The sequence below is a fragment of the Dipodomys merriami genome, unplaced genomic scaffold, assembly GCF_024711535.1.
Source record: "Dipodomys merriami isolate MVZ:Mamm:240054 unplaced genomic scaffold, mDipMer1.0.p SCAF_562, whole genome shotgun sequence".
NCBI classification, from domain to species: Eukaryota; Metazoa; Chordata; class Mammalia; order Rodentia; family Heteromyidae; genus Dipodomys; species Dipodomys merriami.
In genome coordinates this window covers 37000-97947 of record NW_027206138.1, presented here as the reverse complement: position 1 = coordinate 97947, position 60948 = coordinate 37000, and the positions used below count along the sequence as shown (strand labels likewise).

Below are 60948 nucleotides of genomic sequence, written 5' to 3'. Positions count from 1 at the left end.
CACCTCCTTTCCAGTCCTGTGAATGTCCTGGGTCTCATCTAGGATGGACAAGGCATATGCTACTCTATAGACATACAAATATGTTGTCATGCATGTCAGCACATTTATATCTATCATCACACTCAATAAAATACCAAATTCATCTCTGACTTAGACACACAACAAAATAAATAACTAAACTGAAAGCATGATGCATTCCACACATGTATGTAAATAGAGATCCTATGTGTAAAATAGGTAGGCATATGATTTTTGTCAGTGTTGGGCTTTAATTCAGGCACTGGGATCAGGCCTGAACATGTAGTCTTCAAGGAAGGTGATGTTCCCCTTCTTCCACAGTGCAACAGAGTTACCCAGACCTGAGTTTTAATCCCAGCTCTGGCAGTAAAATGGGGAGTATTCGGACTAGGGTGCTTCCTTCATAATTTTTTTTAACAGAGTCAGAGGTTGAACTCAAGTTGTGGCAACTCTGATCAGTTCCGAACATCTTAGGCTGCAACCTCTGGACCTACAACCCATCATCGGATCCTAGGACCCCAGGGCTTGCAGGAACAAAAAAAATAGCCGCGAAGGGAAAAGAAAAGTTGCAGGAAGTTCCACCTGGCACTTTTATGTTCATTTTCCTTTGCATGGTGATCATGCTGGGTCCGAACTCAGCGGCCTGCAGAGTGAAGGTGACCTGGAGTGGCTGAAGGTCTGCTGGCTCTCGCGGAAGCCCAAGGGCATCGGGGTATCGGAGACCTCAAGGTCGAATCCAAGTCAGTCCCCCTCCATTGAGGGAATGGCAGGAGATCCTGAGATACTCTTTTCCAGCACTTGGAAGGGTCGTGGAATTTGATCAATCTCATCTGTGAATGAGTACTTTTTGCAGGATGCACCTAGGAAATGATAAGCAAGACTCATTGTGTATAGATTATTTTCAATGAAGAGTTGATGAAGCTTGACCATAATCATCACAGTCATGAAATGGAGGCATCGGGGAAGATCCAAGAATCGGTAGTCATGGGGTATATTGGATTCCATCACAGGTCGCCATCTCTCCTAATGTATGCAAATATGCAGACTACCTTCAGCTTATGAAGGGATGAGTATTGTGCTCTCCCTCTGCCACTCCTGGGGCTCAATCTCAGGTCCTGGGAACAGCTTAGTTACTTTTTAGCTCTCAGCATGGTATCCTCACCTTGACCCTTTCTCCTGTTGTGTTTGCTAAGCTCTAAGTTCCAACCACAACAGTGCCAAAAGCGGAATGCAGATGTGAGAATCCAATACATCCACTTGTTTTCCTGCCCTGTGAAAATTCTGGGTCTCAGCTAGGATGCAGAAGGCTTAAGCAATGTTACAGACATGGGAATTAGTTCTCATCCCTGCCAGCACAGTTATATCTCTCATCATAATCAATAAAATACAAAATGCATCCCTAAGATACACAATAAAAAGAATAACTACAGTGAACACATGATGCATTCCAGACATGTATTTAAATAAAGATCATATGTTTGAAATAGGTGGGTATATGAATTTTGCCAATGCGGGGGCTTCAATTCAGGCCCTGGGAGCAGACCTGACCTTGTAGTCTTCAAGGATGGTGATCTTCCCCTTCACCCACAGTGCTATAGTGTTACCCAGATCTGAGTTGGAATCCTAGCTGTGGCAGAAAAAATGGCAGTGCATGGGAGAGCTGAAGATGTCGGCTTCTGTGGTCAATGATCACAGAATGAGACTGAAATATTCTCTGAACAGCTGCATGATGTGAACCTTCTGCTCAAGGAAAAGGCCAGAATCTTTGATTACCTGGAGCAAGTAAACTCAAAATTATAGGAGGAGCTGGAAGTGCTCTGGACAACAGGAAGAAAGGAATCTGCAAGTTCCAACAAGCACTGGTGGGCATGAGGTACTGAAGAGACTTCTGGACAACTTGAGCTGACTGGTGAGCACAGTGAATCTAGAGAGAGACATCTTCACAGAAGACCTGAGCATTGAGAGGTCCACGTGGAAGGAGGAGGCCCGGCTGCTGACCCAGTGGATGAACGAACTGACAGAGGAGAAGGAGCAAAAGGGAGAGGGGCGAGGCAGGTGTTTGGCCTAGAGAACAGGCTGGAGGAACTATGGCCCATCTCAGGTCGAGTGACAGTTGCAGGCCCATGCCTACTGCACGCACATGGAGTTGAAAAACCAGGAGGAATAACTTCACATCCAGGTCCAGGAAAACCAGAGGCTCCGTCTCCAGAACCCGGAGCAGCAGTAGCAATGGTGGAGACTGGAGGAGAAGGCCAAGGATTGGCAGGAGATCCCTGAAACCCTATGATGCGCACATATGTGTGACGGACAGCTGGAGGAGCAGCTGGCCCTGCTGAGGGATGCTCTCCACAGGGTGAGCGGTGAGAAGGAGGAGCTTGGGAGCATCCTGGACACAGAGCAGCAGGTGAAGAAACACCTGCGGGAACAGCTGGTCCACTCAGAGGAGAAGATAGAGGAATGGAAAGAAGTGGCTGAGATAGAAAGAAAGCCAAGCATCTCAGGACCAGCAGGAACAGTCTCTGGCCCAGCTGCAGGAGCTCAGAGCCACCTGTGAACAGCACAGCATCTCCAATTAGCGGCTGAGCTCCAAGAAGGAGGCCCTGCAGCAGCACCTAGAGAGGCAGACCCAACACCTGTAGCAGCTGAAGCAAGTGCACGGCCCGACCAACTGGGGAGACTAGGTGGTGCCACCAAAGTGGCAGGACACTCTCAAGTGCTTGAAAGCAATCAGACCACAGGAAGAGGGGCGGCAGGCCCAGCTGAGCTTCCTGGCTTTCCCTGGGGAAAGGGAAGTCAAAAACCCTGGAGAAGCAAAAGTTGAGGAGTCGACTCCCCCCATACACATGAACATTGCAGAGGATGGAGACATTCCCCAAATTGATAGGGATGTGGATTTGTGAGCACTCTTAGTGGCTGAAATCCACAGGGGGAAACTCCTGTAGTGGGAGTGGCAGGCCTGCTGTGGGCAACCGGTTCACCTGGCAGCTCAAGTGCCAGAGAAAGCTTGAGCCACAGGCCCTCCATCCCATGAGCTGGCACCACAGCCTGTGTGGGGATGGGAAGAGGGACACCTGGGTGTCCGAGAAGAAAATATACTTTGTCCACGACCTGCTGATGAGATGGACTTCCATAGTCCAGCGGGTGATCCTCAACATAGATACAGCCAGCTCGGCACACATTGCACTGTTGAGGAGTCCCTCGTGGCATGTAAAGAGCAGATGTTCATTCTGGCTGAGCTGTGTCAGAAGAAACCTGAGCGTGTGTACCAACTGTCCTAGGAGAAGATGGAGAAGAGGAGAGAGCTGCAGGACCCGCTGTCACTCCTCACAGGGGAAGACATGGACAACGGGCTCCAGATGCCAGCACAGGCTGAGCCTCCTGTCGCTGCCGCCGTTTTGGATGCCTCCATGCTCCAGGGCGGGCGAAATGAGGGGGGAGCAGAAAAGTTTTGAAGAATTACCACTTCAACACAGTGTGGAAACTGCAAGAGGAGAGATCGAGGTTCCCAACCCCATAGAGGACTCCCCCACAAAGCACATCCTGCCACGGCTGCCCCACATCTAGAGACACCCACAGCTCATGGGCTCAGGTGAGGAGCACTCCCTCCCTTTCTTCTGTAGAGTGATGCAGATGATGACTATGTGACATGACTCTTCAAGGCCTCAGCAGCCAACATATGTAGGTGGCCAAGTGGCCTTCTCTCAGGCCTACATCTGCTGGGTCATGGTAATGGTAAACTGCGGTTTGGGTAGGGCAAAGGCTTCTGGGAGGTGGCCCAAATTCAAGGGGCATCTAGTGGCCTATTGGTGGCCAGGGAAGAGGGCTATGTTACGCTTATCACAAAGAATAAATTGTTTTCAAAGGAAAAACAAGCCTCCAATAAAGAAGGCTGTGTGCTGAGTTATCCCAATGGGTGCAATATGCTGCATCCTTGAGAAGAGAAGAATGAGGAGAGTGCTGTCTGCCGAGTCCTGTAGACTGTTTGCTCTGTACTGATTTTCAAATGGTGCTGTGTGCTGAGTTCTTCTACAAGGTGTTATGTGCAGAGTCCTTCAAAACTATGCTATGTGCTGAATTTTTAAAAGGGTGCTGGACACTGAGTGTTTTACACAGGGTGCTACATACTCAGCCCTTCAAAGTGTGGTGTGTATGGAGTCTTAACACAGGGTGCTATTTGCTGAGTCCTGGGAAAGAGTGCTACGTGCTGAGTTTTTCAAAGCGTGCCATGCACTGAGTCCTATACACTGCGTGCTATGGACTCCCTCATTCAAAGGGTGCTGTGTGCTGAATCATCCCAAAGGCTACTATATGCTAAGTCCTTCAAAGGGCACATTGTGCTGAGTCTATTACTCAGGGTACTTTGTGCTGTTTTTTGAAGTATGCTGTGTGCTGAGTCTTCTCAAAGGATGCTATGTTCTGAGTCCTTGAGTCTGAGTATCTCTCAGTATCTCAGTCTCTCAGGCTCTCTCTCTTTCTTTCTCTCTCTCTCTCTCTCTCACTCAGTCACTGTGCACGTTCTTGATATGTGGAGTGGAAAGGCTTGGAGGAGTGTCTCCTCTAGTAGTGGAGCTGAGGGGAGATTCGATCCCCTGAGCAAGTGCTAGGGTTGGTGGGGAGTGATGAGCTGAGGTGAGGCGAATGAAATGGAAGGTAGAGTGTCAGATACAGAAGACAGAATACACCAACTGGACCAAAAAGTGACAGATATGGAAAAATCACTCAAATTAAACCAAAGGAAAATTCAAGACCAAGCAGATAATGCCAAGAAATTTAACCTTCGTATAATTGGAGTGGAAGAAGGTGAGGAATTCCAGAGCAAGGGAATGCAACACCTATTGAACAAGATAAAAAAATTATACACTATGAACAGGTAGGCTTCATCCCAGAGACTCATGGATGGTTTAACATACATAAGTCAATAAATGTAATCCAACACATCGACAGAGCCAAGGTGAAGAATCACATGATTATCGCCACAGATGCAGAAAAGGCCTTTGATAAAATTCAACATTCATTCATGCTAAAAGCTCTGGAGAAAATAGGAATAGAAGGAACATTTCTAAAAACAATAAAAGCCATTTATGACAGACCAATAGCCAATATTATACTTAATGGGGAAAAGCTACAACCAATTCTCCTAAAATCAGGAACAGGGCAAAGATGCCCACTCTCTCCACTCCTCTTCAATATAGTCCTGGAACCCTTAGCCAGGTTAATAAGGCAAGAAATAGACATTAAAGGGATCCGCATAGGGAAAGAAGAAGTTAAACTACCACTTTTTGTAGACGACATACTATACCGTCACGATCCAAAAAACTCCCTCCACAAACTCTTAGAAATCATTAATCACTTCGGCAAAATAGCAGGATACAAAATAAACCCACAAAAATCAGTGGCCTTCCTGTATACTGACAATGTACAAGAAGAGAGGGAAATAAAGGGAGCATCCCCATTCACAATAACCTCCCAAAAAATAAAATATTTAGGAATTAACCTAACCAAAGGTGTAAAAGAACTATTTAATGAAAACTATAAAAAGTTAAAGAAAGAAATTTCAGAAGACACTAGGAAATTTAAAGACCTCCCATGCTCTTGGATAGGCTGACTTAATATAGTAAAGATGGTAATACTTCCAAAACTAATATACAAATTCAATGCAATTCCTATTAAAATCCCAATGACATACATCACTGAAATACAGAAAACAGTCCAAAAATTCATATGGAACAACAAAAGACCTAGACTAGCCAAAACAATTCTAGGGGATAAAGACAATATGGGAGGGCTATCCATGCCGAACTTCAAACTCTACTACAGAGCTATAATAACAAAGACAGCATGGTACTGGCACAAAAACAGACCCGAAGACCAATGGAACAGAATAGAAGATCCAGAAATAAATCCACAGGCCTACAGCCAGCTGATATTCGACAAAGGAGCCAAAGACATACAATGGAAGAAACACAGCCTCTTCAACCACTGGTGCTGGGAAAACTGGGTGGCCACATGCAGAAAACTAAAAGTGGACCCCAGCCTATCACCATGCACCAACATCAACTCAAAATGGATTAAAGACCTTAACATTAAACCTGAATCTCTGAAACTACTGCAGGACAGAGTAGGAGAAACGCATGAACTAATAGGCACAGGAAGGACCTTCTTGAACAGAGTCCCAGGGTCACAACAAGTTGGAGAGAGACTCGACAAATGGGACTACCTTAAAATAAAAAGCTTCTGCACAGCTAAATCTATCGCAACTAAGCTAGAAAGACAACCAACTAATTGGCAAAAAATATTTACCAGCAATATATCAGACAAGGGGTTAATATCCTGTATATACAGGGAACTCAAGAAACTAATCCCTCCCAAACCTAACAAACCAATTGCTAAATGGGCAAGGGAACTAAAGAGGGACTTCTCAAATGAAGAAATAAAAATGGCAAAGAAACACATGAGGAAATGTTCATCATCCCTGGTGGTGAAGGAAATGCAAATAAAGACAACCCTGAGATACCACCTTACCCCAGTCAGAATGTCCCACATCCACAAATCAGCCAACGACAAATGCTGGAGGGGATGTGGAGAAAGAGGAACCCTATTACATTGCTGGTGGGAATGTACACTTATACAACCACTTTGGAAAGCAGTCTGGAGGGTCCTTAGAAAGCTAAAGATTGACCTCCCTTACGACCCAGTCATACCACTTCTAGGCATCTACCCTGAACAACGGACACATGCACCTCCATGTTTATTGCAGCACTATTCACAATAGCTAGGATATGTAAACAATCCAGATGCCCCACCACGGATGAATGGATCCAAAAATTGTGGTATCTATACACAATGGAGTATTATGAAGCCATTAGAAATGACAAAATAATGGCATTTGCAGGGAAATGGATGGAGCTAGAAGGAATCATGTTGAGCAAGGTAAGCCAAGAACGATGAGACAAATGGTACATGGTCTCCCTGATAAGTGTATGCTAAATCCAAAATGTTAGGTTATACGACAAAACCAACAGGACTTAAGAAACAAAGAACTCCCACTCATCTGGTCGAACCACTACTAAATAACCCATGCTGCTGATCACATGTATGGTGTATAACATGTGAACACCGTTATATGTTACAGACTGTGATAGACAATTTGCTCCAGGAAAGTTAGAATGAACCTATGACTTTAAATGAGCATCATTATTCCATAATACTGTGAAATATGGGAAATTATGTAATCACTTAATCCCAATAAAAAAAAAAAGAACCTCGGGGAAGGTAGGGAGGGAAGGGATGGTAGGAGGAAAACAATGGAGGAGGTAACAATGCTCAATAGGAAGTGTACTCATTACCTCACTCATGTAACTGTAACCCTCTGTATAGCATCTTTACAATTCAAAAAAAAAAAAGTTCTATAGTTTATAGGCAAACACCCGGGGAGATTTTCTCCTGATAGCGTTATGCAAATTGGAGTGGTATCTGTCATTCCTTCATAATTAATTGTTTGAGAAATCATATGAGAATTAGAATAGTCCTCCAAACCCCCTAGCAGGTCACTATTATTTGTCATTACCTGTATTATATCCTTATCCCTCCCATCCCACGGGATGTAGAAGAGGAGGATTAGGAACATAAGTCCAGTATTGTTCTCCTGAAACAGACACTGCCTGCACAGCAATAATGGCAAGCATAGCAAGAAACATATTTTCAACAGTGATAGTCTTTCCTGTAGAAACAACAATCTCCTCCGCAGAATGGCTGAGCTTCTTAATTAGTTCCCAGGTTGGTGGTTGGGCTTCTTTTGTTGTCTTCGCCTGTTCAGGAGAAAGGTGAAGAATTTTGAGCTTTTGCATCGCTTTCTTCATTTGCATCTTCTGTTGTTTTTTTTTTTCCCCTGGGTTTGTGATTAATTACAAATAAAGCATGATGGTTTCTCTAGTTAATAGGTCAGCCATCATATTTCCAAATGAAAGAAGACCTGGTAAATTTGTATGTCTCTTATGTGTTCAATAAATAATTTTTCTTTTCTAAGTTGAATTAATTTTTGTAACTGATGTAACAAGTCTATAATTTTTTATTGTCATGATAAAAGAGCTGTCTCTATGGCGGGAAATAAGTTAACCACATGCTTACAGTCTGTGTAAATGTTAGGCTGCTGGGGAAATATGGTTAAAGCTAAAATTACAGCAATAATTTCCGCCTGTTGCTCTGAAATGTCGGATGCCCTTTTAGTAATGGGGAAGTGGTCTGGAATGTATACCACCGAAGTTCCATTTGAGAACCTATCAGTAAAAACTGTTAGAGCTCCTTCTAAAGGTGTTCTTACCACTAACGGAAAATGGTTTTTATCTCTTCCACAAATTTTAATAAAGGATGTTGAGGAACATGAAATTTTTTTTGTCCTGTATAATTTAATAATACTAATCCCCAATTCTCATCATTCTGTAATAATATTTTAATTGTTTTTTATAATAAGGTATAATTATATTATTCATTTCTTTCTCAAATAACTCTAGGCACCTACTCCTTGCCTTGGCAATGAGTTGGCTGCACAAATATACAAAAGAAGCTATCATTCTTGTCTGACTGTGAGGCAAGTGAAGCCATTCCAGGAATGCATCTTGCCATAAACATCTTGTATGGGTATAAGATGTCTTTAATATTATAAAATCCCAGTCATTATTATAGTCCAATTGGACCACTTTTGCTTGTAACTTTTATTCCACCAATGAAATTTTTCTAACATTATTGGAGTGAATCGTCTCTTAGAGTTAAGATTAGAATCACCTTTTAGGGCTTCACACAATGGGTGTAATTCTCCTGTGATAATTTTCAAGTAGGGTCTAACCCAATTTATGTTTCCTAGTAATTTTTGAAAATCATTTAATGTTTTTCATTTATCTAGCCTAATACTCATTTTTGTGACATGATGTATTATTTTTCCTAAATAATTTAAAGGTTTATTATGTTGAATTTTATCTGGAAAAATAAGCAAACCAAAGTTGTTTAATTGCTCAATGGTTAATTGTTAAAATTTGTTCTGTTAAATGTTTACTTTCAGCAGCTATTAAAATATCTTCCATATAATGAATAATATAAGCATTAGAAAACTCTTCCCTAGTTTTTTGTAAAGCTTAATCCACAAATTTTTGACACAATGTAGGAGAATTTTTCATGCCTTGTGGCAAGACCTTCCACTGATATCTCTGCCAGGGCCTTTTCCAATTACATGAGGGCACACGAAATGCAAATCTTTGAAAATCATTAGGATCCAATTTTATTGTAGGAAAAATCCTGAAAATAAATGATTACTATATAATCTCCTTTAGGAAGAGCCACAGGAGATGGAAGTCTTGGCTGAAGAGTCCCCATGTCATACATGGTGTTATTAATGGCTGTGAGGTCTTGTAACAACCTCCATTACCCAGATTTCTTTTTAATTACAAAAACTGGAGTATTCCAAGGGCTATTGGATTCCTCTAAATATCCTTTCTGTATTTGCTCATTTACCAATTGTTCTACAGCCTGTATCTTCTCTTGAGTTAGGGACCACTGATCAAACCACACTGGCTGATCATTTTTCCATGATATTGCATCAGCAAACTTCTCATCAGCGGCCCCTATGAAAAATTTTGTACACTAATGTAATCTGCGGTAACTAATTTTAGTTCCATGTTTTGCATAATGTCTCTGCCCCATAATGTAAGGGCAAAGAAGATATAATATAAGGTTGAAAGTTTCCAAATATATTTTCACACTCCCACTTTAAAAATTTTGAAGTTTGAGCAACATTGTTAGCCATATCCAATCCCATTAATGTAGATTCTGTCTTCATAATTGGCCAGGAGGAGGGCGAGTCTTTTCCTGCAATAAATGTTGGGTCTGACCCTGTGTCCACGAGACCTTTAACAGGCTTTGTATCCACTTTTTTGGTTTTCATGGGTCCATCCTTAGAAATAGATTGTACCCAGGCCACAGTTTCTGTGGAACTGAAACCTCCTGTACCTCGATCTTGTTTTAGGATTTCATTTCGAAGATGGACATAATTTAAAATTAAGATTTGAGATAATCTTTGATCCATATGTATTTACATATTTTCTTTTAAAAACCTTACCGTTACTTTAATTTCCCCTTGATAATCTGCATCAACTACTCCAGGTAATATCTCAAAGTTTTGTTATAATTTGAGCTTCTACCAATTATCAAGCCCACAGTTCCTTCAATTACAAGACTGTAAACTTGAGTGTTTATTAGCTGAATACCATACATGATAGAGACAATGTAATCACTTTCTTGCTGCCAGATCTAACCCTGCACTTCCTGGAGTAGCTCTTGGCAAATCCCATAGTGCAAATGAAGGTGACAAGAGATTTAATGGAACTGATCCCTTAGGGGATTTTTGTGTAACAGTAGGTGTTTCCCCTCTTTCGTTTACGGGGCTGAGGGAGCACCCCTCTTCTTGTTTTTTGTCTCCTTTTCTTCTTCTGTTAGGAGAATTCTATCCTTATGATATTTTGATCTACACTCATTTTTCCAATGATTGCCTTTATTTCATTGTGGACAAAGTCCAGGCGCTTTACCCTTTTTATTGTTACTAGGCTTATTTTTCTTTTGTTGAAAATCTTTACTCATGTGTTCTGACTGGTCACATGAGAAACAGACCCCATTTCTGGCCTGAGGTCATTTCTTATGTAATTTTTGTACATAAGCACTGAAGGGTTCTCCTTTCATTGCTGCAGCATGTGCCATTCCTTGAATGGCTGCTGGTGAGGCATCTATGCATGCTTTAACATTATCTTGCAATGATCCTGTCAGTAATTTTAAAGTACTTAATTCATAACTTTTCATACTTCTTACCTCCTCCCTCATTTTTCTCACAGTTTTCCTTTTCCTCAATACCTCTCACAAGTTGTTATGTACATTTCCCCTATATTGTCTTGTGAGCATTGCTATTGCATTGGTTTGCCTTTTGTCTTTTTTCTCACCATTTTGTTTTTCCTCTTCCATTCCCTAATTAAGGTAAATGTATACACAAAATACAGGGCACCAAAATCAAATACAGCAGGGATTAAACTATAGGGAGAAAACCCAAAGCAAAATAGAAATCACATACTACATTAAAAACAGCAAGCTAATAAAAAAGCCTCTGTTTCCATATCTTGTAGTTCATTTTGCTCGGCATTAGCTTCTATGGTAATATATATGCATAACAAAGCCACTGGAAAAGAATAGTTGCATGGACACTATATCATAAAAACAATGTTAGCTGTTTCTGATGGTAAAGGTGGAATTAGGATTGGTGAATTTGCGATTCTGATAAAGGAATTTCAAAAGAGTTTTACAATTATGACAGGTAAATTTTAATTCTTCAACATTTTTAACAACTTAGCCTATTAAGAAAATTTAAAATTGTGGAGTTCCAGGAAGATGGCGGAGGACAAGCTGGAGGCTAAACAAGCTCTCACATATTAAGCAGTTTTAGAGTTCCAGTGAACAGTCCTAAACCAGACAATCACGCCAAGTGTGCCATCACACAACAGAGAGTTAGGCCAGAGAGGAAAAATCCAAGCAAGGGGACAGATCTGAGCTCTTCCCAGCAGCTGCCACTGCGGCAGCAGGGGTGGTGGCGGCCTTACTGCCATACCTGAAATAGTGAGAGTCCAGGAGGAAAGAGCCATACACAGCGGGTGAGCAGATTCTACTCAACACCAGCAAGAACCGACAAGGAGCAGACATTTTCATCCTGCAGTTCACAGACCAGAGATGATCCAGGAACCAAGATTCGGCAAGAGTTGAAGCCTGATGTCCTCACTCCTTCTTAGGGAGCAGAGGAGGGAAGGCCACCCTTCCCCCCTCCCCAGTACTGGAGACTCCATCTTGGATACCGACAAAGCTTGGCAGAGCTGCTAGCTCCAACTCAGGCCTTGGAATAAAAGGAGTCATTTAGCAGGTCACAAGAACTTAACGGCGTGACATGCCAGACTCAGCTCCACCCAGGGAAAAGTCACCCAGTGAAGAAAGCCACTCAACAACCATGAGAAGGAATATTACAGAGCTAAGCCCTGGGATACACAAGTATGTAAAACATGACAAATGAAGAAAAACAGTAATACGTATGTAATGCAGACTTATATGGGTAGGTATTTTTAATGTTTAAGGCTATGAACTGATTGTGTGATGACCTAAAATTAAGAAATTGATAGGTTCAACTATCCTTTGGTCCAACCATAGCTGATAGTTTAAGTGAAACGGGGCCACAGTAGTGTGCCTTGATTTACCAAAGTGAAAATAGGCCAATATTTGGAAAGCTACCATTTGGACATGTGGTTGGAGTGGCAATTACTTCAGTTTGTTGAAGTGTCAGTAGAAAGCTACAGTTTTAGCACAATGATAGAAAACTTTCAGGGATCTGGTAGATTTTCCCTTTGTCTTCATTTTCCCTTTTTATCTGCGAGCTAAAGTATCATTACTGGAAGCCTGTCCAAATTGTGCCTTTGGCAAGTTAACAGATAGTCTGTCACATGCCAAATAAAAGAGAATTGGAACAGGTCTATATTGAGCACCACAGTAGACGGGTCTCTGGACATTCTCAGGAAGAGCCTTCTGCCATTGTGGGATAGATAGGACTGGATAATATGCAAAATAGACACCATAGATTGAAAGTATTCTGCTATGTTGACACTTGAGATATCAGATGTAATGCATTGTATTAATTTTTATGAATCAGTTAATCAGATTCATCATACCATATGATGTTACTAGACTGTCATATGCATGCTTATTGCATTTCCTTTGTATAACATATAATATGTTTTGAAATTTGGTATAAAATATTTGCATTTTCACTTATTTATTTTTACTCTGCATTACTTTAGTTCTCATGAGTAGGGAAATGCCCTGGAACTTTGTAATTTGTTGTCATATGTAATTTTTTTATTCTTATTTATTGTCTATTACAGCACCCGGCTATGTGTAATTTAAACTGTAGTTTTCTTCAAGTGTATCCTCCTACACTGAAGTTTTTTTTTCTTACAAGCTTTCTAATAAATATGTAATCTATTCAATTTTGAAAAGTACTGCTGTACCTCCCACTTATTTGTGGCATTTCTGAAATCCAAGTTCCTCTGTGTGTCAGAGTGGATACTTTTGCCTGTAACAGTTTTGTTATTGAATACATAAAATCTGGCTACTTAGGGAACAAAGGATGTGAAGCTACAGTATTCCAATAAAGAACTTCCAGGACAATTCAAGGGCAACTCATGTACTCTCTGTGTAGGTGAATAGGAGCATAGAAAAGAAATTCTTATACATGAAAGTGACTGGGAGTGTGTGCACATAGGTGTATCTGTTGTTATAGTTTTACATATTCCCTATTATTAAACGATATTTCATATATATGAATACACACACACACACACACACACACACACACACACACACACATATATATATATATGATCACAATTTCCAAAATCCAGAGAACCACATTCATGGGCATTGCTTTCCTATGTTGCTCTTTGGGTAATAAGAATGAAACCTGGTATTGTCCTGTGGTAGAGAAATAACTCAGAAATTCAAACATTTTTCTTTCAATATGTTGCCTGTTCCTACATCTAAAATTAGGAAGTCTTTTAATACATAATACATGTTATAATATATTTAATATATTATATAATGTATAATATATTCTATATTATAATATATATTATATATCATAACTGACAGTGTTATATATTTATAAGGAAAAATACAACAAAAGTATCAATGTCCATACTTTCCTAGCCATGATTAGGTTCAGTAGAGTCAGGTGCATTACATCTCAACAGGAAAAGTCTACTGAAGTTCTGATGACCTTGAGCTAGATTAGGAGAATTTCTGTAAAAGGAACCTCTCTTCAATTTTGAGAAAAGATAAGTTTGGAGGTTGTTTCTTTTGTTTGATTTTATATTTTTTTGTTTTTATTTAGGCCGGACAAGGGGCCTGAACTTTGGGCCTGAACACTGTCCCTCACCTCTTCAATTCAAGGCTAGTTCTCTACCACTCGAGCCATAGCAGCACTTCTGGCTTTTTCTGCTTATGTGGCACTGAAGAATGGAAACCACGGCATCATGCATGCAAGGCAAGCATTCTACCACTGAACCACATTCCCAGCCCAAGTTTGAAGTTTTTGAGAAGAGGAATTTGGCATTTGATTTGCATCCTTCATTAGTAAAAAAATAGATATCATTTTGCCCCAAATTTTGTCTCCTTTTATGTTCCCTAAACAGTCACACATGATCATCATTCCATCGCATATCTTTAAGTCCTTCTTTTATTTCTTTTATCATTATTGTTTCTTGTTGTTTTGCTGATCCTAAAGCTTGCACTCAGGGCCTGGGCATTGTCTCTGAGCTCAAGGCTCATGCTCTACCACTTGAACCACAGCACCACTTTTGGCTTTTTCTGCCTGGGCTTCCTTTGAATCATAAAATTCAGATCTCAGCCTGCTGGGTAGCTAGTATTATAGGTCTGAGCCACCAGTGCCCAGCAAGTCCCTCTCTTTTAGATATTATTCTAAAAGCCTCCTATCAAAGGTCACTCCTAAGATAGTAAATGGACCTATGCCAATAGATCCTTCATACTCTCATCTCTTCTTATGGCTATGGTGTGTCTTTTCCATTGTATCCTGAACCTACTTCACTGTTGCCTTCCTAATCCATAATTCTAGATGTATTACTAATAATTACCTAATTTTTTGTGGCTATAAACCCTAAATTACTCAACTATTAATTTATTTTAATTTTTTTCAATATGATTGTTTTTTCTGTACAAAGCTTATATTCACTTCTTGCATCTACCTCTTGGCATGAGGAGAGCCTGGGCCTATTCTACCTTAAATGTAAGAGGTTAGCCAAAGAATAGCCTACAGTATTCCTGCCTAGGAGTCAGGACAAGTAGTTGAGTGCCTGAAAGAAGCAATGCATTCCTGACATGAGAGGGGGTCAGAGACACAACAGCCTAGAGAGCAAACTGGCATTCACAACATTTAACAACTTCTCCTTTGGGGAAACTGACCTCCTGCAAAGTGGCAGTGAGATAACTTACCTAGTGAATTTTCTTATATGAAGGAAGTTGTCATGTCTCACTACACAACTCACTTGTAGTCAAAGAGAGGGTCATTCTTTTGTTTCTTCCTTAGGCCCAGTCTCAGTTTATCTCTATCTTAGATTTTGCTCAGACTCTATTCCTACCAGAAGGTCCCTGATGAGGAGGAAAGTGTGATCTCTTGGTTTCTGACTGGCCCTTTGGGACCTGAGGTCACTTTTAGTTTTCAACCTGTTCCTTCTGACAATGGGAAAGCTCATTCTTTGAATTGTGCCCTAGTATCAAAACTTCAGAGAAAGTCAAGAAATGACAGATTCTGCCTGAGGGAGTGAGTTTCTCCATTTTCAAAGATGTCAATTAATATCTGATTCTGAGACCAAGGTGGAAGTCCTTTACCAGATCCTCCAAGCTGGAGTGGATGTTAGCTCAGACTCCAAGCCATCTTCATCTTTCTCCAGCTCTTTCTCATGAACCAAAATGTTACAGGAGTTTAGTTCAGAAACAAGGAGAAATGAGAGTAGCAGAAGAACCATTGGCAGAGTGAGGAATTAGAAACTGTTGGTGAAAAAAAGGCCTCAGAAAACCTAGGATCAGGGGGCTGGGAAAGTGGCTCAGTGGTAGAGAGCTTGCCTTGCATGCCTGAGGCCCTGGGTTTGATTCCTCAGCACCACATAATCAAAAAGAAAAAAGCTGGAAGTGGCTCTGTGGCTCAAGTGGTAGAGCGCTAGCCTTGAGCTGAAGGGCTGAGGGACAGCGCCCAGGCCCAGAGTTCAGGACCCACCACCGGACCCCCCCCCCAAGAAAAAGAAAGAAAATCTAGGAACACTCACATCATTTGGGAATCACATCATAAGATTAGGGAATAAAAGTAATAAATTACTACCTAAATTACTAACTCCACTACTCTACATTACAAGTGTTCTGTCAAAAGTTAGCTGTCCTAGCTCTATTGTGATAAGGAAAACGGAGCACATTCTTTCCTCACAAAGTTCTACTGAGTATCTTTATCCATACCCCAGGTTGTTCTTACTCTCTACTTCTCTGTTACTTTCCTTTGCTGGATTAAATCAATGACACTTGAAAGTGTTAGCATCTTCAGACATGTAGTTACACTTTCTTCTAATCCATTTGTTATAAAGTAAAACAAATTATGGGGAAACGTATAGCAATGGTACATTTTCTTCCATGGCATATTTATTTGATATTATTAAGTATTATTTTAATAGTTTCATTGTTAAAACTTGAGGAAAATGTTTTACTATTAGCAGTAATTACTTGCACATTTTTTGTATTTTTCCATGTCTGTGTATTTGTTAAGCTGCTAACAACATCTTTTTCCCCAACTGTTGCCTTCTTAAAATTGCTTCAAATCATAAACTATATATGATGGTACTCTATATGTTCATTGATATATTTAAACTTTAATCTAATATCCACATATTATAGGATATCTTCAACCTATTGTAACTAGTCTGAAAATCAATATGGACATTCTTCCTTAAAGCAAAAACACAATGCCACAAAACGTCGTGAAAGTAAGATTAGGTATATATTCAAAATATTTAGCAATGATACAGTAGAAACATTCACTTCTCATATATCAGAACATGTTTATAGCTATGAGTAGCACATTTTCTTCATTCCTTCTTTCTGGTGCATCTAGGTTGATTACACAGCTTGGTTGCTAGGAATATTGCTGCCATAAACATGGATGTTCATGTTGATTTATATTCCTTCAATATGTATCCAATTGCGGTAAAGGACATCAACACATCTGTCTTTTTGATATTGTGTAAATTTCCATTAAGGTATCCCTATGGTTTGCGCTGGTTTACAATGCCACAGAACCAGATATAGTTCCTGATTTATTTCAACCTCTCCAGCAGTTTATTTATTTGAGTGGTGATAGCTATTCTAGTGTGTAAGATAGGATCTCAGTGACTTTCCTCTATTTTCCTTTGTATTTGCTACATGGATATGAATCTCAAACATTGTATTTATTTATTAAACACTTACATTTGTACTTCATTCCTGATTAGTGTCTTTCTTTTTATTTTAGTACTTGATCAATTTTCAAGGTTTGTAACATTTGATTTTTCCCATTACAAATACTCATTTTAGTTTAAAAAGATTTTTTTATTAGAGTGGTGCACAATTAACTAAAAACAACAGATAGTACATTTATATCACTGGATGTTTTTGTTTGTATTTACAGCCAGGAAATTGTTTCAATAAAGATACTGAACTTCTTTCACTGATATACCTGAAAGTATAGTATCTCTTATTCGCCTAAACTAATCTCAGAATTAACAGTCACAGCCTGGGGCACCACAGTCTGGGCTAAGTAAAACCATTAACACAGCACAAACTGCATTTAAACAGAGCAATGGGCTTCATACAAGTTAGAATAAAGGCATCACCTTCATGAAGCCAATGTTGAAGTTCACAGGCAGACCTTAGGAATCTGAATATCAAGAAGATCAAAGGATAAATGTATTTAGAAGGCAACTTTAGAACTCCAGATTGGGGAGGTGGGACAAACAATAGATACCAAAACTAAATGCTGAAGGGAAGAAGTATTTTATCCCAAACTTCACCTCTGTCTGACTCTCTCACACAACACACACACACACACACACACACACACACACACACACACACACACACACAGACCAATTAAACCCTCTACTTAAAAAGAATTTTGTAGTATCCTATAGAATATGATATTACAAACAAAACCGAAATATTTATTTGAAGTCTAAACTCTAATTTAGCAAGTTCTATAAAGACCTACATTAGATGAACTTTGCTATTCCTCCAGGTTTATGCTTTTGTAATCCTTCATCTTTCCTTGGAATCTAACAGAATGATGATTACTTACTTTTTCAAATTTTGGATGGGAATAATGAACCATTTTGCATCTAGGAATATTCTGTAATAAAGAGAACATTTAAACACAACTGAGGATGATATACCAGTTGCATTTCAATAGAAATCTTGGCTTCTCAAAACATAATGAAGAAATTAGCCCAAATTTCCAACTGTGTATTCCTTTCTTGTTTGGTTTATTTTATTAAGACAAAATTATACTACCTGGTCTAGGGAAGGTATCAGTAGAAATTCCAGTCCCTAATCTCCTGTCAGTCTGAGTGCTAGAATTCAAGGCTTGTATCACATTGCCCAACCATAGTTTCTTGGTTTATTTATTTTGTTTGTTTGTTTGTTTGTTTGTTTGTTTGTTTTTGGGTCCAGTAATGGGGCCTAAACTCTGGGCCTGTGTGCTGTCCCTCAGCCCTTCAGCTCAAGGCTAGCGATCTATCACTTGAGCCACAGAGCCACTTCCGGCTTTTTTCTTTTTGCTTATGTGGTGCTGAGGAATCGAACCCAGGGCTTCATGCATGCAACACAGCACTCTACCATTGAGCCACCTTCCCAGCCCCTTCTTGGTTTATTTAATCTAGATACTGACTAGCAATTCTGAACTTCTCTAGTGATATTATCCGCTAGAATTCTCAGACTGTTCATGTACTATTTTCAAAGATGTTCTAACATTTGACACAGGGTATGAACATTTTCAAGTGCACCTGCGGGGTCTCTGATTCATTCCTCCATGGATCCAATCCTTTTAATATTGATTACTTGACTCTCTTACTATCTCTGGTCCCTACCTCTCTAATATGCTCAAACATTTTGAAGAAAGTTCACTTGAGGATTTTCTAATTTTAAAAATTAGCACTTGATTCCAGTCTTACTCAGGACATATTTTCTATTGTTTTCTAACTTTTCTACATATTTTGAGAGTTGCTTCATTTTTTTATATGTGTGTGCACATATAAGTGCCTCTGTGTGTATGTATATGTTTATATGTATGTATGCAAAAGCCTCAAGCTCTTATTCATCATTCTTGCTCATGACTGTTATTCCATCACCTGAGCCATTTTTCCAATCCAGATTTTGGGTGGTTAATTATAGATAGTGTCTCAAACACTCTTCTGCCCAGGCTGGATGCAAACTGAACCTCCCAGACTCCTTTACATTCTTAGGTTTCATTTATCCAGTAGAATCAACTTTTAAACTACAAACATTTTTTGAGTTTAAAGTCTAAGCTGTAGTCCAGATTTTTAACTCAAGATTTCATATGTAGATAGATGAATATACAAATTACATATGCTGAGTGTACACTGTTAGAAATGTGATCCTAAGCTACGTTGTGGTGAGATCTGAGGATTGGGGTTCAAAGCCAGCCCAGGTAGGAAAGTCCCGGAAACTCTTTTCTCCAATTTACTGCAAGAAAACTGGAAGTGGCACTGTTGGCTCAAGTGGTAGAGCATTAGCCTTGAGCGGAATAGCAGAGGGACAGTGTCTAGGCCCAGAGTTCAAGTGACAAGACCACCACCAACAAAAAATATATAACTAAAGGAAAGAAAAAATGTGATCTTATCCACCAGTTCATGGCTAGTATAATCCCTGCTCTCTCAAGATGGACTCTTTTTTTCCAGACAAGTCCATGCTCTTATATCTGCCTTGCATTGGAAACAGAATTATTCTTCCATTCTTCTTTCTACAAAGATGTGTCGTTAGCAAGTGTGATTTAGAATACACTTCGTGTTCCACGTAGGAGTAATGCTTTCTCTATATCACACTCATAAATCTACATACTGGATTTGGCTTTATTGTTTCAACGTGGTCTTATTTGTAGAGTCTTAAACACAGAATTTCTCTTTCTCTTATTATTGTTATAGTTAACATGAGTTAACAAATTTATGTAAACTTGGGAAATAATGCGCAGCATATACACTCAGAAAAAAATTATCTGAGAACCATATTCCCCTTTAAAATTCACCTTAATTTACAGAGAATTTACAAAGTTTGAACTCAATATACTCATGGATAATGTATTTATAAGAAATGTCAATTTCATATTTTCTCTATACTAAGTTGTCTCTGAAACACGTGTTACCTCAGGTCCAAAGGTGTCCTTGGGTTATTTCGGTGAAGCCAGAAAACATTCATTATACCTTAGACAGCACCATAGATTGTTCCTGGAAATAACTATTACTGGATGTGGAAACTGATCCCAGGAGAAGAATGGAACATAGAGGATTGACAAAGTTCAAGTTAACTTGTGCTTTCCTTTTTACTGTAAAAGAAGAGAATCCGAAGGCTTGAAGGAAACTCTGTCCCTGACTTTTTTTAGTGTGTTTTTACTCATATATAATTTTTCTGTAAACTTCTAAATTGAGAATATTACAAAAAGATATAATGTGCCATTTGATGGCCAGCATAGAACAAAAGGAAATAACGTTGTTTTAAATATGTTCTACTGCAGGGACTGTGAAGGTGACTCAGTGATAGAGCATTTGCTTTGCATGCTTGAGGCCCTGGGTTCGATTCCTCAGCACCTCATAAGCAAATATAAGCCATAAGTGGTGCTGTGGCTCAAGTGGTAGAGCGCTAGCTTTGAGTTGAAAAGTTGAGGTAAAGTGCCCAGGCCCAGATTTCAGGCCCACGACTGGACCCCCCAAAAAATCTACTGCAAAGAAACAAAGACATGGAGGTTTTAAAGTGTTTTATGGATGGATATTTTACCCCTGAGATGATTCTTTTGTTGCAGGAGTCAGTTATCAATTCCTTTTGTTTGGTCCTGAGTTCTCCAGAGCAATAAGGATTCCAAAAAAGCAACCAGTATGTATGAACAGCAAAAGGAGCCATTTCTCACACCAATAGTCCTTTAAGGAGGGTTCCAATGAAATATCTGGTTTTTTGTTTGCTTTTTTGTTTAGCTGGTGTTGGTTCTAGGGCTTGAACCCAGAGGCTGGACCCTGTCTCTGAACAGTCTTCTTTCCTGCTCACCTAGTCCCAAAGCTAGTACTCTACTGCTTGAACCAAAACTCCACTTCTGGCTTTTTTCCTGTGTAATTACAGATAAGACTTTGACAGACTATCCTGCCTGGTTTGGCTTTAAACTAGGATAGTAAGAAAGCCAAGTGACATCAACTGTATAGACTTCTCTTTTCAAACGAGAAATATTATATGAATTTTATTGTAAAGCTAATATTTGACAATTTTTACTTCCTTTTTACTGTGAGCATACCGTACAGAGAAGTTACAATTACATGGGCAAGATAACCAGTGCATTTCTTATCAATCATTGTTGTCTCCTCTTTGTTTCCCCTTCCCATCCCTTCCCATATACCCCCTCCTCCCAGGCGACCCTCCACCCCCCACCAACGTTGTAAGGTTCGTTTTTCAACATGATGACTTGTACATCTCATTGTTGCAATGGTTCCACCTGTATCCCTAGTTAAACGATTTGTTTTTAAAGAATATGTCCAGCATAGAATCCATAACATAACTCAGCAAAAGTAGGCCCACTGAATCATTTTGGAATTTTTTTTTTGCTTGGGAAGATTATTGATCTTGTCGTTCCTTTTGGGGAAACTTAAAGTCATATTTCACCTTTTTATAGGTTGTGGGGCTTGAACTCTGATCCTGGGTGCTCAGCTACAGCACCAGCTCTGGGTTTCTGGTGGTTAATTGAAGGTTACGGTCTCATGAACTTTCCTGAACAGGCTGGGTTTGAACCACAATCCTCTGGTCACAATCTCCTGAGTAGCTAGGATTACAAGCGTAAACCACCAGCACCTGGCTCATATTTGCATTTATGTGCACTGAATGACACAGTGTAGACAAAGAATGGAAATTTTAACCAAATGATGACATTAAAATTGAAGTCCTCCTTTTCCATTTTCCGACATTAATAACTCATGAGCTATGGGACCCTTACATTAGCATCCTCTGCCATCTGTATAAGTGTATTTAGTATCAGGAAATGTTCATAGAGAAATATAGAAAGAATGAGATTTTTAGAAAGTAAAGGAGATAAGGTATGAAAGAATAGCATAGGCGATACATTTATCACACAGAGATGAAGAGCTAGCCTAAGAGATTTGGAATTCTAAAGGCAATGAGGAAAAGCCTAGTTAACAACTAGTTCTACAATAACCAAAAATTGTTTTCAAGACCAGTTTCTGGTATACCTTAATTACTATCATTTATTCCTTCTATCTGGAGTTATTCCTTATTTTCTGTCACAACTATTAATTAGCCTCTGCCTTTTTGGTGCCATAATGGACCAAAAAAATTTCAAAATCACACTTAGCCTACCCTTCTTTTTGTGATTTTCAGTGATGACACAAATCCTGGAATCGTTGAATTTCCAGAATTAAACTTTACCTGGCATCTAAGCACATTCCTAGTATTAATTGCTGTGACTTAATGAACAAAGATTTTTTCAACACAGTATCCTCATATAAGTAAAGTACATGAATTAGGGACTGTTGTCAGGTGTCAGTATGAAAGGAGCAATTATATATTCCAAGTATGGGTTCTTTATTTTTGATTTACTAACTAAATGGTTTATTTGTTTTGTTTTGTTTCGTTTTTGTTCTTTTTGCCAGTCGAGGGGCTAAAACTCAGGGGTAGGGAGTTTTCCTGAGCTTTTTTTTTCTTGCTCAATGCTAGCTCTCTACCACTTGAGGCACAGCACCACTTCCAGTTTTTCTTTTATGTGTTACTAGAGGAATTGAACCCAGGCTTTTATGGATGCTAGGCAATCACTGTACCATGAAGCCACATTCCCAGAGCCCTAAATAACTTTCTTAAGATGGCATTACTTTTTCATTCCATAACTACGTATCATAATTTTGGCCAGGTGCTAGAAAATGATGTAGAAAGCAATACAATAAGTCTAGTAAGGCAGGAGGGACAATGAATAACTGTCACGGTCTAGCCAGAGGGGCTTATCCCATGGAGCTGTTTCAATAACTGAGCGAGACAGCTCCTGACCCACAGCCAACCTCCAGAATGAGAGGGCCACCTCGGGTTCCAGCCACATGGGGATCAGTACTTTTGAAAGAGAGAGAGAAAAAAAGTCAGAATTACAATTAAGTCTGGTGCTAGTGGCTCAGAATTCTAATACTAACTACACAGGACGCTGAGATATGAGGATCATGGTTCATAACCAGCCCAGGCAGAAACGTCTGTGAGACTCTTATTTCCAAAGAACCACCAGAAAATCAGAAGTAGTGCTTTGTGCTCAAGTGGTAGAGCACTAAATAGCCTTTTGCTGAGGCTTTCGGGAACAGTGCCCATGCCTAGAGTTCCAGCCCCACAACTGACAAGAAGTGAACTTCCTAACACAAGAAGTGGACTGAATAGCATCCATTCTCCTAGGGAGCAGGGTATCAAAGTCAGGCAGAGCTTCCTGTGAAATTGAAGTCATAAGTAGGTCAACTGGCTTCTCTGTGCTTTGGTTTCACCAGCTACAAAACTCAACATAGTGAAGGATCCTCTTCCTCATGGCGATAGGGTAATGATGAAAGAGAGCCATGTTTTGTTTCATAAGCCCACATCTGTTGGACAATTAATAACAGGCCCCACCTGAGCCCTTCCCAGCTATCTTCCTGTCATTTGCTCACAGAATTGCGGAGAAACTTATCTGAAGGCTGCTCCCTCTGTGCCTAGCCATGCTCCAGAGTTCCCTCTGTATAAATCCCTTGTTTCCTCACAACTGTCCTGAGAGGAGAATGAGGTCTGATGGTTGTGACCCTACCCAGAGCTTCACCTGTGGTCAAGAATCATCTGCTGTGATTATTCTGCCTGCTCAAACTGACTTAAGAAACCATTCAAGCCACAGGAAAATCAAAAACCACAAACAGACCAGAGACTGCAACAAGAGACAGCTTAAGGACACAAGGGAGATACATTATATTACCATCCCCACCCAAAAATATCAAAGAACTCTTTTTTTGTACCTTTATAAAAAATGTTTTTCTAAAAGTTTTTTTTTTAATTTTGAATTTTTTACTTTAATTTTTTTTGTTTTTTGTTAACATTTTTTTCTTCCTCTCAGAATTTTCATTTTAGGGGTATATGTGTGTGTACTTTTTTCTCTTGTCTTCTTAAAATTTTTTTTGTTTAGCTCTACTGACCATTTGCCCTTTGTTTCTTTCCTTCTTACTCTTTTCACTTTTTCTTCTTTCCTATCTTCTTTGCGTGACTTAATTGTTATTCTGCTAATCCTCAGATATGCCAATAGTCGATTATTAGACCTTAGCCCCATTGTGTACACCCTTAATCCAGAAATTTATTACTCAATTTAAAACCTCTTAGCCTTAAATTTCTTAATAGCAGTACTACCCTTTTTACCTGTATAATATTTTAAGAATTTTTATTTTTAAGTTTTTCACATCTCCTTTCTATCCATCCCCTTCTCTTATTCTATCCACGTTCTTCTCTGAATATTACGTTTTCATTTTGCATAATTTTTAAGTGTTGAACTTCTTAATTTTTATTTTTTTGTTTTTCTATTTTTTCTTGTCTTTTTTCTTTCTCTTTCTTCTTATTTCTCTCTCTACTATCATTCTATCCAACCTATTTCCCGCTTTGAGATTAGGATTGAGTTAAGTTAACTATCCCACTGCCTTTCCACATACTTATGTGCCTATTTTTACCCATATCTCTCCCTAAACTTAATCATTTCTGTTTGCCAAATTCTTCTTTGCGGTTTGTAGCCCATTAATACATAGTTGTTTGATGTTGAATAGGTATATCTGTAGAACTAGATTGTATCTGCAGATTTTTGAGTGTGGAACTACAGACTTTGGTTGATGCTTGCCTTAAAATAGTGTGCTAGCACAAAACTGGCATTACTTTCATCCCAAATGGGCAGAGCAACCTGGAAAAACACAAGAAAAATGACAAGTCCGGGTATCTCAACTCCCACTCATGGTAATCAGGGGTCAGAAAAGATAATCAATAATCCAGAGGAGAGTTCTCAAAAAGCTCTATAAACACTACTGGTAAATATAGTAAATGAAAAGAGTGAAAACCTGCAAAGGACTCCGCATGAGCGTGATAGGGAGAGAGAGGAGGCAAAACAAAGATTAATACAAGAATATCATGAGCGTGAGGAAGCTACTCAAAGATTGATACAGGAATTGCATGCGCAGATGGAGAGCACTCAAAGAGAAATAAAGGAATGTCATGAGCAGGCTGAGATCAGTCAAAGAGAACTACAGGAACTGCGTGAACGTGAAGAAGCTAATCAAAAAAAATACAGGAATTGAGAGAGTGAGATGAGAATGCAGAAAGATCACTAAAGGCATTCATGGAATCCATAAACAGAGAACTGAAAGAAGTCAGAGAGACCACAAAGGGAATGCTGAATGGAACCCCAACAGAAGGAATGGGAATAACAAATCAACTAAGGGATTTGAGAATAAACACTGAAAACCAAATTAAGGAAGAAAAGAAGTTCATACAAGTTCTAAAACAATGCTGCAACAAAGAATTTGAAGCCAACAAAGTTGACCAACTATAAGAAGAAATTTAAAACAAAGTATAAAGTCTCTATTGTAGGTTAGACCATGCAGAAGATCGACTCTCGGGGATTGAAGAGAGCCTAGATATTATAGAGAAAGAACATACAACTATTTAAGACAAATCCAAGAAATATGATAAATCTATCCAACATTTGGAAGACACCATCAGAAGGCCTAATCTGAGGCTAACGGGTGTAGAGGAGAAGCTAGAGACAGAAGTTAATGGTCTAGGAAATTTGTGTAACAGGATCCTAGCAAAGACCTTCCCAAACACGCAAAAAGAAAGTCCTATTCAGATACAAGAAGCTGGTAGAACTCCAAATAGACCAGCCCAGAATAGGACATCCACCATCAAATTATAATCCACACAGGATCAATTCAGACCAAAGAAAAGATCCTTAAAGATGACGAGGAGAAAAGATCAATCACCTATACATGGAAATCAATTGGAATCACCTCAGATTTCTCAGCGGAAACAATCATTGCAAGAAGAGCCTAGAATGATGGATTCCATGCCCTAAAAACAAACAACTATCAAACAAGAATTTTGTACCCAGCTAAACTCTCCTTAACTGGAGGTAAAATAAAAACCTTCCATAGCAAAGAAAAATTGATACAATATATCTCCACAAAACCAGCCCTACAAAACATTCTTAAAGATGTCCTACACATAGAAAACCAACAAGATCACAATAAAGGCCAAGAAATCGCACCCAAACTGAGAATCCAAGAACCATAAGAAGAACCCAGTTGACTCAGCACTCAAGAAGGTGGATAAAATGGCAGGTACTCCCAAATACCTCTCAATCTTAACTCTCAACATTAACGGACTTAACTCTCCAATTAAGCATCGTAGACTATCTAGTTGGATTAAAAGCAAGATCCTTCTATCTGCTAGGATCAGGAGTCACATCTTGCATATAAAAACAAACACATTTTGGATATGAAAGGCTGCAACCAAATCTACCAAGCAAATGGCCCCCATAAACAGGCAGGAGTTGCAATCCTAATATCAGATAAAAGAGACTTCAAAATGAAATTTGTGAAAAGAGATAAAGAAGGTCACTACATACTAATTAAGGGATCTATCCTTCAAGAAGATATTACAATTCTGAATATCTATTCGCCAAGCAATGGAGCCCCCTAATTTATCCAAGAAACACTACTTTCCCTCAAATCTGACAGAGATCCAAAGAGATTAATTTGTGGGGTATTTAACACACCAGTTTCCTCACTAGATAGATAAACTCAGTAAAAACTCAACAGAGAAAACGCAGATCTAAACAACTGCATAGATCAACTAGATTTCACAGACATCTACCGAATATTTCACACAGCATCATCAGAATACACGTTTTTCAGAAATATTGAAGTTATACCTTGCATTCTCTCAGACCACAAGGAAATAAAATTAAAACTTAATACCAAAAGCCACCAAAGAAAATCCTATAACACATGGAGCCTGAAAAACACACTGCAGAATCACGAGTGGGTCATGGAAGAGATTAGAAAGGAAATTCAAATGTTCTTGAACACACAAATTACCAGCTCCTCTGGGACACAGGAAAAGCAGTACTCAGGGGCAAGTTCATCGCTCTGAGTTCCTACATCAACAAATTCGAGAGATCTGAAACCCACCATTTGATGAGACATCTGAGCCTCCTTGAAAAAAACAGCAAGATAATCCCCCATCCAGTAGACGGTAAGAAATAATTAAAATTAAATCAGCATTAAATGAATTAGAATGCAAAAGAAATCATCAAAAGAATCAACAAAACAAAGATTTGTTACTTCAAAAAATTAACAAAATTGACAGACTCTTAGCAAATCTTATCAGAAAAAGAATAAAACACACGCAAATAAATAAACTCAGAGATGCGAATGGAAACATCACCACAGAATCAACCAAGATTCAGAACATTATAAGGAAATATTTCTGAAAACTTTATGCTAATAAGTTTGACAACTTGACAGAAATGGACCTTTTCCTAGCAAATATTGACATGCTGAAACTAAACCAGGATGAGTTAAACCATCTTAACAGGCCCATATCAAGCATTGAAATAGAAACCACAATAACAGACCTCCCATCTAAGTAAAGCCCAGGACCAGATGGCTTTAGAGCAGAATTCTATAAGGCCTTCAAAACACAGCTCACACCAATACTCCTCCAAATCTTCAATGAAATTGAAAGAAAAAATTCACTACCGAACACATTCTATGAAGCCATCATAAGCCCCATCCCCAAACCAGGCAGGGACTCATCACAGAAAGAGAACTATTTACCCATTTCTTTGATGAACATTGATGCAAAACTTCTCAACAAAATTTTGGTCAATCGATTTCAACAATTCATCCAAAAAATCATACACCATGATCAAACAGTATTCATTTCAGGGAGGCAAAGCTGGCTCAATATACAAAAATCAAGTAATATAATTCATCACATCAACAGGAGCAAGGGTAAGAACCACATAGTTATCTCAATTGATGCTGAAAAAGCATTTGACAAGATCCAACTCCCCTTTATGATTAAGGTTCTGGGAAAACTAGGAATCCATGGAACTTTCCTCAATATAATAAAGACTATATAGGACAATCCTACAGCCAGCATTAAACTTAATGGTGAAACATTAATGCCATTTCCTCTTAACTCAGGAATGAGACAAGAATGTCTCCACTTCTCTTCAATCTAGTGTTAGCATGCCTAGCTACAGGAATAAGACAAGACGCAAACGTAAAGGAGATCCAAATAGGGAAAGAAGAAGCAAAACTCTCCCTCTTTGCAGATGACATGATCTTGTATTTAAAGAATCCCATAGACTCCATTCCCAAATTACTCTAGCTGATTTAAAACTTTGGCAAAGTAGCAGGGTATAAAATTAACCCTCAAAAAACAATGGCTTTTCTGTATGCCAACAATGAGAAAAGTGTGGCTGAAATTAGGAAAGCATCTCCATTCGTAATACCACACAAAAAATAAAATACCTAGGAATTAACTTAATCAAAGAAGTGAAGGACCTCTATGATGAAAATGTAAAAAACCTGAAAAAGGAAATCAAAAGAAATCTTAGAAAGTGGCAAAAACTCCCATGCTCCTGGATTGGAAAAATCAACATCATGAAAATGGCAATACTTCCCAAGGCTATCTACAAATTCAATGCAATTCCTATGAATATTCCAACCTCATTCTTCAAGGAAATAGAAGAGGCAATCCAATAATTCATAGGGAACAATAAAAGATCCCGAATAGCAAAAATGATCCTCAACAGAAAGAACAGTCCTGGATGAATATTAATTCCAAATTTCAAACTCCTCTACAAAGCAATAATAATCAAAAGAGCTTGGTACTGGAACAAGAACAGACCACAGGACCAATGGAATAGAATTGAAAACCCAGAAATGAACCTACAGACCTATAGCCATCTAATATTCGATAAGGGAGCTAAGAAAATAGAATGGAAGAAAGAAAGCTTCTTCAGGAAATGGTGCTGGCAAAATTGGTTAACTACTTGTAGAAAACTAAAACTAGACCCTTATATATCACCCTGCACCAGAATCAACTCCAAATGGATCAAAGACCTCGATGCCAAAGCAGACACTCTGAAAACATTACAGGATGGAATAGGAAAAATCCCAGGTCTACTTGGCAAAAGCTGAAATTTTCTGAATAGAGACCCTGAAACACAACAAACCAAAGAAAGGTTGGACAATTAGGATTGCATGAAATTGGAGAGCTTCTGCATGGCAAAGGATATAGCTAGCAAGATCAATAGAAAGACCACAGACTTGGAGAAAATCTTCACTAGCCATACAACTGACAAGGGTCTCATAGCTAAAATAAATCCCCCAACAACAAATCTTCAAAGAAACAACTGCCCAATAAATAAGTGTGCTAAAACCTTAAAGAGAAACTTCTCTGAAGAGAAAAGAAGGATGGCCAATAGACACATGAACAAATGCTCAACCTCTCTAGCCATAAAAGCAATGCAAATCAAAACAACTTTGAGATACCACCTCACCCCAGTTAGAATGGCTATAATCAAGAACTCTGATAACAACAGATTCTGGAGTGGATTTGGACAGATGGGAACTTTATTGCAGTGTTGGTGGGAGTGTAAATTTGTTCAACCACTTTCAAAAGCAGTATGGAGGTTCCTCAAAAGACTCTATGTACAGTTCCCCTATGACCCAGGCAATCCCAATTTTGGGCATTTACCCAAATGTTCACAAACAAGACCACATTAAAGCTACCAGGACAACTATGTTTATTGCAGCATTATTTACGATAGCTAAGGTATGGAACCAACCCAGATGCCCCTGGGTAGATGAATGGATCAAGAAAATGTAGTATATATACACAATGGAATTCTATGCCTCCATCATAAAGAATGACAGTGCTCCATTTGTTAGGAAATGGAAAGACTTGGAAAAAATTATATTAAGTGAAATAAGCCAGGCCCAAAGAAACATAGGTTCCATGGTTTGCCTTATTTGCAATAACTAGTATATGTCTGAGTCAAGCAAAACAGGTCAGATAAGTTGATGTTAGGGAAATGAACCTTAAAATATGTATTCAATATTTTTTCTTTCATTCGATTGTTTCTATTACATTTATAAGATTATTTCTTTGTTGTTTTTTATGTCCCTCCCCCACAGTATAATCCCTGCTTTAACTGTATTTGATGTTGTTATAATTTATGGAGGGGAAGGGAAAAAACGAATCATTTAAATAGAGATTACAGGTGGACCCATTGCAACAATGAGACATAGAAGTCGTATGTCGAAAATGAACTTTACAACTTTGGTAGGGGGAGGTGGAGGGACAGGAAGGGAGGCGGGGAGAGGATGGGATGAGAAGGGGAAACAAAGGAGGAAGCTACAATACTTGATAAGAAATGTACTCATTATCTTGCCGATGTAATTTTAAACCCTCTGTACAGTATTTTCACAATAAAAAAAAAAAAAAAAGAATCGCCTGATGTGGACTAAAAGTTTGGGATAATCCATCTAAATTGATGACTGAGCATGTTGCTACATATCTACTATACCAACGACAGAGGACCAGGCCTGGTGGAGCATACATGTTATAGATAGGAGGACCTCGATCCAGCCCAGCCAGAGCATATATTGAGGCTCTGTTTCAGGAATGCCCCAAACAGAAAGGTGGCTTCTCAGAGCCAGGGATTGGACAGAAGTAGGAGGTCATGGTGCCCCCAGAAGGGTGTCTGACCCGGGGTAGGGGTAGTTTTGGGCCAGCCACTCACATGTGCTGCTGTGAAAAGTTGCTTGAGGCTGCTCCAGGTGGGGCGAGCAGTGATGGCAGTTGCATTTCAGACACATGGCCTCAGAGCCAGGGACCAGGTTGGGCTTTACGCGGCCTGGCAGGGTATTGCCTGATGTCTGAAATCCTGAACCATGGGCAGGGAGGGCACTGGGGCATGGGCAGCCATATCATTTTCGTTCAAAATTCCAAAGTTGCCTTGAGTCTCTTCCTCACCACTCAGCCATCTCTACCTTCCTCAACTGCTGGTAGTGGTGTAAACTAACAGAGGGAATCCCGGTGCTACCTGGCAGCATGGAATGTGAGCGTGGCCACCATTCTTGTATCTCATTGGTCAGAAAGAACCATGAAATAATTGGGGTGTGGCCAGAATCCTGTGATGCAAGCAGCATGGGCGGAGTCAAGGAGATAGCAGCTCCCCCAGTCCTTTTCCAGGGGAACAATGTCCAATTCAGTTGGAGACAAGAGGGTGACCTGCTTTAGCGGGATGACCACACAGATTGTTGTGTATGTCTGTTTGTTCCCAGTCCCAGACGTTGAACTGAGGATATGGGCACAGTCTGTGAGCTGCTTTGGCTCAAGGCTAGCCTTCCACACTGGAGCCATAGGGATTTTGGCTTTGTTGGCACTGAAGTTGGACTTTCCTGCCTAGGGTGACTTCGACCATGATCCTCCCATCACAGCCTTGTAAGTATCAAGGAAGACTGCTGAGAGCCACTGGTGAGTGCCTAATCATTGGTCTTACTGATGTTCTTGGACAGACTGGTGAGCTCCCTATCCTCGGATTTAAGTGGTGGGAGCTGTAGCCCATAGATGGAATCCTGGTTCTGCCACTTCCAAATGGAAGGAGATCCTAAGAAACTTAATCCTGTCCATATGATTACCAATGGAATATAATGTATGTCCTGATTGAAAGAGCAGTTCCTGAATGATTCTATGATAAAATTATATACAATTGCCGGGCGCTGGTGGCTCACGCCTGTAATCCTAGCTACTCAGGAGGCTGAGATCTGAGGATCGAGGTTCAAAGCCAGCCCGGGCAGGAGAGACCGTGAGACTCCTATCTCCAATAAACCTCCAGAAAACCGGAAGTGGCGCTGTAGCTCAAGTGGTAGAGTGCTCGCCTTGAGCTGAAGAGCTGAGGGACAGCGCTCAGGCCCAGAGTTCAAGCCCCACGACCGACAAAAAAAAAAAAATAAATAAATAAAAATTATATACAATTATGTTATAGGAAACTGATCGATGTGAGTTAATGTTTATGAAGCATTTAAACAATCACATTCATAATACGGAATCATAATGCAATACCTAAGAATTACTATTCTATTACATAATATAAAGGTGCCATTTTTCTGCCAGGAATGGGATTGGAACCTATGGACTTGGTAACTCTCTTGCAGTGTGTGGGAAGGGGAAACTGGCCTCCTTGAAGTCAAGAAATTCAAGTCTGTTCCTTAGGCCTGAAATAGATCACCACCACTAGAAAACATCCTATTCATGTACAATTTACATATGATTTATATTTATATACATATATTGACTCCATATTGCATTCAGTGCAGTTATTTTTTTTGTTTTATTCATGTATTGACCATTTATTTTTACTATTATGGCACATAAAAATTGATTACATTGATTACATAAGATACAGGTCTGCATATGTATTCCACTTCATACCTGACACCCAGGACATTCACAGAAAAAGAAAACATGTGTCACGATCAACTTCTTATTCCATAATTCATTTTTGGGGAGTGCTAGCATCTGAACTCATGGCCTACAAGCCTACAAGGCCCAATTCATGAATGGGTGAGGGTTACCATGCCATCCTGGGGCAAACTGAGCTGACAGGCTGTTCCCAGGGCCTGAGATCAAGCCACAGGTGTTAGCAAAATAAGAACAGATTGACAGGCAGATGGCAGAAAGCTAATAAATATGTATTTTTATAGTTTTTAGAGATGTCTATATATTATTCAGTTATATAGACTACATTCCTTCCAATTCCTGGGTATTAATCATGCATCCATGTAATTAATGTTATTATTTTCATCCTTACACTATTAAAGAAATCAATCAGTGTCCTGAAATTATTGTGTTCCTTTAAGTAATAATACTCTTTTTATGCTTCACAAATATTAAATAAAATCAATTAGCCTCCTGAAATGATGCTGTCTAAATTTATAGGAGCATCATTCATGATCAACTCATTGAACTTTGACATTGATAACATTCCATTGTTCTTCCTATGGATGGGAACCATTTTCTTAGTATTTCCTGCCGTTGATTGGTGTTAGGAGGGGGATTTGACATCAGGGCCTATGTTGCCACGTGGGCCTATGGATTCCCAGATAGTCTGTCAGCCCTCAGCAATGCAAGGTGAAGTACCTTTTGCAACAGTGTCATTCAGAGCCATGAGGATCACCGTGCAAAGGAAGAAAATATAAAAAGGCCACATTTTTTCTGTGCATTGCTTTCTCTGCAAGACCAGGGGGTCTAGGATCCCAGAAGCAGCTGTAGGTCTAGTGGCTGCACCCCAGCCTAGGGTGATTGAACCTGAGGCACAGTTGCCACAACCTGACTTCAAGCCCGTACTGAGAAAAGTAAAATAAAAAATTTAGCTCCCTCCATTGCAATTCATGATGTATATTCTTCTAGACTTTGGATTTGAACTCAGGATCTGGGTAAATCAGCAGCAATGTGGATGAAAGGGAAGATTACTGTACTTGAAGATAAGAAAGTCAGGCCTGTTTACTAGTCCTAAATTCAAGCCCCAGCCCTGGAAACATAATATTTATATACATTGTAAAGATAGGATTTATACTTACCTATAGATGTTCAGTCCATACATGTGTGTGGTTATTCCTTGAATTTTTTGTTTTATTCATTTATTTACCATTGATTATACTATGATGATACCCATTCCGTTTATTACATTGATGACATCCTATCAGAGACCATCTAGATTTGTATAAATGTTCTCCATCTTGTCAGTGTTCTCAGGTTCACAAATGATATTCAAAGAAAGGAAGACAATTTCACCCTTGGCTTTTTACTCCACAACCCACTTGTTGGTAGTGCTGGGATCTTAGCTCAGGTCCTAGTAGGACCAATTGGCTAAGAAGTCAAGGTGAACACACCAACCTGTGAGCAACTAAGGATGTAGGCCATTCCCAGGATCTGACATTGATCCCCAGAGTCATCCAGTATAGTCATAAATTCATAATTTAAACATACAATCTATATTGATATACATGTCTAAACATGTTGCGGCCGTCTACTTGACCAGCGAGGAAGAACGACCACCACACCAGGAGTCTTCTCAGATCACACTTTATTGGAGAGCCTTTTAGTTGTAGGAGAGCTTGGGCGCGAGAGAGCGAGCACAGAAAAAATGGCCGCTTATATAGGGAATAGGGACACGTGTCGTCCTATCATTGGTCGTCTGCCTTTCACCGTCACCAAGTGCCACGGGATTGGCTGGGGACTCTACGTGGCTCGCGCATGCGCAAAGCCCAGGACCCACCGTCCCGCCAAGCACTGCCTAATATGGAGTTGTTTACCTCAACGCTGGAAGGGAGTGGGCGGTGGGCGGAGTCTAATTGCGTTCGCCCCGGCTCCCCACAGTTCCCCCTTTTTGTTTTTTGGCGACAGGTAAGAGTAGAGGTTGGGCCTCTGTCTAAAACATTAATGAGAGGACCTTGCACTGGTCTTCGCCTGAGGGGCGCCTTCCCCAGTGATGACCAGGCCCGTCCGATGCCTTTTTGCAGAGGTGGGATCTTGGGCATCATCCCACATGCAACCCAACATGCTCTTCTTGAGGCGATGGTCCTCCTCAAGTGCAGTGCACTTGCCTCGCACCCTGTCCCAAATTGCAAGTTGCATACCTGTCCCGGTGCAATGGGATCCCCTGATCCCTCGGGGTGCTAAGGCTATGCAAAATGGTAAGGCTTAATTGCCTCTCAGGGCCAACAGCCAGATCTGGGGTGAGGATCCACTCTCCAAAGCGGCTAATGCTTGTGAGATAACAACCTTGTCCCTTCTGGTTTGGGCTAGAAGGCGACAGACCAACCATAGGCAGACCACGCATCCTCCCAAGCAGCAGGCCAAAAATAATCCAACTCCCACCCACTCCTTAAACCAGGAAACAGCAGAGGAGATCCAAGATTGAAGTCCCTCCACGAATTTAGGGTCCACGCGTGTAGAGTTTACGGTCACAATGGCAATCCTCAGCTGGTCAAGCATATCATCAAACTCGCCAGACCAGTTACCTAGAAGATAACTTGACAACTGCTTAGACAAGTTTGCAGCCTGCGTAGCGTTGTTATACTGTACGCTTGTTACACATAACCCCTCATACTTCCACTGACATCCCAGCTGGGCAATCTGCCACAACGTATCTACCTGTTCTTGGACTAAATCAATCCTCTGATTAACCACCATCAGCCCTCCCCTCAATTGTGAATTAATCCCTTGTTGTACATCCAAAGCATGTGCTGTATTGGCAGAAAGGTCATTTAGCGTTTGTGCCATTTGTATTGATTGCCCCATGGCAACAGCTGCCGTTGCAGCTCCCACGGCAGCTAACGAAATAGCTGTCACCACGGCAGCAGTAATGCCGAAATCTCTTTTTTGGCGTAAAAGGGTCAAGGCACTGGAAGCTTTAACAGGTACTGGCACCCAGCGAGGAATGCGAGCAATAAGCGCATACTCATATTTAGAAGCTTTCCAGCATGAAGTATAAAAACAAGAATCATTAGTACAGGTCTGCAGACCTTTGTCACTGACTATAAAAACAAAAGGGGGATAAACACAGACTGGGGTAGCCTTATAGCTAATATTATAATATGGTTGAACTCCATCCCCCCCACAACCCACGGTGGATGACCAAGCGACAACGCTATCGGTCCTGGTAGGGCTCTCGATCTCTGGATCCCAAAAGGCCCAAGGTTTGGAAGTGCTCCACCCAAACCGACTCACTCCAATCTTTCCCCCTCCTATCATTGCCATAGGCTCTAAATTTATACAACTGCCTTTTACGCCACACAGCAACCAAATATCAAATGGATTGGAAACATAGGCCTGTGAAGGGTTTTGGTCAGTATAATTCTTTCCCTTATAGGTTTGATTAAAACTTGTGCTAATGCCGGGGGAGAAATAAAAGGTTTGGTCTTGCGTAACCCAGGCCCCCGTACGGGATTGACAGCCCGTCCAGGGCCAAGTGTCTCCAGAGTGCCAACCCATGCAAAAGGGGGCCCACTTTGGAAAGCTAGGCAAACCCTTTTCCTGACGCTTTGCCGGCCACCAGCCGGAAAACCAAGTGGCATTGGACTGTTTACAGGGGCCGCCGCCGTGGGGAACATCAAACCAGCCTGCAGTCTGAGATAAAAGCAAAATGCATGGGGAAAAGGAGGGAGCCGACTTGTCTTTCACTAACTGAAAACAAAGACTCCCCCCCAAGTGGAAGGATCTATTTTCCCCAATGGGGGCTTCCTCTGGGTCCAACAAAAGATACGGAAGGTCCATGGTCCTATTGGTGCCAAACAGGCGGGGAAAAAGTCTCGCATCATGTCGAACCGGCAGCGGCCTCGGGAACGCCAACAGAATTGCCCATCTGTGTTCCTCCCTGCTGAGATGAGTCTTGATCATCAATTGTATCACCAACAGCAGGAGCCTGGTCATTTTGTTCAATTTTTTCTTGACCTTGTAGGACCGGCCGCGTCAGCCGACTCGGGACCCAGTGAGGTACTTCTTGATCCTGTGGAAAAACACAAACAACTCCCCTGGATCTCGTTATTACCGGATCCGGTCCATACCATTTGTTATTAATAACATCCTTCCACATGACCATGTCTTTAGTATCCATGGAGTCTCTTGTCATATGCCGATCTGCGGCAGACTGATCATTGTCATTTAAAATCAGAAAATTGAGGGTAAAGAGTGTAAGAGAAAGTCTTTCCCTGGGGGACGCAGACTCAGCAACTCCCCCTTTTTGTTTTTGAAGCACTTCTTTTATGCTTCGATTAGCTCTTTCCACTATACCTTGTCCTTGAGGATTGTAGGGCAATCCGGTGGTGTGGGCAACCTGCATTTGTGCGCAAAAGGCGCGAAAACCATGGGAAGTATAAGCAGGGCCATTATCCGTCTTGAGTCTAAGGGGCTTTCCCCAAGCTGCCCAAGCTTCCAAGCAGTGTATTCTGACGTGGGACACCTTTTCTCCTGCCAGAGGCGTGGCATGAATGACACTAGAAAAGGTGTCCACAGACACATGTAAATATTTCAATTTACCAAATTCCGTCAGATGAGTAACATCCATTTGCCATAGGGCGTTTGGTCTCAACCCCCTGGGGTTTACCCCCACATGGGGAGGATGAAGAAAGGTAACACAAGATTTACAGGCCTTAACAATATCTCTTGCCACATGCCTGGACAAATTATATCTTTTCCTAAGGGTATTAGCAGGTACATGATACAATCTATGAAAGTCTTTTGCCAATTCTACAGGATCAGCAGCAACCAGAGCCACAGCCCGAGTTGCCTGGTCCACCAAATCATTACACTTTGTCATTGGGCCCGGCAACATAGAGTGGGCACGAATATGTCCAATATAAAAAGGGTATTTTCTGTTTAAAATAAAGGATTGAATCTGTAACAAAACATTAGAAATTGTACTGGCCTGCTTAACTGAAGCAGCAACTTCAAGAAAGGCAACGGCATTTACAACATATAATGAATCCGAAAATAAATTAAAAGGTTGATCAAATCTTTTAAAAACTTCAAGCACAATTAAACATTCAACAGCCTCTGGGGCATTCGGCCGAAAATTAAAAACTACCAGCTGTTTGTGTCCTTGAACAAAAAAGGCACCCTGTCCGGACTTTGATCCATCCGTAAAGATGGTCAGAGCATCAACCAAGGGCTCCTTTGAAGTGACAACAGGAAAATACACTAAATTTTTGTTAACTATGGCAAGCAGAGGATGCTTAGGATAATGATTATCAATTACATTTGGAAATGAGCAAACAAGAATTGCCCACATATCCATTGTGGCTGCTAAAATTTCAACTTGCTCACGGGTGTAGGGAATAATCAATTTATCTGGAATTTTTGCAAAGTGTATCAAACAATACTTCATACCCAAAATTGCCTGTTTTGCCACTAATTCAGGAAAATATTGAACAGTTTTTGCTCCCACAGAATTACCATGGAGCCACAATAAGGGGCCATTTTGCCAAAGAACCCCCGTGGGATAATTTTTTGTTTTCAATATACATAAATCAATAGGTAAGTTTAAATCAACCCGTGAAAGTTGAGCCCTAGACAAAGCTGCCTCAACCTTTTGTAGGGAATTTAGTGCTAAAGGTGTCAGAGATCTAGAGGAGGTGACTTCAGGGTCGCCCTCCAAAATAGCAAACAAGGGTAACAGCTCTGACCGAGGGAGATTAAGAAACCCCCTTATCCAATTAATATCCCCTGCCAATTGTTGAAAATCATTAAGTGTTTTAAGGTGATCAGTCCGAATGGAAAGTTTTTGTGGTTTGACCTCAGTAGGAGAAACAACGGTTCCCAAAAATTGAACGACACTAGTCTGCTGAACCTTCTCAGGGGCAATAATTAATCCTTTATCAGCTAAGGTCTCCGTTACCTGCCCAAATGCCTCATGAAGAGTCTCTACCGAGGGAGCAGCCAACAAGATATCATCCATATAATGGACAATCCGCACCTTTGGAAATTTTTCCTTAACAGGGGTTAATGCAGCCCCCACGAACAATTGACAAATTTTTGGGCTGTTAGCCATCCCTTGGGGGAGGACTTTCAACTGATAGCGAGCATCCGGGGTTTCATGATTAACAGAGGGCAAAGTAAAGGCAAAGCGCTCCCTATCCTTCTCATAAAGAGGTATGGGAAAAAAGCAATCCCTAATGTCTAAAGCCAAGATAGGCCACTCTCTAGGTAATGCCGAGAGCAGTGGAAGTCCCCTTTGGATGGGTCCCATAATTTGCATCTGGGCATTTACTGCTCTAAGGTCATGCAATAATCTCCATTTTCCGGAGGCCTTTTTGATCACAAAGATTGGGGTATTCCAAGATGACACTGAAGGCTCAACATGCCCCAACTGTAGCTGTTCCCGGACAAGAGTTTGTGCCGCTTCCAACTTTTCTCGAGAGAGGGGCCACTGTGGAACCCACACTGCCTTTTGCGTTAACCAAGGTATGGGCACCGCACCTGTGCTGGAAGCTTTATTTTCAGAGGCCCCTAAGAAAAACCCAAACCCTTTCGATCCTGTTTGGGGAGCGGCTCCATCGGCTCCTTGCATCCTTGGAGACGCCGACCGAGCCCTAGGGCGGGCACAAATCCTTGTTGTTTCATCATGTTTTGGCTGGCCTCAGAATAATCATTTGTTAAGGTCAACTTTAGCTGCTGCTGCACATCTCTCCCCCAAAGATTGACAGGAACGTCTACCACAAATGGCTGCATTTTTCCAACCTGGCCTTCGTCTGTTCTCCAAGTCAATTCCTTTGCACTTAACTGTGGGGCATCGGCATAGCCCAGCCCTTGTAAGGTCTGGGAGGATTTCTGAGTTGGCCATTGCTTTGGCCACTCTCCTCTTTGGATGATGCTTCGATCTGCCCCTGTATCCACCAGTCCCTCAAATCTTCTCCCTTCCACCTGGAGAGTTAGCATGGGTCTCTGGTCTAAGGTTATAGATAGGCATGTTAGGTCAACTCCAGTGGAGCCTAGCCCCTTATCTCCCCTCTCTATCGCCTTTGCAGTGAAGTTGTCATGAAGGGAAGGCAAAAGCAGAAGCTGTGCAATTCTGTCCCCGGGGGAAATAGACACCACCCCATGGGGGACATGGCAGAGGACCTTAATAGTCCCCGTATAGTCCGGGTCAATAACTCCCGGAAAAATGATCAAACCTTTCATTGTAGAGGAGGAACGTCCTAAGACTATTCCCACAGTGCCTTTATCTAAGGGTCCTGTCATGTCTGTCTCCACGACCTGGACTCCCATTTGTTGTGTTAATACCAGTCGGGAGGTGGCACAGAGGTCCAACCCTGCTGAGCCTGTGGTTGCCCTCCTTGTGGGTTGGGAGTCAGATCCTGAGCTGCCCCATAAATTTTCGGGCCCTGGGGACGGGGGCCCCCCATCCCGTTTTTTTGATCCTGATCTGGGTTAACATCTTTGTTGGCCTGGGGAATAAGGTGGCCATTAATGTCTCTGACTGACCTGCACTCATTAGCCCAATGCTTCCCTTTTTTACATCGAGGGCACACCCCAGGGGTCCTAGCCGGTCGGGACACTTCCTGGGGAAGTTTTTCCTTCTGAGGGCATTGTCGCTTAAAGTGGCCTAACTGGCCACAGCGAAAGCATCCCTTTTTGCTGTTATCCCGGGCCGCTTTAGCGGCCGACAAGACCGCAGCAGCCAGCCCCGCTTTGGTTAGGGGACCGCCAACCTCCCTGCATGCTTTTAACCATGCCTCCAAGCTCTGAGTTCTTACTGGGGTAATAGCCCGCTGGCACTCTTTAGTACTCTGCTCAAAAATGATCTGTTGTACAAACAGCATGGCAGTCTCTAGGTTTCCCAAGACGCGCTCTGCCGTCTCCAACATGCGAGCAACAAAATCAGAAAATGGCTCACTAGGGCCTTGGGTAATTTTTGTTAAGGGACCCGCCGTTTCCCCTTTATTGGGGAGGGCTCTCCATGATTGGTAAAAAAGGGCATTTACCTGTTGATACACCTCAATAGGGTACCGCGTCTGGTTTTCAGTATAGGGCCCTAGCCCCAAAAGCATGTCCACGTTCCATTCGGGGTGCCCATCTCGAATGTTTTGTCTATACTGGGCCTGGGCTTTATCCTGGGCAATGGATCGGAAATCTAGGTATTGCCCATGATTAAGGCAAGTCCGGGCTACCTCAAACCAATCAGTGGGTGTCATAGCGTGTACGGTCAATCTCAAGAGCAGGGCTGTAGTATAATTAGCTGTTACCCCGTAGGATCGGACTGCTTCAACTAAATCTTTAAGTTGAGTATAAGACACGGGTTCAAAAGTTCTCTCATTGGTGGTAGGATTTTCAAAGACCGGAAACGCGGCCGCTAACCGCGACCAAGTATTGCCTTTTATAAAATGGCTCCTCCCCGTTTCTGGGTATGGGGGGGGCAGATGGGCAGAGGCCAGTCTGGCCGCTTCCCTTTTGTCGTGGCCTTGGGTCTGTTGTCAGAGCACGCCACCCCCCATATCTGCCTGCCTCATACTCGGCTGCTACCTTTTCTAGATCTTCAGCATCGCCCGGATCGAGCTGACTTTCCTCTCCCTCTGAGTGACTTTCAACGTCACTTTGTGGGTCCCGCCCTTCCACATGTAGGGCGGAGAACCGATTAGAAAATTCCTTCAGTGAAGGGTATAAAGAGTTTTTTATTGGAGTCTCCCTTTCAGGGGTTTTGTCAAGGCTCTTTTCCTTTTGAGCTTGTGAGGGCTGCAGTCCCTCCTGTTTTGACTCTCTAGAGTCCTTTCCTTTTTTCTTTTTTCTTTTTTGCCTTTTTTTCTTCCTCCCTTTCCGATGCTGACTCTGAAAGGCTATCCTGGTGTTGCATCAAAACCCTACGCCCCTCCCGTATTAGATCAGAACCACCCTCCTCAAGGCAAGTGCGAATCATTCGCCACAGGGGGAGAGTCGCACCTGTCACTTGACCCTCTTCCTGGGCCCTAGCCAGGTCCTTACCCAGCTTATCCCAGCACGGGAGCGTAAGGTCTCCCAAAACTGCGAACCATGGGGCCTGTCTGTCAAAATCACTCAGCACCTTCTGGACCGTGGCTTTGGAAACTTTAAGCCCCCGCTGCCTTAACAAGGCCTCAAGAGGTGCATAAAAGTCCGTTAAGCCGCAGGGCTTCTCTTGTCCGTTTCCCATGTCGCACCCTTATGTACGAGTGACTTATCTCTCGGGGCGAAAACCACGTGATCTACCGTGGCTTTACTTTCGCTTTACAATTGTTTGCTATTAACAGCGGCAGGCCTTCCCAGGTTCGCTACAATGTAGGCAAACGCAGAGAACCACTAAAAAAACAAACCACAAGGGAAGAAGCAACGCAAGCAACCAGTAATCTACCGTGAACAGCATTCCGGGGGGATACTTACCGATGTCTCCTCTCCGTGTGTTGAGTTCTGGCTCCTGTTCAGCCTCTCGCACGGGTCCCGGGTTTCGGCACCACTTGTTGCGGCCGTCTACTCGACCAGCGAGGAAGAACGACCACCACACCAGGAGTCTTCTCAGATCACACTTTATTGGAGAGCCTTTTAGTTGTAGGAGAGCTTGGGCGCGAGAGAGCGAGCACAGAAAAAATGGCCGCTTATATAGGGAATAGGGACACGTGTCGTCCTATCATTGGTCGTCTGCCTTTCACCGTCACCAAGTGCCACGGGATTGGCTGGGGACTCTACGTGGCTCGCGCATGCGCAAAGCCCAGGACCCACCGTCCCGCCAAGCACTGCCTAATATGGAGTTGTTTACCTCAACACTGGAAGGGAGTGGGCAGTGGGCGGAGTCTAATTGCGTTCGCCCCGGCTCCCCACATAAACAGCATCTTGTATTTAGTGAACTTCTCTTTATTTTGTCTCTATTTCATGGAGGTATTGTGTATTTTACTAAATATGGTGACAGGTATAACTTTGCTGACATGGATGACAACCTGTTCCTATGGTTATAGGGTTGCCTATGAATTCCTCTTCTTGGTTGAGATTCAGGACTTTCACAGGAGAGGAAAACGTGTGCAACAACTGGCTTCTGACCCAGAATTTGCACAGCACAGGAAAACAGGTGCGACTGGCTTCTCACATCAGGGTGAATTTTTGGCAGTGCTGGGTTTTGAATTCGGGGCCTAGGAGGCCCAACTGCCCAATCAGTCCATGTGATCACACCAGACTTTGAGCCACTAAGGAGATGGGCTCTTCCCAGGAACTGAGATTGAGCCACAGGGAGGCCAAAATAGTGCTCAATGCATCATTGAAACATGGGATATATATTCACATTCGTGTGTGGACTGCATCGTTCATTGAGTGTACTTATTGTGTTTATTTTGTATGCTATTCATGGATGTATTGTGTATTTTCTTATGTATATGATGACAGGTATAACTGGGCTGACATGGATAACAATTTATTCCCATAACCAGAAGGTGGCCCATGCATTCTCCATCCTAGCTGAGACCCAAGACTTGCACAAAAAAGGAAAACAGATGCAACAATTGGCTTCTGACATCAAGATGAATCCTTTGGCAGGGCTGGGATCTGAACTCGGGGCCTAGCAGGCCCAATTGGTGAATGAGTCCACATGAGCACACCAGCCTGTGAGCAACGAAGGAGCTAGGCATTCCCAGTACCTGAATTTGAGCCCCCCTGGGGGAGAGTGGGGAGCACAATAGTCATCCATTCATAAGCTGAAGGTAGAATGCAAATAAGTACATATTTGTATAGAGTAGGATTGATGGTGACCTGTGGTGGAATCCAATCTGTGAGTACCTATATTTGGATCTTTCCTGATTTATCCATTTCATGTCTGTGATGATTATTGTCGTGCTTTTACTAACTCTTCTCTACAAATAATCTATACCCAATGAGTCTTGCATATTATTTCCTACTCACATCATGCATGAACTACTCATTCAAGGATGAAATCAATCGCATGCCATGACTCTTTCTAGGTCCAGAAACAAGTATCTCAGGATCTCCCGCCATTTCCTCCTCCTAGGGAAACTCAATTCAAGCCTTAGTCCTGGAAAACATACTCCTTATACACATTTTAACGATAGGATTTATATTTCCATTCAGATCTTCAGTCCATATTGTGTTTGGTGCATTTATTCATTTTATTTCTTGTTTTATTCATTTATTCACCATTTATTTTATTGAATTTGATGACACCTATACCATTTATTACATTGTTTACATCCTAACACATAGAATCTAGATTTTAGATGTGTTCTCAATCATGCCTGGCAGTGATGGAGAACTCAGTGCCTAGCAGGCCCAATTCATGAATGGGTGAATTTGAGCATGGGAGCCTCTAGCCAATGAAGCTGTCAAGTGCTTCCCAGGCGCTGAGATCGACCCTCACTTTAGGCCAAAACAGCGATATATGGATAGGCAGACAGTGGTATACAAATAAATATATATTGTTAAAGAGTCCCAGAGCCATCTATCTATGATTGAATGACACCTACTACGTTCCTACCAACTTTTAGGTATTTATTATACCACCATTGAAGGAATATTATTCTTTTCATGCTTAATGAACTATACGTTAAGATCAATCAGCATTCTAGGACAATTGCATCCAATTTTAGATTAGACGGATGCATGAACTCATTCAATTGGTATTCCCATGAATAGGAATGAGTCTCTTGTGTTCTCCTGCCATTGGTGTCAGGACTGGGATTTGAACCCAGGGCTTATGTTGACAGGTTGGCCTATGGCTTCACTGATAGCCCACCAGCCATCAGCAATTGCAGGTTAGGTCCACTTTGCAGCCATGTCATTCAGATCCAGGATGGTCACCATGCTAAAAAAAAAATCATAAAGTGCCAGCCCTCTGCAGCTCACCACTTTTTGTGTTTTCCAGCTTCTTTTTTCTTCCTGCAAGCCCTTTGGGCCTAGGATCTCAGGATCAGCTATGGGTCTGGAGACTGTACCCCAGCCTAGGGAGATCCAAGCTGAGGAAATGTTTCCAGGACGTGAGTTCAAGCCCCATGGATGGCCAAAAAATAAAAATAAAAATATTAATTATTTAACTATATAAAAAATAAAGCTCCCTGGTTTGGAATTTCTGCCAGTTTTTTTTCTTAGCCTGGGATTTGAACTCAGGGTGTTGACAAATTTGTAGCAATGTGAGGGAACAGTTGCCACTACTTGAGTTCAAACCCCATGCCAAACAAAAATGAAAAACTAAGTCACTGACCTTGGCAGGGGAAGTAGTTGTGGAGATAGGAGGGAAGGGATGGCAGGGGGAAAACAAAGGAGGAGTCAATAATGCTCAATAGGAAATGTACTCATTACCTTGCTCCTGTAACTGTAATCCCTCTGTAAAACACTTTTGCAATAAAAAAGTACAAAAAAAGAGAAACAATGTTGTTCTCAGAGAAGCAATTTAGAAGTAAGGAAAGGATGTCTGAATAGCTGTACAAATTCCACACTGCTTTTTTTTAATGTTCAGTATGGAACTGAGTAACCATAAATGTTTCCATTTAAAAAAATGTCACTGTCTTGGAACTGGGGCCAGTATTTCTGCCATTGCTAGGATTTGAGATCACTGACCAGGTAACTCTTTTACACCATGGTTGAAGGCGAGGTTCACTGTCCTTGAGGAAAAGAAATTAAGGCTAGAGTTCCCAGGGCCTGAATGAAGGCTCTGCAATGCAAAAAATGTTTCTATACATGTTTAATATATGATATACACTTACATATGTATGTTAATTTCATATTAAGATTTTTATTATTGATTTTGTATTTTATTTATCTTGTATTCATTTATTGATTGATTATTGTATTTAGTATTATTATACACATAATATTTATTACAATTTGCACATCTATAATAAAATTCTATACAATAATTTAGGATATGTACTCATTTTTATTAATATTTTATTAAGTGTTGAAACATAATACATAATTAAATGGAAGCATTTGTCACAGTCTTCACATGTTTAGAGTCTCTCCCAAGTATGAGCTTTGTGCAATCTTTGAATATCTTCCTATTGGGATTTCTTTCAATGATTTATAGTCAGAAATCTTTTCCTGAGTATAGGCAAGTGAGGGATAAAATTGTAAGAGTGGGACTAGAAATGTGGCTTAGTGGTAAAGAGCTCGCCTAGCATGCAGGAATGCCAGGGTTTAATCCTCAGTGCCACATACTCAGAAAAAACAGAAGCTGTGGAGGGGCCTAAGTGGCTAACCTTGAGGAAAAGGAGCTCAGAGACAGTACCCATGCCCTAAGATCAATCCCAAGGACTGCCAAAAACAATAGATGAGATGTCAGTGGCTCACACATGGAACTCTAGCTTTTCAGGAGGCTGAGAGCTGAAGATCACAGTTCAAAGACAGCCTAATCAAGGAAAGCCTGTTAGACGCTTATCTACAGTGAACCATGAAAAGACCCCATGTGGCACTGTGGCTCAAGTGGTAGAGTGTTCGCCTTGACCTGAGGGGCTAAGGGACAGTGCCCAGGCTTGAGTTCAAGACACACTATTGGGAAAAAAAAGTGAAGGTTAATCCAGGTACTTTTCTAATTTTGCTAATTATTATTTGCTAATTATGAGATCATACTTTGGAAAATGAACACTGATGTATACCAGAATTGGATTCAGAGCTTAAGGTTCAAGTGTAACATATCCATTTGCCCAGCCTCTCAGACTGTAGCATTGTAATCTTATGTCCTACAGGGTTCTGAAAGGTCAATGTTGAAAGGCTTAATATGCTCCTCAAGCCCTTTGTGATAAAGTCATTACAGTTCTGAACCTAGCAGAACACCAGTAGTTCAAGCCCATCATCCTAGCTCAGGAGGCTGAGGTCTGAGGATCACAGGGTGAAGCCAGCCAGGCAGAAAAGTCTATGACACTCTGACTTCCACTTCTGAAAGGTCACATATTCAAGAGCTTCCTGTGTTTCCTTTGGTGATGAGAAGTACTTGCACTCTAAATATTCTTGGAGTTTTGAGCTATAGAAGCAAGAAAGAAACATTATTGACCCATCCTGGGTTCAGATGAAGTTCTCAGGATCCAAGCCCTAGCCCTGTTAGCAGGAAGAACTCCAGTGTAACACTGTATTTGAAGGACGGAAAACAGTTTCAAATGCCAGGCTAGGTGCAGAAACAGGCCTACAGGATTAGGAGGCAGAATGTACACATTCAACAGGTAAGTGAGCAGCAAAACCACTTCATTTATTCCAGGCACTGCCAGCAATGGGGAGAAACCTGAAACATTTGTTAGAGTTACACCAGGGTCAGGCTTTTCTCAGCCTATTCAAACAATTTCTAATTAACCTTCCTCCCACAGGTGAAGGGACTTTCAGGATATCTTTTGGCTAACAATAAAGAGCAAATTTAGTGGGGGAGAGGGGAGGAACAGAGTAGAAAAACCCTGCTCTCTGTTCTTAGGGAGTGGGCTTTTGACTCTCCATCTGTCAGATTTGAAGGCCATTCTACTTCTGCCAGTCCTTTCTCCTTCCTTCATTTTCCACATAATTAATGCAAATCCCCAGACCCACTAGAGTCAGGGATGTTTCTCTTCTTTCTCCAAGCACAGGAGTTAGAACCTGGCTCTGACCAATTGTCTCTGGGGCCCTTGGCTACCTGAGAAGTGGGAAAGAGACAGTCTTCCTACTCTGTGGGTGTGTGAAGGCGATGCTGGTGTCCTGGCACACTGCATAAGGCCTAATGACTGGGAAATGTTCCCTTCTTTCCTCCTGAAATCCAAGACCAGATTCATCTATCATCTTTCTATCTTTCTTTCTTTCTTTCTTTCTTTCTTTCTTTCTTTCTTTCTTTCTTTCTTTCTTTCTTTCTTTCTTTCTTTCTTTCTTTCTTTCTTTCTTTCTTTCTTTCTTTCTCTCTTTCTTTCTCTCTTTCTTTCTTTCTCTCTTTCTTTCTTTCTCTCTTTCTTTCTTTCTCTCTTTCTTTCTTTCTCTCTTCCTTTCTTCCTTCCTTTCTTTCTTTCTTTCTTTCTCTCTTTCTTTCTTTCTTTCTTTCTTTCTTTCTTTCTTTCTTTCTTTCTTTCTTTCTTTCTTTCTTTCTTTCTTTCGTTCTTTCTTTCTTTCTTTCGTTCGTTCTTTCCTTCTTTCTTCCTTTCTGTCCTTCTTTCCTTCCTTCCTTCCTTCCTTCCTTCCTTCCTTCCTTCCTTCCTTCCTTCCTTCCTTCCTTCCTTCTTTCCTTTGTTCGTTCTGTGTGTCTGTCTACCTACTTACCTACCAACCTACCTACCATTCTACCTAGGTACAGAGCACATGGGAAGCAAAGATGGCTCTGAGAGAATAGAGTGGGCTGAGCCCAATTGGCCTTATGTTCAGTGGGGAACCACCCCGTGAAAGCTTAGGTGCATGATAAGGTGTGACCTTGACAGTGATTGGTTCCTCTTCCTCCCCTGCCATGCCACCTGCCCTTTTTTGGCTTTAAAAAGGCTGCTCTCTGTTAATAAATGAGTTTTTCTTCCTGCTTGACTTGGCTCCCGGCTGTGTCTGATTGTCCCCCGGGCTGAGGGAGACTAGGGAATGGTCGAGCGCCACACTGACCTTTCTTCAGACCCTATCCATCTTTCATGGGATGGACGAAGACCCAACATCTGGTGCCCAATGTTGGGCATGAAAGGAAAATGCTTTATCACAGAAGAAGGAGGAGGAGGCAACATTAGGCCTAGAAGGAGTACAGAAGGACTTGGGAAGTGAGAAGGAAAAGGACCAGGTCAAATTCAACCAAGAATGCACTGAAACATGCCCAGTGGAAGTCAAAATGAGGATGAAAGTTAACCCCTCTGACTCGGGTGACCCTGAAGGTCTTAGGCCCCTTCCCTATTCCCCCGATTGGAGGGGAGGTACTGCACCCTACGAGATCTGCGAAAGGGACTTGCAAGACCCAGACCCCTACCCCATGGAGGGGCTGAAGGTTGGGGAAGTAACCTACTGGAAGACCTTCCCTGGAAAGGAAGGGCCACCTGAGAGCCCAGACTCTAGGCCACAGGATTTGCTTCCCCAAGCATATCCATTCAATCTGTCACCAGGGGCTAACAGGCCTTTGGAATGGTATCCGTGGGAAGCTAAGGATCTTAAAGAGCTCCTCAAGGCCGTGGCAGAGGATCACCCAAACTCTCCTTGGGCCCAGACCCTATTACAGTTGTCCCTAAGGACTGGCTGGATGTGGCCAAAGCTGTCCTTACTAGTTCTCAGTTTATTAAATGGTGTGCTTTCTTTGAGGAGGAATGCAGAGTGTGGGTGGAGAATAACTGGCAGGCTCAACCCATGATCCCTATTACTTCTGCCATGTTAGCAGGGATAAGGGAAGGGCATTCCACTGATGTCCAACAGGCCACAATAACTGGCCCGTACTGTGACCAGGTGAGACAGGCAGGACTTGCTGCCTGGTACAAACTGGATGATGGGCCTACCAAGACCCCCATAGCAGGAGTGAGACAAAAACACTGGGTGAGCCTCTACCGGATTTCATAGACTGAATCCAGTTGAGCATTCACTGCAAGCTGCCGGCAGGGAACCTCCAAGATCAGTTTGTAAAGCTGCTGGTCTGGGAAAGGATGAATGCAGATCACCACATGGCCTGCAAGGGATTGAGAGAGAGTTCCCTAGGCAGATGGGTGGGGACCTCCCAGGATGTGGGAATCCAACAGCACCACTTACAAACTTTAGCTTTAACTTTACAGGCTCAGACATCTTCAATGACTGAGGCTATTACCCAGGGATTGGTAGCCCAGGGCCAAGAAACCCCAAGATCATCTGGCAGAAGGACTTGTTTTCAATGCAGGCAAGAGGAGCACTTTAAGAGGGACTGTTTACAACAATCCCGCACCAACCGGCCTGGGGGCAAACCGCCCCATACACTCTGCCCTAGGGGCAGAGAGAGATACAAGTTTGATTTAGATGGGAAGCCTTTAAACTAGGGGAAGGGCATCCTCCAGCCCCACTAACTCAAGGAGGAAACCCCTCTGCTGTGAGGCCCAGGCAGCCTTGTGGCAGGGCGACCCTAGCCCATTGGACCATCCACCTGGTGGAAGGACTCTGCCCTAAAATGAGTATTCACGTAGTCGGAAAGAGGTTTCACTGATTAATTGACACTGGGGCAGATGGAACCATACTCAGGGAGGTGGAAGTGCCCTTGGACTGGAAGCTTGCACCTGGGCCCCTGATATTGGTGGTAGGGGGCAACTCCCAGTCCCAAGAGATGGTTGACCTTATGACATGGACTAGCCCAGATGGAGAACAGGAAAAGATATGTCCTTTAGTGGGAAAACCTCACTGCAAATTTACTAGAACAAGACATGCTATGACAAATGGATGCCATGGTCCCTACAGATCATCAAGCATCCTATGATGATATCCTGGATGGGCATGAAGCACAAAGGCTTAAACAGGATCTAGAGGGAGGTAAGGTAAAGGATTTTTTTAACTTTCATAATTACAGAGAAGAACATAGGGGACAATGCTTGGTAAGAAATGTACGCATTATCCTGCCCATGTAATTGTAACTCCTCTGTACAGTATGTTCACAAATAAAATAAAATTAAATTAAAAAAAAAGAAGAACATAGGGGACATGCTCAGGTGCACCCCCAATCCTAAAAGGCCACTGCCCCCGATAACCTCCCATTAGGTGGAAGCCAGGAAGCCCAATCTGGGTGGAGCAGTGGCCATTGACCAAACCTAACACCCGTATTTGTTATTCAAAAAGCCTCCGGGGTTTAGCATATGCTCCAAGATCTACATAAGGTACATGAAAGGATGGAGCTAGTAGGAACGCCCCTAAGAGGCATGCCCTGGACTCCTGCTGTACCTTCAGATTATACCTTGGTTGTGAAATATTGTTTTTTTTCTATCCCCTGACACAACAATGAAGAGGACCTGACCCCCTAGTTACTATGGGCAGGGTATTTGGATGCATTTTTTCCCATAAGGGAGACAGCCCCCATTTGGATGCCTGCCAGGAACCTTAAGTTTTTACCCATCTCCTCTATACAGGAGGATGCCCAAGATAAACTAACCAACAAGGAAAGAAAAACAGACATGGGCGAGGCTTGTGTTTAAAAGAGAAAAGCCAGAAAGATAACTAATAACCTTCCCCAAGGGCAACCAGCCCTTGAGAAGCTCTTGTGTTCTCTAATAACTGCACATGGCGATATTCCAGCTGTTGGCTGTCCTGATTCTCCCAGTTCTGGCAATGACCCTACGGAATCTGCATCAACCTCAATGGGTGACCCGGGCAGTGATCAGCGCTGGCAATGCAGAAATCATAAATAGCATCACAAGAGAAGCTGTCCCTTTGACCTGGTGGCCTAAAATTCATTTTGATCACCACCTTATATCATTTTAATATTACCTGCTTTAATTGTTCTTTTACTAATTGCTTGTATAGTGGCATTGAATCTATACTTATTGTTAAACAACCACCTTTTGTTACAAGCCCCACCTCTGGACTCTGAAGTGGCAAAGACTGCTATCCCATCCTTCACTAATGTTAAAGGACTGGTAATGACATTTCCTGGCCTGGTAATGCTTTTGCTAATGGTTTTTCTATGCCTTCCTTGCATTATACGTGCACTGTATAACTCTTATGAGCATAGACAGCCTGTTACATAAGATCAATCTCCAAGTGAATGAATTTCCCCCCAAGAGGAATCGGAGACAGAGACGGGTAAGAGGGGGTGTCAGTCTAACCAAACTAAGACAGGGCCTTCAGCTTCACTCTGAAGAAGTTTACGATGACAAGTAAGACAGACAAGGTGATCCACCCAACCTAAGACAGGCAGGTTCGCTTCTTTTAACAAAGATGGGGGGAGATGATTTTGGGAGCCATTGACAGTAAAGCTCAAAGGTCATTTTGACCCCTGTGCTAGCTTAAAGGCATGTACAAGGAACTTGCTTACTTAAAAGACACCAGGTGCCCAGGATTGCTTTGCTATGTCTGCAGTTTTTTTAAATTTTCCTTGTTTTTCTGGACTATGGTAGAATGGCCTGAGTATGGGGGCCCACAAGGATGTAACAGTGCCACATGTGTGGAACTCCCAATATCCAGGCTATCCCATGTTCTAAAGAGGATGACCTTACGAGATACTGAAACTGACTTTTATATATGCCCAGGAAATAATGGAACTGTTTCAGACATTTCTAACTGTGGTGGGACTGATGTTTATTACTGTGCTAGGTGGGGATGTGAGGCAACTGGGACAGGCTCTTGTATCATGCACAAGTGCCCTCCCTATCTTTGTCTGGTGAATCTCAACCCCCAGACTTGCCTCAAACCCCCTGTGTGGCAAATGCTATACTTACCAATATAATCCTGTTAAAACAAACAAACAAAAAAGGTGAGGGGGAATCTGCAGGGCACATGGGCAGTGAAGATGGCGCTGAGAGAGTAGAGTGGGCTGAGCCCAATTTGCCTTAAGTTCAGTGAGGAACCAGCCCGTGAAAGCTTAGTTGCCTGATAGGGTGTGACCTAGACAGTGGTTCGTTCCTCTTCCTCCCCTGCCATGCCACCCACCTTTTTTGGCTTTAAAAAGGGCTGCTCTCTGTTAATGAATGAGTTTTTCTTCCTGCTTGATTTCGCTCCCTGCTGTGTCTGATTGTCCCCCGAGCTGAGGAAGGCTAGGGAATGGTTGAATGCTGCACTGACCTTTCTTTGGACCCCGTTCCTCATTCATGGGACAGATGAAGACCCAACACCTAGGTATATTTTTGCCAGTTCTTGTTTTGAACTCAAGGCCTGGGCACTGTCTGTAGCACTCTACTACTTGAGCCACAGTCCAAATTCTGGCTTATTCTGTGTATGTGCTACCGAGAAATCGTACCCAGGGCTTCTTGCATGCAGACCAGCACTCTCTCAATAATCCACATTCCCTGCCCCCTCATCTTTTCCTTAATGGTAGTTTCTTACATAATTATACTGCCATTTTACATCCCCAAGTTTTATTTTCTGAATATTGCTTACTTCTACAAAACCTGATCTTCTCTTCCCACGCCTGGTTTGTTACTTTTCCTGCAATGGCCTCATAATAAAATGTAAATAAAAGCTTCTGAGAGCGTCAGTGTATCATATAAGGACACAGGACTGGAACCCTGGAAGAGAAAAGACATGGGCCTGTAATGAAGAGAATGATGCAGTATGCACAAGGAGTATATCTGAAAAATAAATCAGTAAATAAAAGGAGAAGCATTGCATAAGGTATGTTTACATTCAGGGAGGTAGTGTACAGACTAAGTAGGTAGAGCACTGAAAAATTTTTGTGGCCATACTAGGGCTTAAACTCAGGGCGTTCCTCAGCTGTTTTTCCTAATGCTGAGGTTTTACCAGTGCCACAGCTCTACTTCCAGCCATCTGGTCATTAATTGGACATAAGTGCCTCCCAGGCTTTCCTTCCTGGTCAGGCCTGTGAATCCTGCTCGGCTTTCTCTCTTAAAGATGGAGCTCTATTCTCTGGACCACTGTACTACGTCTGGTTTTCTGGTGGTTTATTGGAGATAAGAGTCTCACCGAATTCCTGCTCAGGCTGAATTTGAACGGCAATCTTGCAAACAGGATTCAAGCTGCTTTCCTCAGGAAGACACCAAGGAGCCCCTCCACACAAACCCATAGTCTAAATCTCGAGAGGCACTAGAGAAAAAGAGATATATGAAGAAGCATCTAGTGTGTTCTAGATACTTAAAGTTGGAGACACACAACACTCATAATTATCAGATCATTTTATAGACAAAAGGAGCAATGAGGACAGCATGAGGATCACTCCAGCTTTTGGTCCTCTCATCTTGAGATGGCAAATTCACTGCAGCTCAATGCTAAGTGACAGAACTGGCGTGTCCTGTGGACATTTGCTCCCTAATCCTGTGACACTCACTTCTCATTTTTGGCTTCAAACCTGTGACTGAGAGGAGAAGATGAGGAGAGAAAATCCTTCTCAGAGAAACAGCTATAAAGAACATTGGGTAGTTAACTTATAAATTCAAACCTTTGGAATGACCCTGTTAAGAAGTCAGCTTGTCCAGATTAAAAAATGAAGAAGAAAAGAAAGAAGGTGCCAGTGGCTTCTCACTGTAATCCCAGCTTCTGAGGAGGCTGAGGTGTAGAGAATCTGAGTTTGAATCCAGCCAGTTTAGCAAAATCCATGATACTCTTGTTTCTAAGAGATCACAGAAAAACCCAGAAGTAAGGTTGTGATTCAAAGTTAATGCACTACCCTTGAGCAAAAGGAATTCAGGGACAATGCCTAGGCTCATAGTTAAACCCCAGGACCTGCCCCATCAAAAAGAGCCTGTACCTCCATGTCTTTGTGTATGTATGGATGTATTCTTATACATGAAGCTGCAGAGTATTATGATGAACGGCACCAAGGTAGGAAATTTGTATTCAATAAAATGATTTCGTAACAGAGACTGTTTTCATGACAGTGCATAATCCAGAGCTCCCCTCACTGTTCCCAGAGTAGCCTGAGGGTTTCTCTGCATCCCAGGCCAGCTGGTAGAAGTCTCTCTTATTGTCTGGACAGGCAGACAAAAGCCCTCACTCCTGTACAGCTGTGTAATCAACAACTCCATCTGGGTCAGATAGTGAGGATGATTTTGGGCAGGCTCTGAAGGTCAGGCGAAAAAGGTCTCTTTGTTCCCCAAACTATCTCTCTCCCCAGTGCTCTGGTTTGACAGGAAGCCTTCATTTCTGCCACCTCCTGTGGCAGGCCAAGTCCTGTGCACTTATCCTGCCTTTGTGAGACTATATTCCGGTGCTCAGATACAGTGTTCAATATAAATCAAGATTCCTTCTGGCAGACAACTAGGACCCTTAACTTAATGAAATGTTTCATTGCCAGTGATGATGGGCCTATGATGCCTCTCTTAGGTTTCTGGAAGCTTGGGAAATCCAAGCACATATCTAATATCACAAAGCTTCCTCTCATCTAGGGCTGGTGAATTCAACAGGTTTTTAAACATTTGACCTCTCCTAGTTTGGCCCTGGGTGGCTAGGTTTTGGGGTTGAACACAGGGCCAGGGTGCTGACCATGAGCACAGTGCAGAAGCCCGGTGCTTTATCATTTTGGGTAACAGCATCACTTCTAGTCTGTGTGTGTGTGTGTGTGTGTGTGTGTGTGTGTGTGTGTGTGTGTGTGTGTGTGTGTGTGTATGTGTACACGTGGGCACACAGGGGCAGGGCACATACATCATTCTTTGAGGTTGAACTCAGGACCTGAGCATTGTACCTAACTTCTCTTGTACAATCATAGCGTTCTCCCACTTGAACCACAGAGCTACTTCAGGCTTTTTTTTTTTTTTTACTGTTGTGTTCCTGAGAAATGAAACGCAGGGTTTCATATTTGCAAAGCACTCTACCCCTAAGGCACATTCCCAGCCTTCCACTTCAGGTTTGTTAACTTGTTTCTCTCTCTTTTTCTATTGTAGGAGTTGATGTCTGGGCCTGGGTCCTGTCCTTGAGCTCTTCAGCTCAAGTCTTGTGCTCTACCACTTGAGCCAAACACCATTACAGCTTTTCTGGTGGCCCATTGGAGCTAAGTGTCTCAAGGACTTTCCTGCCCATGCTGGCTTTGAACTATGATCCTCAGATCTCATCCTCCTGAGTACTAGGGTGACAGGCACCTAGCTTCCACTTCAGGTTTCTTAGTGGTGAACTGGAGATAATATGCTCATGGGACCTTTTGTGTCTGGGATAATTTGGAACGCAGATCCTCAGATCTCTGCTTCCTGGGAAGGCAGGATGAGAGACCTCAGCTATAGACCTCTAGGCTGTGGCATCTGCTGCAAGGGGGTCCATGGCTCCAAGAGGTGGAGTGCTAACCATGAGCCCAAGAGGTAAGGGTCAGAGCTTAGGCTCCTATTTCAAGGTTTATGACTTTGAAAAACCAGAACAAAACAATATTGTCTGTAGTAGACAACTCATTAGTCTTCAGGAATACATAATTTTGTACCTGCCATGGAGACATATCTGAGCCTCAATATTCTTGTCTGCATAATCATCTCAGTGGGGAGATCTTACAAGGACCCAATGAAAGAATGCACCTGGTGAAGGACACAGCACATTGCACTCTTTGCATGATTCAGCACACAGCATCCTGTGAAAGACTCAGAACCCAGCACCTAATGCAGGACTCAGCACACTGCACCCTGTGAAGGACTCAGCACATAGAACCATGTGCAGGACTCAGCACAGAGTACCCTATGCAGGACTCAGCACATAGCTCTGTTCCACAAGCTGTCATTAGACTTAGGGTGCTCTAATCAATATCACCATTCTATGAGGAACATTTCACAAACCACACAAGTTCACACCTTACAGTTTAGTGAGATTTCTTTGTGGGGGGGTTTAGTCATGGAGCTTGAGCTTAAAGCTTTGGGATATTATTGTTCTAATAACATTTGCACAAGGCTAGAACTCTACCACTTAGAGCCATATTTCAAAGAGTCTAGCAGACTTCCTGGCAGGTTTTAAAGCCCCAGAGAGGCCAGGATATCTGGGGTAAGCCAGGGTAAGCCAGGATGATGGGGGTAACCCATGGAGCTGGGTTGCAGCAGTTTATATCTGGCTAAGTCAGCATCAGACTCCTAGCTTGCTCTGTCATGTGGTATTTGAAGTCCTGTCCCTCTACAGTTGTAGTTAGAACATTGTAACTCTTTTTGGCGGCAGTCCTGGGGCTTGAGTAAGGGTTTTGAAACTGTCGCTAAGCATTTGTGCTCAAGGGTAGAATTCAAGTGATTGAAAGACAGCAGAACTTCCAGGTTTTCTGTTTATGTGGCACTGAGGAATCGAGCCCAGGGCTTCATGCTCACTAGGTGAGCACTCAACCACCGAACCCCAGGAGTGAATGAGGTATAAATAGATAGAGATTGATGTATATAAACACTATATACACAGAAAGATGTCTGTATACTATTAATTTATAAATATTACTACCAATTAATAATTATTAAATTATGTCTCCATTAATGATATGTCCCAGTTAACAATTAATAAAGCATTAACTAAATTATTCAATATCCTGTTATTGTTTATCACATATTGTACATACATCCATACACATAATTTCATATTTTATAGAATGAGACAGATATCTATATATTATTAAATTATGCATCATGTGTTATTACCAATTATTAGGTATTTATGTCTCCATGCATTTTTTATTCTGGTAATACTTAATAAAATTTTAAACTTAATACACATCCTATAATTTTAGTGTCTAATTTTATCCTAGAATGATTCACTACTAATTCAATCTGTTTTTCATTTATTGTAGTGACAATTCTTCCAATTATGACATTTTTTACATTTATGACATCCTATTAAATATAGATTTGCATATATTACATATAGATTTTCATTTGAATTATACATCCTACCTGTCACCAAGCACTTTCAAAGACAAAGAAAACATGTGTCATGCTCAGCTTCTCACTCCAAGATTACATTTTTTGGCAGTGGTGGGATCTAACTCAGGGCCTAGAATGCTCAATTCATAAGTGGCTGACTGTCAGAACAGCAGCCTCTAGCCAATTTAGCTGCCAGGCACTTCCCAGGCCCTGAAATTGAACCCCATATGTTGACCCCATTTTATGCTTAGTGTGCTTGTTCATTTTATGTTTTGTTTTATTCATTTACTTACCATTTATTTTATTGACTGTTATTACACATGAAATATTTATTACATTTATTACATAGGATATGGATTTGCCTATGTATGAAACTTCACACCTGATACCTAGGACTTTCACAGAAAAGGAAAACATGTGTCGCCATGGGCTTCTTACTGCACGATTCAATTTTTGTGAGTGCTGGCATCTGAACTCACAGCCTACAAGGACCAATTCATGAAAGGATGAGTGTCAGCATGCCACCTGAGGCATTTTGAGCTGACAAGCATTTCCAGAACTTGAGATCCAGCTCTAGGAGTTGACAAAATTAGAACAGATTGACATGCAGATGGTAGTACAAAAATAATTATTGATTTTTATAGAGTGCTAGAGATGTCTGTACATTATTCAGTTATATAGGCTACATTCCTATCAATTTTGGGGTATTTAGTATACGTCCATGTAATTAATATTATTGTTTTCATCCTTAATTATTAATTAAATCAACCACTGTCCTGAAACTATTATGTCCATGTAATTAATAGTATTCTTTGAATGTGTCAAAAATATTCATTAAAATCCATTGGCCTCCTAAAAGCACTCTATTTATATGGTAGTATTCAGAAACAACTAATTCAACCTTGCCATTCACAATCTTCCATTGGTATCCTTATGAATAGGAACGAGACACTTAGGATTTCCTTCCATTGGTTGGGGTTAGGACCCGGCTTCAAACACAGGGCCTGTATTGCCATATTGGCTTTTGGGTTCCCTGGTAGCCCGCCAGCCTTTCGTAATGCCAAGTTACCAACATTCTTCAACCGTGTCTTTCAGAAGCAGAATGGTCAACTAGCAAAGAAAACAAATATAAAACCGGTAGCCATCTGCAAGTTGCCAGTTTTTTTTTTTATTTTCTGATTTGCATTAATTATTTTTTTTCTTGTCAGCCTTTGGGTCCCAGGAACCCAGGTTCAGCTGTGGGTCCAGTGGCTACACCCCAGCCAAGAGTGATCAAAGCTGAGGCAGAATTGCCATGAGCTGAGTTCAAGCCCGGTGGTTGACAAAATAAAAATACATACATACATACATACATACATACATACATACATACATACATACATACATACATACATACATGCATGCATACATACATACATAAATACATTAAAAATGTTTTTAAAATTATGAGGCTCCTTGGCTTAGAATTCATGCCATTTTTTTTTGCCAGGACCGGGATTTGAACTCAGGGTCTGGGTAAATCCTCAGCACTGTGGGGGATGGGGAAGATCAACATTCTGGAAGACAAAAAAGTCAGGCCTGTTTCTAGGACCTCAATTCATGTCCTAGCACTCGAAAAAATAATATTCGTATATATTTTAAATACATGAATTTTATTGACCTACATATTTTTACTGCATATTGCAGTTAGTGTATTCATTTTATTTTGTGTTTTGTTTCTTATATATTTTAGTGAATATGATTACACATATAATATTTTTTGCATCCTATTACATAAGACATAGATTTGCCTGTGTATTCTACATCATTCCTGAGTATCATTCACCCATAATGAAACCAAGTGGGACAATTGGCTTTCCACCAGGATTAAGTTTTTGGCAGTTCTGTGACTTGAACTCAGGGCCTAGCAGGCCCACTTCATGAGTGGGTAAATGTTAGCACACCAGTCTGATGCAAGAGAAGTTGGTGGGCAAATCTGAGGACATGAGATCAAGCCCTAGGAATGGCCAATATATAAACAGATAGATGATTAGACTACAGTGTGTGTGTGTGTGTGTGTGTGTGTGTGTGTGTGTGTGTGTGTGTGTGTGTGTGTGTTGTGAGCTGTTTTAATCAGGGCTATCCCTCTACCACTGGAGCTACACAGCTCTACTTCTGCCTTTGTTGGCACTGAAGTTGGACAGGGATCTCAAGGACTTTTCTGCCTAGTGTGAATTTGACTATGATCCTCCTATCACAGCCTTGTAAACATCAATAAGGACTGCTGAGAACCACTGGTGCCTGCCTAATCATTGGTCTTGCTGATATTCTTAAACAAACCTGTGAGTTCCCTATCCTCGGATTAAAATGGTGGGAGCTGGAGCCCACAGTTCGAATCCTGATCCTGCCACCTCCAAATGGAAAGAGATCCTTAGAAACTCATTCCTATCTATATGAATACAATGGAACATGATCTATGTTATGTTTGAATGGGCAGCTCTTAAATAATTCTACGATAAAATTATACACAATAATATTATAGGACACTGATCGATTTTAATCAATACTTTATGAAGCATTTAAAAAATTACGTTCATTAAATGGAAGCATAATGAAATACCAAAGAATTGGGCGTCACACAGTATAAAGGTGCCATTTTTTCTGCTACAACTGGGATTGGAACTCATGGTCTGGGTAACTCTGTTGCACTGTATTGAAAGGGGAAGCTAGCCTTCTTGTTGTCAAGAAATTCATGTCTGTTCCTTAGGTCTGAAATCGATCCCCAGTACTAGAATACATCCTATTTGTGTACATTTTAAATATATGACTTATATTTACATACATAGGTTGACTCCATATTGCATTCAGTGTAGTTATTCATTTTATTTTTTTGTTTTATTCATGTGTTTGTGGGGCACATAGGCAGCAATGATGGTGCTGAGAGGAAGTTGAGTGGGCACAGCCCAATTTTTTACCTTAAAATCTGATTAGATAAAGCTTAGGTGCATGATAGGGTGTGATCTTTACAGTGATTGGTTGGTTCCTTTACCTCCCCTTCCCAGCCTCTCAATTTTTCTCTTTAAAAGGTGCTTGCTGTGTAGTAATAAACGAGTTCTTGCTTGACTTGACTCCCCACTGTGTCTGAATGTTTCCCAGGCTAAGGGAGACTGGGGAACAGGCAAATGGGGCACTTACATTTTCTTGGGCCCCATCCATCTTTCGGGGGCAAACAAAGACCCAACATGTATTGACTTTATTTTAATGACTAATATGGCACATAGAACATTGGTTACATTGATTAAATAGGATGTAGATCTGCATATGTATTCCACTTATACCTGACACCCAGGACTTTCACAGAATAGGAAAACATGTGTCACCATCAGTTTCTTACTCCATGATTCATTGTTTGGGCATGATGGCATCTGAACTCAAGGCCTACCGGGCCAAATTCATGAATGCGTGTGTGTCAGCATGCCATCCTGGAACAAATTGAGCTGATAGGCAGTTTCCAGGAGCTGAGATCGAGTACCAGGGGTTCACAAAATAAGAACAGATTGACACGCAGATTATAGTACACTAATAAATATATATTTCTTTACAGAGTGCCAGAGATGTGTATCCATTTTTCAGTTATATATACTACATTCCTACCAATTCTTGGATATTTCTTATGCCTCCATGTAATTAATATTTTTTATGTTTTTAAGTTTTTTATTGTGAAAATAATGTACAGAGGGGTTACAATTACATGGGCAAGATAATGAGTACATTTTTTATCAAGCATTGTAGCCTCCTCCTTTGTTTCCCCTTCCCATCCCTTCCCATCCTCCCCTCTGCCCCCCCACCCAATCCTCCCTGCTCCCTCACCCTCCACCAAAGTTGTAAAGTTCATTTTGGACATAATGACTTGTACATCTCTTTGTTGCAATGGGTCCACCTGTATCCCTATTTAAATGATTTGTTTTTCCCCTTCCCCTCCACAAATTATATTGACAACAAATACAGTGAAAGCAGGGGTTATACTGTGGGGGAGCAACAAAAAACAATCATAAATGTGTTAGAAACAATCACATAAAAGAAAAAAAACATTTGAGTACATATCTTAGGGTTCATTTCCCTAACATCACCT

The 60948-nt window shown here is 41.6% G+C and overlaps 1 protein-coding gene and 1 long non-coding RNA gene across 2 annotated transcripts; both read right to left on the bottom strand.

Moving 5' to 3' along the window:
* Nucleotides 1–365: 365 nt before the first annotated feature.
* Nucleotides 366–31014, bottom strand: LOC138812329 (uncharacterized). Its single transcript, XR_011367587.1, has 4 exons — nt 30749–31014; nt 17978–18028; nt 7586–7826; nt 366–878 (listed from the first exon to the last, which is right to left on the bottom strand). It is a non-coding gene; the product is annotated as an uncharacterized lncRNA (long non-coding RNA).
* Nucleotides 31015–39785: 8771 nt separating this feature from the next.
* LOC138812328 (endogenous retrovirus group K member 6 Gag polyprotein-like) lies at nt 39786–41674 on the bottom strand. Its single transcript, XM_070000325.1, has 3 exons — nt 41303–41674; nt 41010–41154; nt 39786–40909 (listed from the first exon to the last, which is right to left on the bottom strand). The coding sequence occupies exons 1-3, from the start codon at nt 41672–41674 to the stop codon at nt 39786–39788; spliced, it is 1641 nt and encodes a 546-aa protein (XP_069856426.1).
* Nucleotides 41675–60948: the final 19274 nt, after the last annotated feature.

Bases quoted from the DNA above. Each gene is read 5' to 3' on its own strand.
- LOC138812328 (XM_070000325.1), bottom strand. From the start codon at position 41,674: ATGGGAAACGGACAAGAGAAGCCCTGCGGCTTAACGGACTTTTATGCA. The intron at 41,155-41,302 runs GCAAAAAAGAAA...CCTTCACTGAAG, and splicing joins AAAGGGAGGAAGAAAAAAAG to GAATTTTCTAATCGGTTCTC. The intron at 40,910-41,009 runs GCAGATATGGGG...CCCCATACCCAG, and splicing joins AGCAGCCGAGTATGAGGCAG to AAACGGGGAGGAGCCATTTT.